This window comes from Lissotriton vulgaris, chromosome 7 (genome assembly GCF_964263255.1).
Source record: "Lissotriton vulgaris chromosome 7, aLisVul1.2, whole genome shotgun sequence".
In the NCBI taxonomy this organism is placed as follows: Eukaryota; Metazoa; Chordata; class Amphibia; order Caudata; family Salamandridae; genus Lissotriton; species Lissotriton vulgaris.
The window spans coordinates 1,776,364,809-1,776,436,897 of record NC_141695.1 but is presented as its reverse complement, the minus strand read 5'-3'; the positions used below and the strand labels follow the sequence as shown (position 1 = coordinate 1,776,436,897).

Here is a 72,089-nt window from a genome sequence, read left to right as displayed (position 1 = left end):
CAAGGTTGATTTAATTAATCCACAATGACTTCAACGTTTAGCAGACAAGGAACCTCTCTCACGGCTACCCTCAGCACAATCACACACCATGAGGCATATAGATGATGTCCCAAAATAGTAATCGTCAAAACCTTGAGGTGGATGTGTCAGCAGGCACATGTGCCAATGGTGCACCCCATGACATATGTGCACATGAGAGGATCAGTATGCGCAACGGGCCTGTAAACAAACTGTCATCTATTTATGAATTACACATACATCCTGACAGTCACAACATGGAGGCAATACACAGGATCAAGACAATACCACCATGGTGATGTGTAGGCTGTCAAGTATAGCAATTTAATTTGGGGTGATGCTGGTCAATTGTCCGTGGCTACACATGACAAACTTGAATTTCTGAAGTAGCACAAATCACACATAACTAAATAGAAACTCTGCAAACTCTGCAACCACAGCAAGTACAAATACCAATGGATATATCTCTCCATTCTATGTTTCAGGTGATCAAGGATATGCACTCTCGCTAACCCTGGGCGAAGCACTACGCTAGCTCGCATAGTTTGCGCTACTTTGCACTACGCGAATTGCTCATAGCACAGTGCAAACACATGTAGTGTAGTGTAGTGTAGTGCAGCAGTCATTTTTTGCTTGCTCGCGGTCCTCAACAGCAAGTTGGCGAACATGACGACCGAGCAAAATGACATCCCAGTGAGACTTTTTCTTCATTCACGAATAGCAACATCAAGTTGCCGATCGCGAGTGTGGAAAATAAACCTCCTGGCGAGATTCTCAACGCGGGGAGGTCAGGTTTCTCATTGCGAGTGGTCTTGTATGCTTGCGACCGCTCGCGATAAGAAACTACCAGTCCGTGTTGAGAAAGCTGCCGCTCGAGTAGAAATCTACTTGAGCAGCAGAAAACGACCGCTTGCACTGTGCAAGATGCGGTTTCCACTGATTGCACTGTGCGGACAAGCATCTGGCACTATGCAATCAGTACGAACAGCATTTTGCAGAGTGCACTACGCAGGCGTGCTTAAGTCAAGGTTCTGGTGACTCGACATCTCAGGCAGAAGACTGCTGTACAGCCCAGAACTAGTGTGCAAGATAATCCTTGCATGTTGCGTCTTGCTCAACATATGTGTCTACACAAATGCGCCATGGCTTGAAGTGCCGGATGAACCGTACAATCATGAGGATGACCAAGAAGACGAGACAGATGCTGCACACACCACAGTTTCTGCTGCAGGATCAGCACGTAGAGAATGAATTATAATTAATTTCTTCACATAAGCACGTCAAAATATGACATCCCTTATTTCCTTTTCATTTGAAAATGCACATAAGCATAGTTTGTGCAATAAAATATAACTACACCAAAACCTTGTGTGCCTGTTTATTCTCTGCATAAGTTCATATATCTGACAAGCAATGTTCCCTCTAATTTTTTCCTCTGTGTGCAGCAGTGTACGGTCTCTGTGCGCTGCAGCCAAGGCTACGTTTGCCAAGAACCAGACTGCACGTGTGGGTGCAGCAACAAATATCCGTGCAAAAATCACTCCAAACATTTGCTTAAAAAGTGAAAAGACAGTGCATTTGCACACATACAGCGCCACATGATGGGCCTTATTTATATAGCGCTTGTTACCCCTGATGGGATGTTAAAGCACTTTTTTGACGAGTAGCACTCAACTCCGGAACCCATAAAGGATTAGTGGTGAATCAGTATAGTGGAATATGAAAGTAATTTGAGTGGTGAATGATGGAGTTGGCCTTAAAAATTTCACGGTCTTAGATAGGAAACTTGTGTAGTTGGTTCCTTGACCATCAGTTTATCCTTGAAAAGGGAATGTGGCACAGAAATTCAGGTCAGAATGTTCCTTTGCGAGTGACGTCACGGCTGATTTGCAAATTGTTCTTTACACGCACAGATGAGCTAAACAGCCTTGCAAAGAAAAGCTAATTGGTATAAAGTGTTGATTTATGTGTTACATCTCTCACTCTGCTTTTCTCAGCCAATCTCCATAAATATGAAAAAGAGGACAACTCACTCCAATATGTGAAACATACAGGAATGGCCAAGGAAGGGCCAGGCCAGCCAGTCACTCACTGGGCGCCACTAGATTTCAGTTCACGAGAGAAGTAGCCTGAAGACATTGAGTCAAGATGTTCAGAGCCGTTTTACCTTTCTACCAGCAACTTCCATACCACCCTCTACCAGCAAGACGAAATCTTCATTCATGATCCGATCAGACAACTCTGATCATCTAGAGCAGTTTACATTCAGGATCGAAGAAGCCACTGAATCTATGCAAACCACACCCTTGCCAAAGAACAATGGCTGTCGTGGAATGTTTTAACACATTTATCAGACTCCATTACTCTCCACTCACTGGCTTGTGAAAATCATGGATTGCTCAGTACCCACCTAATCATAGGTTTTAGGAACCACCGAGTGGCTGTGAGTTTGTAGCTCTGGAATAGGCTTGTCGTTATGGATTCCTTGATGCAGGGTTCAGGCACGTCCCATCCACAGGAGTGGGAGGTGTCATTCGTTCAGGGATATAACACATCAGAATGCTGTCAAAAGTATGGTGAAGGCAGAGATAAGGCAATGTTAGTTTGATGTCTAGTTTTAGGTACGCATATCAAATATGTCAAACTCGTTTAGGTAGGAGCAATCGTAGCACGAGGTAAGGCACCATGGGCCCGATGTAGGTAAATCCCATTTACCGATTTTGAAATACCGAATCCTACCGATTCGGTATTTCAAAATCGGTAAATGGTATGTAGGTCCCAACATCTGGATTCGTTACCGAATCCTTAACAATTCTTTAAATACCGAATCGGTAATGCCCATTCATTCCTATGGGCTTTAAAGCCCATGGGAATGATTAAGCATTACCGATTCGGTATTTGCCGAATCGGTAATTAAAGAATTCACAAGGGTGCAGGGGGTGTCACTTTGACACCCTCTGGCACCCCCAAAACAGGCACAGGTGCCATGTGGCAGGCATACCTGCCCTAAGGGCAGGTCTGCCTGTCACATGACATAGGTGTGCATGCACACATGTGCATGCACACCGGAATCGGTATTTTACCATGGATTTGTATTCCATGGTAAAATACCGATTCTGTAAGCCATGTGCAGAAGGTACATTGCCTACCTACATTGCATTTTCGGTAATTTTACCGAATCGGTAAATATTACCGAATCGGTAATTATTTTACCGATTCGGTACATATTACCGATTCGGTAAATTTACCGATTCGGTAATGATACCGATTCGGTAAAATTACCGAAAATGTGCCCCTACATCTCAATAGCCCTTTACCGATCGGAAACGGCCGAAAATCGGTATTTTCGGCCGATTCCGATCGGTAAAGGGCTACCTACATCTGGCCCTAGGTCCCTTGAAAATACTAGATCTGAAAACGGTTATCTCGCCTCCTTTCATCTTGATGGCGGCCCTCAGTGGTGTCAAATCACAAGAAGAGACCTCAAAACGATATTTCATCTCATCGTAGATGTCAGCACTAGATGGTGTTAAATTAGGCCAGAAAACAGCTCCTTCATCTCCACATTAGATTTATATATCAAGTGGCGCCAAATTACAGGCAAGGGCATGAAAATGTCTATCTCATCTCATCATAGCTTAAAATGTCAGCAGTAACTGGTGTCGGATTACAGATTGTAACACATCAGCAGTTCACTAATATTAATCCCACATACACAGTTACGCACGAAAATACTAGTTACTGCTTTGATTTACTTGTAACAAAGGGGCATATTACCAACGATTAGCGATATTTATCGCTAACTAGGCTTAGCAACGATTTTTTTATCGCTAAGCATCGCCGGAAATTATCACTGAGATAACGTGCTATTAGCTAAGTTTGTCTCCAAAGCGATAATTTTTCCTGCGATATCATGAATATCGCTGAGAATACCGTGATATTCACGCTTTAGCGAATAAATGCTCTTAGCCATGTTATCCACCTCCCATTGGATAACATGGCTAAGAAAGGGTCTGGGCAGGTGTTAGTTTTTGGCGATATTCGCGCTTAGCGCGAATATTGCCATCGCTAAGCCTGCCTTGCTAATAGGCGTTAGTGACATTAGCGATTGCTTTCAGTCGCTAACGGTTTGGGAACGCCCATTTTGCATGTCATTAGCGATAATTATCATTAACATGCAAAGCGGGCCCCAAACTGCTCGCTATCGCCTCAAAGCTGTCGCTAACATCAGTTAGCGACAGCTTGCTAATTGGGCGATAGTATTATTGCCGCTTAGCGGCCGAAAACGGCCGCTTAAGCGCCGAAAATAGCCTATCGCCAGCATTGATAATATGCCCCAAAGTGCCACTCGTTTGGCAGTAGAATGCACACTGAAACCCTCAAAATACCACACATAAGTAGTGTCACTCATGGTCCTTGAAATGTCACTCAAACGTGCACTGAAATTATCCATATGTTACACATAGCAATCTGGAACCTTTCCAGCTATTTATTTTAAAATTTTATAGAGCATGAACCAGACCTGTGAGGGTATCAGAGCGCTTTACAAGATTGAAGGGTGGTATACAAAAGATTTAGGAGGGGAGGGTAACAGTGGGGTAAAAATAGGTAGATACAATATACAAGGAAAACAAGCAGTACAAAGTCCCAGATACCTTTGGGATAAAAACGACAGGTAGATACATTACCTGGTCATTTAGTTACCACTTCAAATCATACTTCAAACTGTGCCGGTTAGTTGTGAGTGATACATCATTAACCAATAAAGGGAATATTTCTAACACCGGACCCAAAATGAGATCCAATAGACATAACAAAAGGCAACACTAAAGTATATATCAGTTAGTTATGAGTTTTGATCCTTTTTTGAGCATTAGAGCTGGTCCTATTTTGGCAATTGTAGGAGAGTAGGGTCTGCAATCCTATGATCACCCGGATTTTTTTGCTTTTGTTTCACTGGTTTACGACTTTCTCTGGCTGTGGGCCTGCTAATCAGACCCACAGCCTAGCTGTTCTCTCACTAAATTACAACGTGTACCTTAGGTGCATTTACCAATTGGTACTGGGCCACCTTATCAGACCCTGTAACTCAGGGCATAGGTGTACCCAGGGCCTACCAGGGGCTGAAGCATGTATTATGCCACCCCTGGATGGCCATCTAAATCTGACACAACTGGCTGCACGACAGCTGGGGCAAGGTGCTGTAATCACCCTTTTGCTTTAGATATAGTATACCTATATCTAACCCTAAAAATGGACACACAGATTCCTATCAGTCACTCCTATGGCAGGCCTTGACAATCCTGAAGGCAGAGTGCTTGGAATCGTGTGAGATGGTGCTCTGGCATGAGCTGAGCCCGTTTGCAGCTTGCGGAACCAAGTCCTAATAGCTGTTCCATGATAACGCATACCATATACTCTTAAGTGCATTATAATCCTCGCGGTTAAATGCTATCTCTGGTATTGCTTTATCAAAACATGTCGAGTAAGGTGTCATACGAATTGGAATACTAACCCCTTGCCAATTCTGGTGACTGGGTTAGCATTCCACCCTTCTAGAGGGGCACGACATGTATGTAACTGTGAACCCCGGTTAAAGTTAACTCAAGCCTCAGCTCCACAAAATGGATGCTGCCACCACAGACACGAGTCTGACCTCCTGCTGCTGGGAGTCCTTCCAGCGAAGAGAGCTTGGACAAAGGGTTTCCTGTCAGGGGCGGTGCTAGCACCATCCCAGACAGGGTTTTGTGTATCCTGGGTAGGCAGGGCTTTACAGGAAGGTGACTGCAAGTGGCACACTACGCATCTGCCGGCTAGAACCAGTTCCAGGGGCACACCAGCCCCTGGCCTGGGGAAAGTCCGGCATGGGAGAGGGGTGTAACCACCCCCCTTCCTGGTCCCACCCCTAGGGCAGGACCTAGTCGCGTACCCACCCCTTTCTTTAGGATAAAGGCAGGAGCGGGGACCCTTCCAAATTAGATCATCTTTGATTCAAGAAACTACTTTCTACGAAAGGAACTCTCGACTCTTCTCAAGATTTCTCCCTTGTGGCTAAGGAGTAGTCACCCTGCATCCGCAGGCACCATCTAAGAACTCTGCGGTTTGCTGCACGTCCTTCCTCAGGAATACGACTGACCAGCTCGACGAGACCCGGCTTCCCTGGCACCTCTGACCTCTACCTACCTCTACAGCTAAGCTGAGAACCATAGGTGCGACGAGACCTCGAGGGACCGACCATCATCAGAACTGCACGACTTCTATCCAGCACAACCGCCGAGGGATCCTCTGGTGAGTGCTTTGGGGTCCGAGAAGCCCCGACCCTGAGCAGCTCCAGCACCGAAGTCCAGCCCCCCAGCATCTCCACGATCTGCGTGGGGCCCTTCTGCTTTTTGGCTGCTCACCGCGTTGTCTGGCTACTAGCCCATTGGCTTGTGGCCTTCCCGACGACGATCAACGACGACAACACTGCTGGTCTGGTTGCTCCAGACTGGCCCTTGCTCCCTTCCAAAAGAGGAGCACCCTGGACCCTCCTGGTCCACTCCAGACGCCATTTTAGGTCCACCGCGTGGGCTTGAATTTGCCAAGACTTGTTGCCCCAATCCTTGGTCCAGCGACGTCGACAGCATCAACCATCGTGGGACAGCTCGCACCTCCATCCTGGTCGCCGACAACGCCTCCTGGTCCGTGAGACTGCAGAGCCCAGCGTCGCCCACTCACCTGGTCGAGGTGACTTCGCCCGGTGACATCCTGGTGCCCACACAATCACTGGCTAGTGATTAAGAACTTGGTCCCCTCTGCTTTCAGGTGTCATCCATCTTCGATCCAGGTTCGGATCACTCGAACAATCTTCACTGGTCGCCTGCCAGCAACTTCTTTCTTCAGGCTCCTGGTTCGTTAACGAGGATTCCTGACATCTTTTCAGACCTATGCAGCCGCAGCCCCTGGGCTAGGTAACTTCGGCATTTCGGTGCCACAGCATAGCCTCACTATCCAAGGGTCCAGATCCACTTTCGTTTTCGATCTACCTAGTCGGGTTCGCCCGAGAACACTAACTTTGCTTTTACTAGCCTCCATAGACTTTGTCCCATATCCCGCGTGAGAGTGCACACTCTGCACCCGAGTCCCCTAGGCCTCCTACTAGTAATCTGAAGGTTCAGTAACGTAGTCCTAGCGATTCCAAAGCCTATTAGTACAGTACTTACCTGCTAGTAATTTTGCATTCCACTTTCATAGTATATGGTTTTTCGTGCCCCTCGGGCATTTGTGTAAATTGTGCAACTTGAAGTATTTTCGTAAGAGTTTTGTTTTGTGCTTAGTACCCTGTCCTCATAAAGAGTACAGAGCTGTTGTGATCTAAATAAATACACTGTTTATTTTCATAACACTTGTGTGGTGTCCTTTCACTTGGTGTTCAAGGGGTATATGTGATGGTATAACAGCTGGCTTAACACGCCCTCTAGAGTTTAGCCCGAAGACTGCTCGTATCCATGCTACTAGGCTAGCTGGTCTATAAGGTTGACTTACAACCAATCTCCATAAGGGTTGTTTGGACTGATACAAAGGGCTCACTAGAATAGTGAACATTATATATCAGGCCAACTTCTCACATTGGTGAGCAGCGGTTGGGATTTGAGCTTGCTGTTGTTTTACCACACGTATCCTAAGAATATCTTGTGAAAGATCACATAAGTACTCCAGGTACATATAACTTGGCTTAGAATACTCTGAGTTCTACTGAACCAGCTGTTGTAGCTCCTCAAGGCTTAGCACACCTTGGCTACAACTCTTAGCAAGGGATCAGTAGGCAAACAAATAGTGTAGGTAGGTGCATCACTTACACCACACTAGAAACAGCATGTCAGACAAAGGAGGAAACTCTGGGTATCCCCTTGTGTCAGTGGACCCTCCACAGGTCACTTCCAGATATGCTGCTCTTAGCTTCCAGGAGATGAGACAAGTGTGTACCTCCAGGAAGCTAAAACAGGGTTCTAACCCTACAATCCCATTCCTGATTGGTCTCTTGGAGACTTATGATGCCAGGAGGGCTGGTAACCCAGACCCTTCTAATCCAGATGGGAACATGCCTCCCCTAGAGGGAACCTTAGGTGACCCTGACCTTATCCATCTCTCTGCAGAAGGTGAAGAGGAGGATGAGGATCTAGAGCCATCTGAGGACGAGGCAGACAAAGGTCAAGAAGTAGTTAGCCAGCTAACTCAGGCCAACTTAAGCAGGCATGAGAATGGTACTAGGAGACCCCTGGGGCCCCTCTCAGGCCAGCTTAACATTGGGAATGGACGAGTTAGGTCTCTATCAAGAGGCTCTAACAGATCCATTCGAACCAATGGCTCTCAGGCCTCTTCTCACAGAGGGATGACATCCCCTCAGAGGAGAGTATATGAAGCCAAAGTAAGGGAAGTCAATCTGAGGATTGAAAGGGAAGAACTTGCCCTGGCCAAAGAGAGACTTGCCTTTGCTAGAGAGCAAGAACTGAGTGGGACAAATACCACTGGTGGCAGCATTCCCCCAAGGGAAAACAGGAGTTTAGACACTAGACACCTGAGTAAGATAGTGCCCCCCTTTAAGCAAGGGGATGACATCCACAAATGGATAACTGCTCTGGAGAGGGCTTGCACTGTACAGTGTGTCCCCCAGAGTCAGTGGGCAGCTATCTTGTGGCTCTCCTTTGAAGGAAAAGGTAGAGATAAGCTCCTCACTACTAGAGTTGAGGATGCTAACAATTACCAGGTCCTGAAGAATACACTGATAGATGGGTTTGGCCTAACCACTGAGCAGTACAGGTTGCTGTTCAGGGATACCCAGAAAACTCAGTCTCAGGATTGGTCTGATTTCGTAGATTGTGCCACTAAGGCTTTGGAGGGCTGGTTGCTGGGCAGTAAGGTTACTGATTACACAGGATTGTATAATCTGATCATGAGGGAACAGATTTTAAACAATTGTCAGAACCAGTTGTTGCATCAGCATCTTGTTGACTCAGATCTGACCTCTCCCCAAGAATTGGGAAAGAAGGCAGACAGATGGGTCAGAACAAGAGTTAAGCAGAACCAGGGCCAGAACCAGGGTGGTCAGAAGAAAGCAGACCAGAAGGGTAAAGAAACTAAAGGTGAACAAAATGACCAGAAGTCTTCGACAGGTCCCCAACAATCCAAAGAGGGTGGGGGCCAGGCTTCCCAGAAGAAGAAGACTCAAGAAGGCCAGTCGAAAAGGTGGTGCCAGTACTGTAAAAGTAAAACTCACTGGTTTAGTGAGTGCACCAAGAAAGGAGGGCAGACTCCTGCTACTGCAGCCCCTAAGGCACCTGTGCCCCCTAGTACAGCCAGCAGTAGTAGTACACCTCCCAAGGGTTTAGTTGGGTTAACCTTGGGTTCTGAGGGGTATGACAACTTAGTTGGCACACTCACTCAGGCTGTCCTTGTCTGTACAGGGGATGTGGATACATCCCCTGATGTCAGTCCCAATACTTTGGGCAAATACAGACAGACACCTTTTATCAATGGCAAAATGGCTCAGGCCTATAGGGACACTTGTGCCAGTGTCACAATGGTGACACCTAACTTTGTGGACCCTGGACAGATCATGCCAGGTACAGATTTCCTGGTGACCAATGCAAGCAATGTCACTACCAGTCATAGTATGGCAATTGTTGCTTTCTCCTGGGGAGGGGTAATTGGCCAAAAGAAGGTTGTAGTTAGTTCAGACCTCCCAGTGGATTGTTTGTTGGGCAATGATTTGGAGTCATCACAATGGTCAGAAGTGGAGCATAGGACTCACATGGAGATGTTAGGCTTGCCAGCACATGTGCTTGCTGTGACTAAGTCACAGGCCAGAAGATGCCCCACTGAACATGTGCTGGATCCTGGAACAATGGACCAGCCACCTTCCAAGAAGAAGAGCAGTAGGGTTAAGGCATTGCCTTCCCCCTTGCCCCAGGTTGAGGATCAAGTCTCAGAGGAGGCTGACCTACAGGAATTGAGGGAAACTGAGCCTAAAGAATTTGAACTTGATCAAGTTGAATTTCTGGGCTCAGGGGGACCCTCAAGAGAAGACCTGGGGAAGGAACAATTAGACTGCCCTTCCCTTGAACCCCTCAGACAGCAGGCTGCTGCTGAGGCTGCTGGGAACGCCACAGGTACCCACAAGGTATACTGGGATGATGGACTCCTGTACACTGAGGCAAGAGACCCCAAGCCTGGCATGGCCAGGAGGCTGGTTATCCCCTTGACTCAGAGAGGTTTCCTTCTTACCTTGGCCCATGAGATTCCCTTAGCAGGACACTTAGGCCAGACAAAGACCTGGGACAGACTTGTCTCACACTTTCACTGGCCTCACATGAATGGGGATACCAAGGAGTTTTGTCGCTCCTGTGTCACTTGCCAAGCCAGTGGTAAGTCAGGTGGCACAACAAAGGCCCCCCTTATACCAATGCCTGTGGTGGGGGTGCCCTTTGAAAGAGTGGGGATTGACATTGTTGGTCCAATGGAACCCCAGACAGCATCAGGGCACAAGTTTATACTGGTGGTAGTGGATCATGCCACCAGGTATCCTGAAGCTATTCCACTTAGGACCACTACAGCACCTGTAGTGGCAAGAGCCCTAGTTGGAGTGTTCTCCGAAGTGGGCTTCCCTAAGGAGGTTGTCTCTGACAGAGGTGCAAACTTCATGTCAAGCTACTTAACTGCTATGTGGAAGGAATGTGGTGTCAACTACAAGTTCACTACACCCTATCATCCACAATGCAATGGGCTTGTTGAAAGGTTCAACAGGACCCTAAAAGGGATGATTCATGGACTACCTGAAAAGCTCAGGCGTAGATGGGATGTCCTGATTCCCTGCCTTTTGTTTGCTTACAGAGAGGTCCCACAGAAGGGGGTTGGCTTCAGCCCTTTTGAACTTTTGTATGGGCATCCTGTAAGAGGACCCCTGTGTTTGGTGAAGGAAGGATGGGAGAGACCTCTCAAAAAGCCTGCAACCAACATAGTGGACTATGTACTTGGTCTCCGCTCCAGGATGGCTGAGTATATGGAAAAGGCATCTGAAAACCTTAAGGCCAGCCAAGAACTCCAAAAAGCTTGGCATGACCAAAAGGCTGTCCTGACTGTGTATCAGCCTGGACAGAAGGGGTGGGTGTTGGAGCCAGTGGCCCCAGCAGCACTCAAAGACAAATGGTCTGGGCCCCACACAATCCTTGAGCAAAAGGGAGAGGTCACCTACCTGGTGGACCTTGGAACTCCCAAGAGCCCCCACAGGGTGCTCCATGTAAACAGGCTCAAAGCATATGTCGACAGGAAGGACATGAGCTTGCTCATGGCCATAGATGAGGGACAGGAGGAAGAGAGTGACCCTCTCCCAGACCTGCTCACTCAGAATCCTGATGATGGATCAGTGGATGGTGTTGTCTTTTGTGGCAGCCTCTCTGAACATCAACAGAAGGATTGTAAACAGGTTCTTCAATCCTTCAGGCATATGTTCTCTCTAACACCCAGTCAAACCAATTGGTGTACCCATGAGGTTGACACTGGTGACAGCTTTCCAGTTAAGAGTAAAATCTACAGGCAGCCTGATCATGTTAGAGACTGCATCAAAACAGAAGTGCAGAAAATGTTGGAGTTGGGAGTCATTGAACCCTCAGATAGCCCTTGGGCTAGTCCAGTAGTTCTAGTGCCAAAACCTCACACCCAGGGTGGTAAGAAAGAGATGAGGTTCTGCGTAGACTACAGGGGTCTAAATGCAGTCACTAAGACTGATGCCCACCCAATACAAAGGGCAGATGAACTTATAGATAGATTGGCTTCTGCCAACTACTTAAGTACATTTGACCTGACAGCTGGGTATTGGCAAATCAGGTTAGCTGAGGATGCCAAGCCCAAGACAGCATTTTCTACCCCTGGTGGGCATTATCAATTTGTGGTAATGCCCTTTGGTTTGAAAAATGCACCTGCCACCTTCCAAAGGTTGGTGAATCATGTTCTAACTGGGCTGGATGACTTATGTGCAGCATATCTTGATGATATAGCTGTCTTTAGCCCCACCTGGGAGGATCACCTGGTCCACCTGAGGAAAGTGTTAGAGGCACTGCAAGCAGCAGGTCTCACTATCAAGGCCACCAAGTGCCAGATAGGGCAGACACAGGTTGTATACTTGGGCCACCTTGTAGGTGGAGGCCAAGTTCAGCCACTGGAGAGCAAAATACAGTCAACCAGGGACTGGGCTCCTCCAACCACCCAGACTCAGGTTCGAGCTTTCTTGGGCCTGACTGGTTACTACAGAAAGTTTGTAAGGAATTATGGATCAATTGTGACTCCACTTAATGAACTGACAAGTAAGAAAATGCCAAAAAAGGTTCAGTGGACAGCAGGCTGTCAAAAAGCATTTGATGACCTAAAGCAGGCCATGTGCACAGCACCTATCCTCAAGAGTCCAGACTACTCCAAACCATTCATTGTCCAAACAGATGCTTCTGAGTTGGGTGTGGGAGCTGTTCTATCTCAACTGAATTTTGATGGTCAAGACCAGCCCATTGCTTTTATAAGCAGAAGGCTGACCCCCAGAGAGAAAAATTGGTCAGCTATTGAGAGGGAGGCCTTTGCTGTGGTTTGGGCCCTGAAGAAACTGAGGCCATACTTGTTTGGCACTCATTTCAAGATTCAGACCGACCATAAGCCCCTCTTATGGCTAAATCAGATGAAGGGTGAAAACCCCAAACTGCTTAGGTGGTCCATTTCCCTACAGGGGATGGATTTCACAGTGGAGCTTAGACCTGGCACTGATCATGGCAATGCAGATGGGCTCTCCAGGTATTTCCACTTAGAGCAAGAAGACTCACCTGGTCAAGGTTAGTTTATTGTCCCAAAGTTTGGGGGGGGTCATGTAGGAGAGTAGGGTCTGCAATCCTATGATCACCCGGATTTTTTTGCTTTTGTATTACTGGTTTACGACTTTCTCTGGCTGTGGGCCTGCTAATCAGACCCACAGCCTAGCTGTTCTCTCACCAAATTACAACGTGTACCTTAGGTGCATTTACCAATTGGTACTGGGCCACCTTATCAGACCCTGTAACTCAGGGCATAGGTGTACCCAGGGCCTACCAGGGGCTGAAGCATGTATTATGCCACCCCTGGATGGCCATCTAAATCTGACACAACTGGCTGCACGACAGCTGGGGCAAGGTGGCGTAATCACCCTTTTGCTTTAGATATAGTATACCTATATCTAACCCTAAAAATGGACACACAGATTCCTATCAGTCACTCCTATGGCAGGCCTTGGCAATCCTGAAGGCAGAGTGCTTGGAATCGCGTGAGATGGTGCTCTGGCATGAGCTGAGCCCGTTTGCAGCTTGCGGAACCAAGTCCTAATAGCTGTTCCATGATAACGCATACCATATACTCTTAAGTGCATTATAATCACTCGCGGTTAAATGCTATCTCTGGTATTGCTTTATCAAAACATGTCGAGTAAGGTGTCATACGAATTGGAATACTAACCCCTCGCCAATTCTGGCGACGGGGTTAGCATTCCACCCTTCTAGAGGGGCACGACATGTATGTAACTGTGAACCCCGGTTAAAGTTAACTCAAGCCTCAGCTCCACAAAATGGATGCTGCCACCACAGACACGAGTCTGACCTCCTGCTGCTGGGAGTCCTTTCAGCGACGAGAGCTTGGACAAAGGGTTTCCTGTCAGGGGCAGTGCTAGCACCATCCCAGACAGGGTTTTGTGTATCCTGGGTAGGCAGGGCTTTACAGGAAGGTGACTGCAAGTGGCACCCCGGTGCTCACTACGCATCTGCCGGCTAGAACCAGTTCCAGGGGCACACCAGCCCCTGGCCTGGGGAAAGTCTGGCATGGGAGAGGGGTGTAACCACCCCCTTCCTGGTCCCACCCCTAGGGCAGGACCTAGTCGCGTACCCACCCCTTTCTTTAGGATAAAGGCAGGAGCGGGGACCCTTCCAAATTAGATCATCTTTGATTCAAGAAACTACTTTCTACGAAAGGAACTCTCGACTCTTCTCAAGATTTCTCCCTTGTGGCTAAGGAGTAGTCACCCTGCATCCGCAGGCACCATCTAAGAACTCTGCGGTTTGCTGCACGTCCTTCCTCAGGAATCCGACTGACCAGCTCGACGAGACCCGGCTTCCCTGGCACCTCTGACCTCTACCTACCTCTACAGCTAAGCTGAGAACCATAGGTGCGGCGAGACCTCGAGGGACCGGCCATCATCAGAACTGCACGACTTCTATCCAGCACGACCGCCGAGGGATCCTCTGGTGAGTGCTTTGGGGTCCGAGAAGCCCCGACCCTGAGCAGCTCCAGCACCGAAGTCCAGCCCCCCAGCATCTCCACGATCTGCGTGGGGCCCTTCTGCTTTTTGGCTGCTCACCGTGTTGTCTGGCTACTAGCCCGTTGGCTTGTGGCCTTCCCGACGACGATCAACGACGACAACACTGCTGGTCTGGTTGCTCCAGACTGGCCCTTGCTCCCTTCCAAAAGAGGAGCACCCCGGAGCCTCCTGGTCCACTCCAGACGCCATTTTAGGTCCACCGCGTGGGCTTGAATTTGCCAAGACTTGTTGCCCCAATCCTGGGTCCAGCGACGTCGACAGCATCAACCATCGTGGGACAGCTAGCACCTCCATCCTGGTCGCCGACAACGCCTCCTGGTCCGTGAGACTGCAGAGCCCTGCGTCGCCCACTCACCTGGTCGAGGTGACTTCGCCCGGTGCCATCCTGGTGCCCACACAATCACTGGCTAGTGATTAAGAACTTGGTCCCCTCTGCTTTCAGGTGTCATCCATCTTCGATCCAGGCTTGGATCACTCAAACAATCTTCACTGGTCGCCTGCCAGCAACTTCTTTCTTCAGGCTCCTGGTTTGTCAACGAGGATTCCCGACGTCTTTTCAGACCTATGCAGCTGCAGCCCCTGGGCTAGGTAACTTCGGCATTTCGGTGCCCCAGCATAGCCTCACTATCCAAGGGTCCAGATCCACTTTTGTTTTCGATCTACCTAGTCGGGTTCGCCTGAGAACACTAACTTTGCTTTTACTAGCCTCCATAGACTTTGTCCCGCATCCCGCGTGAGAGTGCACACTCTGCACCCGAGTCCCCTAGGCCTCCTACTAGCAATCTGAAGGTTCAGTAACGTAGTCCTAGCGATTCCAAAGCCTATTAGTACAGTACTTACCTGCTAGTAATTTCGCATTCCACTTTCAAAGTATATGGTTTTTCGTGCCCCTCGGGCATTTGTGTAAATTGTGCAACTTAAAGTATTTTCGTAAGAGTTTTGTTGTGTGCTTAGTACCCTGTCCTCATAAAGAGTACAGGGCTGTTGTGATCTAAATAAATACACTGTTTATTTTCATAACACTTGTGTGGTGTCCTTTCACTTGGTGTTCAAGGGGTATATGTGATGGTATAACAGCTGGCTTAACACGCCCTCTAGAGTTTAGCCCGAAGACTGCTCGTATCCATGCTACTAGGATAGCTGGTCTATAAGGTTGACTTACAACCAATCACCATAAGGGTTGTTTGGACTGATACAAAGTGCTCACTAGAATAGTGAACATTATATATCAGGCCAACTTCTCACAGCAATAGTGGTCCCATTTTGAGGTGGCATTTTCCTCAGGATACGTTTTTACATCTGAGCAAACATTTGGGGCCAGATGTAGGTGGCCCAATACCGGTCGGTAAAGGCCGAAATTACCGAATTTCGGCCGTTACAGACCAGTGTTGGGCATTTGGGATGTATGTGGCCTAAATTGCAAATTCAGTAATTTACCGATTCGGTATTTTAAGGAATCAGTAAATTACCGATTCCTTAAAATACTGAATCGGTAAATTACCGAATTTGCAATGTAGGGAGCACTCAACTGAGTGCTTTTCCCCATTTTAGGATTCGTTATTTAACACCAACTATAAGTTGGTGGTAAATAAGGAATACCTTTGAAAATGCAAATCAGTGCAGCATGTATGTGTGCCACATCTGCACACAAGCACGATTCAGGGGTGCAACGGTGTGTCAAAGTGACACCCTGGCACCCTTGAATGCAGAAAAAGATTCGAATATTTCAAAATTAATATTTACCGTAACCCGATGCAAGAGGATGTTCTGCATTTTAAATGCTCTACAGGAACAGAATTAGGATACGCCTGAAAGGCCGGGGCCCTGGGCAGAGCCCACTGTGGCCACGCCTTCAAACGCCTCTGAAGGCCACAAGCACGAGGTGCGTTCAGGCGTTTCTGAAAGCACATGTCTGCTTGTAGACTTGCTGCATTTCTTTTTCTTTTGTTAATAGAGCGGGTAGATTGTGGGCCCCTTCGTGAACGTATTCCTGTTCCTTTCACACAGGCGCTGCGATTAACATGATTACTTCCAAAAAGGCACACAATCTGCCTGGCAGCCGCACCCTTTTAACAAAAGAAAGGCATCAGGAACCACTTAGGACAAACTTCGGGTGGTCTCTGCCGCCACCAACTACAGTAGGAAATGACCGGTTTTCGCGCCGCATGCATTTAAAAAGGGTCAACACGAACGGTCCTCAGCTGCAAGTGCGCGCTTCAAGTATTACTCTGCGCGCTCACAGAGACATCGGTGCGCGGCCGCGCAGGCGCGCACGTTAGGGGAAACAGTGCTGACAAGTGAAAGTTAAACATTGTGCGGTTTGTAATGGTGAATTGTAAGTTTTAGGGTGGGTATGTGTTTTGGGGTTTAAAACGAGTTATAGGGTGGGTTTTGGGGTAAAGTATGCATTTTAGGGTGTGTTTTGGGGTCAAATATATATTTTAGGGTGTGTTTTGGGGTCAAGTTTTCATAACGGCTATGGAAAATAATCGCTAAATACATGTAAGAACACAGAATATTACTGCTATTTTCTATTGTTTTTATTTTTAAACGTCTTTTTATTGAAAAGGCAAGATAGTAACATTCCACTTGTGTGACATATGTCATTTGCATTTACAACAATTATTAGCATGACTTAAAGACATTCTTGAAGAGTTTTAAACAGTTCTTAAATAGCAGTGTCACAATTCTCGAGGGCAACAGAATAGGTTCCACCCTTTAGAACAATGCGTAAGCTTGTGCATCATTCGCCTCCAACAAAAAATTCAAATAAATTAATAAACAGTCATTTTGTATCAGTTGAGTTTACAAAAGCATATTTTCACATTTTGTAACTAACCTACCATAACAAAACTGCCCGTCCCTCCCTCTTCGCACATGCCGGCCAACTCTTCCTATTAGAGCTTTAGTCACTGTTCATATCGTGATCCTGCGTGGGTATTTCCTCCGCAGGTAATACTGTTTGCACTTCACACCTCACTATGACGAGAAATACTACTGTTGCTGACTTGTGCAGACATCTACTCTGGACTGGAGCTCTGCTAGGTACACTTACGGTCCCTCAATAAGACAATTTGTCGATCGTGGCAAAATCCTCCAACATTACATTCCAAGCAATAGATATCAGTGTTTTTCGCAAACCCTTTCTTTGTCCTTGTGTTTGACTCCAGGGTACAGGGACGTCCTTGTGTCTGACACCAGGGTACAGGTACGTCCTTGTGTGTGACTCCAGGGTACGTCCTTGTGTCTGGCTCCAGGGTATGGGTACGTTTTTGTGTCTGGCTCCAAGATGCGGGTACGTCCTTGTGTTTCACTCTAGGGTACAGGTATGTCCTTGTATCTGACTCCAGGGTACAGGTACGTCCTTGTGTCTGACTCCAGGGTACAGGTACGTCCTTGTGTCTGACTCCAGGGAACGGGTTCGTCCTTGTGTCTGACTCCAGGGTATGGGTACGTCCTTGTGTCTGACTCCAGGGTATGGGTACGTCTTTGTGTCTGGCTCCAGGGTACGGGTACGTCCTTGTGTTTCACTCCAGGGTACGGGTACGTCCTTGTGTTAAACTCCAGGGTACGGGTATGTCCTTGTGTCTGCTTCCAGGGTACGGGTACGTCTTTGTGTCTGACTCCAAGGTACGGGTACGTCCTGTGTCTGACTCCAAGGTACGGGTACGTCCTGTGTCCGACTCCAGGGTACGGGTACGTCCTTGTGTTTCACTCCAGGGTACGGGTATGTCTTTGTGTTTCACTCCAGGGTACGGGAATGTCCTTGTGTTTCACTCCAGGGTACGGGTACAACCTTGTGTCTGATTCCAGGGTACGGGTACGTCTTTGTGTCTGACTCCAAGGTACGGGTACGTCCTGTGTCTGACTTCAAGGTACGGGTACGTCCTGTGTCCGACTCCAGGGTACGGTATGTCCTTGTGTTTCAATCCAGGGTACGGGTACGTCCTTGTTTGTGACTCCAAGGTACGGGTGTGGCCCGTGTCCGACTCCAAGGTACGGGTATGTTCTGTGTCCGACTCCAGGGTGCGGGTATGTCCTTTTGTCTGACTCCAGGGTACGGGTGCATCCTTGTGTCTGACTCCAGGGTATGGGTAGGTCTTTGTGTCTGGCTCCAAGGTATGGGTACGTCCTTGTGTCGGACTCCAGGGGTACGGGTGCGTCCTTGTGTCTGACTCCAGGGTACGGGTGCGTCCTTGTGTCTGACTCCAGGGTATGGATACATCCTTGTGTCTGACTCCAGGGTATGGGGGCGTCCTTGTGTCTGACTCCAGGGTATGGGTATGTCCTTGTGTCTGACTCCAGGGTACGGGGGCGTCCTTGTGTCTGACTCTAGGGTATGGGTACGTCTTTGTGTCTGGCTCCAGGGTACGGGTACGTCCTTGTGTTTCACTCCAGGGTACAGGTACGTCCTAGTGTCTGACTCCAGGTTATGGGTACGTCTTTGTGCCTAGCTCCAGGGTACGGGTACGTCCTTGTGTTTCACTCCAGGGTACAGGGGCGTCCTTGTGTCTGACTCCAGGGTATGGGTACGTCTTTGTGTCTGGCTCCAGGGTACGGGTACGTCCTTGTGTTTCACTCCAGGGTACAGGTACGTCCTTGTGTCTGACTCCAGGGTATGGGTACGTCTTTGTGTCTGGCTCCCGGGTACGGGTACGTCCTTGTGTTTCACTCCAGGCTACGGGTACATCCTTGTGTCTCACTCCAGGGTACAGGTACGTCCTTGTTTTTCACTCCAGGGTACGGGTACGTCCTTGTGTTTCACTCCAGGGTACGGGTACATCCTTGTGTCTGATTCCAGGGTACGGGTACGTCTTTGTGTCTGACTCCAAGGTACGGGTACGTCCTGTGTCTGACTCCAAGGTACGGGTACGTCCTGTGTCCGACTCCAGGGTACGGGTACGTCCTTGTGTTTCACTCCAGGGTACGGGTATGTCTTTGTGTTTCACTCCAGGGTACGGGAATGTCCTTGTGTTTCACTCCAGGGTACGGGTACAACCTTGTGTCTGATTCCAGGGTACGGGTACGTCTTTGTGTCTGACTCCAAGGTACGGGTACGTCCTGTGTCTGACTTCAAGGTACGGGTACGTCCTGTGTCCGACTCCAGGGTACGGTATGTCCTTGTGTTTCAATCCAGGGTACGGGTACGTCCTTGTTTGTGACTCCAAGGTACGGGTGTGGCCCGTGTCCGACTCCAAGGTACGGGTATGTTCTGTGTCCGACTCCAGGGTGCGGGTATGTCCTTTTGTCTGACTCCAGGGTACGGGTGCATCCTTGTGTCTGACTCCAGGGTATGGGTAGGTCTTTGTGTCTGGCTCCAAGGTATGGGTACGTCCTTGTGTCGGACTCCAGGGGTACGGGTGCGTCCTTGTGTCTGACTCCAGGGTACGGGTGCGTCCTTGTGTCTGACTCCAGGGTATGGATACGTCCTTGTGTCTGACTCCAGGGTATGGGGGCGTCCTTGTGTCTGACTCCAGGGTATGGGTATGTCCTTGTGTCTGACTCCAGGGTACGGGGCGTCCTTGTGTCTGACTCTAGGGTATGGGTACGTCTTTGTGTCTGGCTCCAGGGTACGGGTACGTCCTTGTGTTTCACTCCAGGGTACAGGTACGTCCTAGTGTCTGACTCCAGGTTATGGGTACGTCTTTGTGCCTAGCTCCAGGGTACGGGTACGTCCTTGTGTTTCACTCCAGGGTACAGGGGCGTCCTTGTGTCTGACTCCAGGGTATGGGTACGTCTTTGTGTCTGGCTCCAGGGTACGGGTACGTCCTTGTGTTTCACTCCAGGGTACAGGTACGTCCTTGTGTCTGACTCCAGGGTATGGGTACGTCTTTGTGTCTGGCTCCCGGGTACGGGTACGTCCTTGTGTTTCACTCCAGGCTACGGGTACGTCCTTGTGTCTCACTCCAGGGTACAGGTACGTCCTTGTTTTTCACTCCAGGGTACGGGTACGTCCTTGTGTTTCACTCCAGGGTACGGGTACATCCTTGTGTCTGATTCCAGGGTACGGGTACGTCTTTGTGTCTGACTCCAAGGTACGGGTACGTCCTGTGTCTGACTCCAAGGTACGGGTACGTCCTGTGTCCGACTCCAAGGTACGGGTACGTTCTGTGTCCGACTCCAGGGTGCGGGTATGTCTTTTTGTCTGACTCCAGAGTACGGGTGCGTCCTTTTGTCTGACTCCAGGGTATGGGTAGGTCTTTGTGTCTGGCTCCAGGGTATGGGCACGTCGTCCTTGTGTCTGACTCCAGGGGTACGGGTGCGTCCTTGTGTCTGACTCCAGGGTACCGGTGCGTCCTTGTGTCTGACTCCAGGGTATGGATACGTCCTTGTGTCTGACTCCAGGGTATGGGTATGTCCTTGTGTCTGACTCCAGGGTACGGGGGCGTCCTTGTGTCTGACTCTAGGGTATGGGTACGTCTTTGTGTCTGGCTCCAGGGTATGGGGACGTCCTTGTGTTTCACTCCAGGGTACAGGTACGTCCTTGTGTCTGACTCCAGGGTATGGGTACGTCTTTGTGTCTGGCTCCAGGGTACGGGTAAGTCCTTGTGTTTCACTCCAGGGTACGGGTACGTCCTTGTGTTTCACTCCAGGGTACGGGTACGTCCTTGTGTTTCACTCCAGGCTACGGGTACGTCCTTGTGTCTGACTCCAGGGTACGGGTACGTCCTTGTTTTTTACTCCAGGGTATGGGTACGTCTTTGTGGCTGGCTCCAGGGTACGGGTAAGTCCTTGTGTTTCACTCCAGGGTACGGGGGCGTCCTTGTGTCTGACTCTAGGGTATGGGTACGTCTTTGTGTCTGGCTCCAGGGTACGGGTACGTCCTTGTGTTTCACTCCAGGGTACAGGTACGTCCTAGTGTCTGACTCCAAGGTATGGGTACGTCTTTGTGTCTAGCTCCAGGGTACGGGTACGTCCTTGTGTTTCACTCCAGGGTACAGGGGCGTCCTTGTGTCTGACTCCAGGGTATGGGTACGTCTTTGTGTCTGGCTCCAGGGTACGGGTACGCCCTTGTGTTTCACTCCAGGGTACAGGTACGTCCTTGTGTCTGACTCCAGGGTATGGGTACGTCTTTGTGTCTGGCTCCCGGGTACGGGTACGTCCTTGTGTTTCACTCCAGGCTACGGGTACGTCCTTGTGTCTGACTCCAGGGTACAGGTACGTCCTTGTTTTTCACTCCAGGGTACGGGTACGTCCTTGTGTTTCACTCCAGGGTACGGGTACGTCCTTGTGTCTGATTCCAGGGTACGGGTACGTCTTTGTGTCTGACTCCAAGGTACGGGTACGTCCTGTGTCTGACTCCAAGGTACGGGTACGTCCTGTGTCCGACTCCAAGGTACGGGTACGTTCTGTGTCCGACTCCAGGGTGCGGGTATGTCCTTGTGTCTGACTCCAGAGTACGGGTGCGTCCTTGTGTCTGACTCCAGGGTATGGGTAGGTCTTTGTGTCTGGCTCCAGGGTATGGGCACGTCCTTGTGTCTGACTCCAGGGGTACGGGTGCATCCTTGTGTCTGACTCCAGGGTACCGGTGCGTCCTTGTGTCTGACTCCAGGGTATGGATACGTCCTTGTGTCTGACTCCAGGGTATGGGTATGTCCTTGTGTCTGACTCCAGGGTACGGGGCGTCCTTGTGTCTGACTCTAGGGTATGGGTACGTCTTTGTGTCTGGCTCCAGGGTATGGGGACGTCCTTGTGTTTCACTCCAGGGTACAGGTACGTCCTTGTGTCTGACTCCAGGGTATGGGTACGTCTTTGTGTCTGGCTCCAGGGTACGGGTAAGTCCTTGTGTTTCACTCCAGGCTACGGGTACGTCCTTGTGTCTGACTCCAGGGTACGGGTACGTCCTTGTGTTTCACTCCAGGCTACGGGTACGTCCTTGTGTCTGACTCCAGGGTACGGGTACGTCCTTGTGATTCACTCCAGGCTACGGGTACGTCCTTGTGTCTGACTCCAGGGTATGGGTATGTCTTTGTGTCTGGCTCCAGGATGCGAGTAGGGATGTAACTCTTGTCCTCTGTTCCTTCAGACAGGTGTGCCTAGGGAGCCTGAGAAACGCAGAGGTAGACGTAGGTCTTGTCAGAAAAGGGTCCCTTCGGGAGGCACAGCATGACCTAAGATGGCCGCCTGCAGCCATTGGTTGAGGGCATTGACCATCAATGGCCAGCTTGCTAGAGGCGGGCAGGCAGCAAGACTGTGTTGTGGTGCCAGGTATTTCAAGAGCTTGACAGTGCAGGAGCCGCACTAGTGAGTAGTGCAGAGGTGCTCCACAGAAATGACTTCTTGGGAGTGAGGGCTTGTCTCAAAAGTACCCAGCCCACTGTCGAAAGGCCAAGGGTGGAGGGACTCGAACGTACGTGATCTCCCTCACAGTGTGTCTGAATTAAAACACCAGACCTCACAGAACTCTGCTTTCTTCCTCAGTTTCTCCCACCTCAGCTCTGTGCTCATTGTATTTCACCAGATGTGGTCTGTCTGGTTCCCCTTGCTGAAGTCCAGGCTTACACGTCAAGATATCTCTAGGGAGGTAAAAACCAGCATTGAATCTAGAGATCTTGGTTGACAAGAGAGAGAGGGATCCTTTCAGAGCAACACTTTGATCACTGAGGAGAGACAGGATCCAATGGGAGCAACACTCTATCCACAGCAGATATGTGTCAATCCAGAGAGGACAGGTGTCAATCCACAGAGGACCGGTGTCAATCCACAGAGGACAGGGGTCAATCCACAGAGGAGGGGAGTCAATCCACAGAGGACGGGAGTCAATCCACAGAGGACCGGAGTCAATCCACGGAGGACGGGAGTCAATCCACAGAGGACGGGAGTCAATCCACAGAGGACTGGTGTCAATCCACAGAGGACGGGAGTCAATCCACAGAGGACGGGAGTCAATCCACAGAGGACCAGTGTCAATCCACAGAGGACCGGTGTCAATCCACAGAGGACGGGAGTCAATCCACAGAGGACCGGTGTCAATTCACAGAGGACGGGAGTCAATCCACAGAGGACCGGTGTCAATCCACAGAGGACAGGTGTCAATCCACAGAGGACGGGAGTCAATCCACAGAGGACCGATGTCAATCCACAGAGGACTGGTGTCAATCCACAGAGGACAGGGATCAATCCACAGAGGACGGGAGTCAATCCACAGAGGACGGGAGTCAATCCACAGAGGACTGGTGTCAATCCACAGAGGACGGGAGTCAATCCACAGAGGACCGGTGTCAATCCACAGAGGACGGGAGTCAATCCACAGAGGACCAGTGTCAATCCACAGAGGATGGGAGTCAATCCACAGAGGACAGGAGTCAATCCACAGAGGACGGGAGTCAATCCACAGAGGACAGGTGTCAATCCACAGAGGACAGGAGTCAATCCACAGAGGACCAGTGTCAATCCACAAAGGACGGGAGTCAATCCACAGAGGACCGGTGTCAATCCACAGAGGACAGGGATCAATCCACAGAGGACGGGAGTCAATCCACAGAGGACGGGAGTCAATCCACAGAGGACGGGAGTCAATCCACAGAGGACTGGTGTCAATCCACAGAGGACGGGAGTCAATCCACAGAGGACCAGTGTCAATCCACAGAGGATGGTAGTCAATCCACAGAGGACGGGAGTCAATCCACAGAGGACGGGAGTCAATCCACAGAGGACAGGTGTCAATCCACAGAGGACAGGAGTCAATCCACAGAGGACAGGAGTCAATCCACAGAGGACGGGAGTCAATCCACAGAGGACGGGAGTCAATCCACAGAGGACTGGTGTCAATCCACAGAGGACGAGAGTCAATCCACAGAGGACCAGTATCAATCCACAGAGGACGGGAGTCAATCCACAGAGGACGGGAGTCAATCCACAGAGGACGGGAGTCAATCCACAGAGGACAGGAGTCAATCCACAGAGGACCGGTGTCAATCCACAGAGGACGGGAGTCAATCCACAGAGGACCAGTGTAAATCGACAGAGGACGGGAGTCAATCCACAGAGGACAGGTGTCAATCCACAGAGGATGGGAGTCAATCCACAGAGGACAGGTGTCAATCCACAGAGGACAGGTGTCAATCCACAGAGGACAGGTGTCAATCCACAGAGGGCATGTGTCAATCCACAGTGGACGGGAGTCAATCCACAGAGGACCAGTGTAAATCGACAGAGGACAGGGGTCAATCCACAGAGGACAGGGGTCAATCCACAGAGGATGGGTGTCTATCCACAGTGGACGGGAGTCAATCCACAGAGGACAGGTGTCAATCCACAGAGGACGGGAGTCAATCCACAGAGGACAGGTGTCAATCCACAGAGGACAGGTGTCAATCCACAGAGGGCATGTGTCAATCCACAGTGGACAGGAGTCAATCCACAGAGGACCAGTGTAAATCGACTGAGGACAGGGGTCAATCCACAGTGGACGGGAGTCAATCCACAGAGGACCGGTGTCAATCCACAGAGGACCGGTGTCAATCCACAGAGGACCGGTGTCAATCCACAGAGGACAGGTGTCAATCTACAGAGAGCATGTGTCAATCCACAGAGGACGGGAGTCAATCCACAGAGGACGGGTGTCAATCCACAGAGGACGGGTGTCAATCCACAGAGGACAGGTGTCAATCCACAGAGGACAGGTGTCAATCCACAGAGGACGGAGTCAATCCACAGAGGACAGGGGTCAATCCACAGAGGACCGGTGTCAATCCACAGAGGACCGGTGTCAATCCACAGAGGACCGGTGGCAATCCACAGAGGACCGGTGTCAATCCACAGAGGACGGGTGTCAATCCACAGAGGACAGGTGTCAATCAACAGAGGGCAGGTGTCAATCAACAGAGGACAGGTGTCAATCCACAGAGGACGGGTGTCAATCCACAGAGGACAGGTGTCAATCCACAGAGGGCATGTGTCAATCCACAGAGTGCAGGTGTCAATCCACAGAGGACAGGGGTCAATCCACAGCAGACATCTGTCAATCCACAGAGGACCGGTGTCAATCCACAGCAGACATGTGTCAATCCACAGAGGACTGGTGTCAATCCACAGAGGACCGGTGTCAATCCACAGAGGACCGGTGGCAATCCACAGAGTACCGGTGTCAATCCACAGAGGACGGGTGTCAATCCACAGAGGACAGGTGTTAATCCACAGAGGGCAGGTGTCAATCAACAGAGGACAGGTGTCAATCCACAGAGGACGGGTGTCAATATACAGAGGACAGGTGTCAATCCACAGAGGGCATGTGTCAATCCACAGAGTGCAGGTGTCAATCCACAGAGGACAGGGGTCAATCCACAGCAGACATGTGTCAATCCACAGAGGACAGGTGTCAATCCACAGAGGGCATGTGTCAATCCACAGAGTGCAGGTGTCAATCAACAGAGGACCGGTGTCAATCCACAGAGGGCAGGAGTCACTCCACAGAGAACCGGTGTCAATCCACAGCAGACATGTGTCAATCCAGAGAGGACAGGTGTCAATCCACAGAGGACGGAGTCAATCCACAGAGAACAGGTGTCAATCCACAGAGGACAGGAGTCACTCCACAGAGGACGGGGGTCAATCCACAGAGGACAGGTGTCAATCCACGGAGGACGGGAGTCAATCCACAGAGGATCGGTGTCAATCCACAGAGGACAGACTGTCACAGGCACCAAGTCAGAGACAGCAGGCACAACATCCAGATACAGAAGAGAGGCATTAATCCACAGGCAGCAGCCATCAGTCCTCAGACTGCAGACATCAACATGGACAGTACCGATATCAAGGTGCAAGGGCAGCCATCTAGCTCAGTGGACAGACATCAATATGCAGAGGACAGACATCAATGTGGAGAGGACAGACATCAGTGCGCAGAGGACAGACATCAATGCACAGAGGACAGACAATCAATGTGCAGAGGACAGACATCAATGTGCAGAGGACAGACATCAATGTGCAGAGGACAGACATCAATTTGCAGAGGATAGACAGCAATGCGCAGAGGACAGATATCAATGTGCAGAGGACAGACATCAATGCGCAGAGGACAGACATAAGTGCACAGAGGACAGACATCAATGTGCAGAGGACAGACATCAATGTGCAGAGGACAGACATCAGTGCGCAGAGGACAGACATCAATGCACAGAGGACAGACATCAATTTGCAGAGGATAGACAGCAATGCGCAGAGAACAGACATAAGTGCACAGAGGACAGACATCAATGCGCAGAGGACAGACATAAGTCCACAGAGGACAGACATCAATGTGCAGAGGACAGACATCAATGTGCAGAGGACAGACATCAATGTGCAGAGGACAGACATCAGTGCGCAGAGGACAGACATCAATGCACAGAGGACAGACAATCAATGTGCAGAGGACAGACATCAATGTGCAGAGGACAGACATCAATTTGCAGAGGATAGACAGCAATGCGCAGAGGACAGACATCAATGTGCAGAGGACAGACATAGAATAGAATAGAATAGAAGGTGATTTATAGAGCGCATGGCTGCCCGGGAGCGTCCCAGCGCTAACTGAAATCCAGAGGGAGGGTCAGGCGGGGTTATGAAGAGATCAGGGGAACAGCCATGTCTTCAAGGATTTACGAAAGGACATGAGATTAGGTTGGGCCCGGAGGTCCGGTGGGAGAGTATTCCACATCTTAGACGCCTGATATGAGAACTGCCGACCTCCAGAGCGGGTTCTCTTGATCCTGGGAATTTGGGTCAGATGGGTGTTGGTTGAGCGAAGAGTTCTGTTAGTCGTGTAGGGAATCACGAGATCTTTAAGGACAGGGGGGGCTTTTCCGTGCAGGATTTTATGGGTAAGGCACATGGCTTTGAATTGGACCCTTTGCTCCACCGGGAGCCATTGGAGTTCTTTGAGTGCAGGTTTAGCAGAGCAGCGTTTCTTTGTGCCTGTGAGGATCCTGGCAGCCGCATTTTGCACCACCTGGAGCCTAGATATTACTTTTTTAGGAGAGCCGAGGTATAAGGCGTTGCCATAATCGAGTCTTGACAGTATAAGACCCTGTATGAGTAGTTTCCTTGACTGGAATGGGAGCAATGGGAGGATCTTACGGATGGACCGTAGTAGGCCAAAGCATGTGCCTGCGGTTTTCCTGGCCTGCGTGTTGAGGGTGAGCTTGTCGTCCAGCCAAATCCCCAGGCTCTTAATATCAGTTTTGGGGACTGGTGGTGGGCCCATGCTGGGAGGCCATAGGGACTCAGGGCGGAAGTGGGACTGGTTGCCCAACACCATTAGCTCGGTTTTGTCCCCGTTGAGCTTTAAATGGGAGTCGCTCATCCAACTGACTATATCCCTCAGGCAGGAGTACAGATCGACGGAGGGGAGTTCTGACTGGCTGAGGGAGACGACCAGCTAAGTGTCGTCCGCGTAGGTCAAGAGTTTAATGCCATAGGGGATGACAATTTGTTCAAGAGGTGCCATGTATACGTTGAAGAGTGTAGGGCTCAATGAAGAGCCCTGAGGCACTCCGCAACGTATCGGGGTTTCCCTGGAGATGCAATCTCCCTCCGCCACCTGAAAGGAGCGGTTGTGGAGGAAGGATTTTAGCCAGTCGAGGGCCATCCCAGTGATGCCGAGGTTTTCCAGGCGTTGGGCTAGGATGCTATGGTTGACGGTGTCGAATGCTGCACTGAGATCCAGGAGGATCACTGCCACTGATCCTCCTGCATCGATGATCTTCCTGGCTTCTTCGACTACCGCCACCATCGCTGTTTCTGTCCCCTGGCCCGGGCGAAAACCGGTTTGGGAGGTTTTTAGCAGCTTGTTGGACTCCAGATAGTGAGAGAGCTGGGAGTTAATGTATTTTTCCGCCAGTTTGCCAATGCCGGGGAGGAGTGATGTCGGCCTGAAGTTAGCCAGGTTATCCGGGTCGAGGTTAGGTTTTTTTATAAGTGCCTTCACCACCGCTTTTTTCCAGCTAGTGGGGACAGTTCCGGATTCGAATGAGGTGTTTAGTAGGTTGGTCATAGGTGGTAGGACGCTCATGGCGACCTACTTCAGATGTCTCACAGGGGCTGGGTCGTGGGGCGATCCGCTTTTGAGGGCTTCGAGTAAAGAGCCAAGGGTTTCCACGGTAATGGGGTGGAACTTGCTTAGCTCAGTATCTCGATTCTGGCACTTAGAGGGGGGAAGGGGGGAGGAATCCACAGGGGGAGGGGGCGGAAGAAGTTTGAGTATTTTTTGTATTTTTGAGTCAAAAAAGTTGGCTAGCACATTACAGTGTTCGTTGGTAGGGTTACGTGTGGCAGGGGGTATGGGGGGTTTTAAAAGCTTTTTCGTGATGAGAAACGTCTCTCTCGACGAGTTTGCTGCCTTGCTAATTTTATCATTGAAAAAGGCAATTTGCGAATTCTTAAGGGCCTTTTTGTAATTAAGAATCGTCAATCTGTAATTATTTTTACTGATGGGGTCAAAGTCCTTCCTCCAAACTCTTTCTGCTCTTTTGCATATTTTCTTTAGGAGGCGTATCTCCTGGGTGAACCAAGGTGAGGTAGCTTTTGTCCTTGGTTTTCGATAAGGCTTTTTGGGGAGAACTATATCTAGAGAATTGGTAACCCAAGATGAGAATTCAATGTCAGCAAGGTCGGGGGTAGCGCTAAGGGTTGGGATGGTATCCTTGAGGGCTTGGTTCCATTTGTCGTAGTCTAGTTTTGCCCAGGGACGCGATGGTCTGCCTGGTGCTTGGATTTGCGGCGGTTTAGGCTGGATGCGCCAGCTAAAGGGAATGAGTAGGTGGTCAGACCATGGTACAGGGATAGGAGGGCTGGTCACAAGGTCAGGGAAATTGCAAAAAATGGGGTCAAGCAGGTGCCCCCGGTTGTGGGTGGGGAGGGAGTTCAATAGGTGCAGTTGGTGGCCTGCCAGGTCTTGGATCAGTTCTGTGGCAGTATTGTCATTGCTATCTTCTATATGGACATTGAGGTCCCCTAGGATAAGGAAGTTAGGCCGAGCGCTAGACGTGGCCAAAGAACATTCTAGGAGGGAGTCACGGAATTGTCCCATGGTGCCAGGAGGGCGATAGATAAGGAGTCCGGAAAGAGAAATACAGGGGGAGATTTGCAAAGTAAAAAGGACGTTTTCACAGTCCAGCAAAGGGCTATCAAGGAATCGACATGGTATTGATTCCTTGAAGATGACGGCAATGCCTCCTCCTCTGCCCTTGGGACGGTTGAGGTGTTGGATACCGAATCCCGGGGGGAGGGCTTGGACAATGTCGGCGTCTGAGTCAGGTGTAAGCCACGTTTCCGTGAGGAACAGGATTTCTAAGTTAAGATCCTCGATAAGCATGTTTATTTCAAGGGCATGTTTGGGCAGCGATCTGCAGTTGATTAGTGCCATATTTATAGTCATCTGGCTGGGGACGTTATTGATAGAGGGTGTATACTTGAAGGAGCAGTGCGGACATTGGGTGAGACAGCTGTCTCCTCTCAGCACTTGGGAGCATGACGATGGGACAGGCCTGTTGAGATGGCGTAGGGCATCCCCTGAGTAGGTTGACCTTACCTCAGTCCTCTTGCCTGGCTCCTGGCGTGTACTGGCGCAGACGGGCGCAGACGGGCTTGCCTTAGGCGCGCCTTTGGCGCGCCATCGTCGCGCCCGCTGCTCTCGTCCGCTGCGCGTCCTGGGAATGCACATGACAAATAGGTGAACTGTTGGCGGGGGGCGTGGCCTGACTGCAGTGGGCGTGTCCCTGGGAGATCGGTAATGGCGGCAAGGATTCACGGTGCCCTGTAACAGCGCTTAAATCCGCTGTTATGGGTTTCAGGTGAGACTCAATTGCAGTCTGTGCACGGGGAATAACGTGTCAGTTTTAAAACACACAAGAGAAACAATTTTAAAAAGGAGTGACAGAGGTCTCCCGGCTTCCGCCTCAGGAGTGGTTGGGATTGTCAGTTCGCGCTAGTGTTCAGCGCGTTTCTGTATTTATATTGTTGGCGGGGGGCGTGGCCTCACGGCAGTGGGCGTGTCCCTGGGAGATCGGTAATGGCGGCAAGGATTCACGGTGCCCTGTAACAGCGCTTAAATCCGCTGTTATGGGTTTCAGGTGAGACTCAATTGCAGTCTGTGCACGGGGAATAACGTGTCAGTTTTAAAACACACAAGAGAAACAATTTTAAAAAGGAGTGACAGAGGTCTCCCGGCTTCCGCCTCAGGAGTGGTTGGGATTGTCAGTTCGCATCACATCACATCAATGCGCAGAGGACAGACATAAGTGCACAGAGGACAGACATCAATGTGCAGAGGACAGACATCAATGTGCAGAGGAAAGACATCAATGTGCAGAGGACAGACATCAATGTGCAGAGGACAGACATCAATTTGCAGAGGATAGACAGCAATGCGCAGAGAACAGACATCAATCCGCAGAGGACCGACATCAATGCCCAGAGGACAGACATCAATGCGCAGAGGACAGACATCAGTGCACAGACGACAGACATCAATGCACAGAGGACAGGCATCAATGCGCAGAGGACAGACATCAGTGCACAGAGGACAGACATCAATGTGCCAAGGACAGACATCAATGCGCAGAGGACATACATCGGTGCACAGAGGACAGACATCATTGTGCAGAGGACAGACATCAATGTGCAGAGGACAGACATCAATGTGTAGAGGACAGACATCAATGCGCAAGAGGACAGACATCAGTGCACAGAGGACAGACATCAATGCGCAGAGGACAGACATCAATGCGCAGAGGACAGACATCAGTGCACGGAGGACAGACATCAATGTGCAGAGGACAGACATCAATGTGTAGAGGACAGACATCAATGTGCAGAGGACAGACATCAATGTGTAGAGGACAGACATCAATGCGCAGAGGACATACATCAATGCGCAGAGAACAGACATCAATTCACAGAGGACAGACATCAGTGCACGGAGGACAGACATCAATGTGCAGAGGACAGACATCAATGTGTAGAGGACAGACATCAATGTTCAGAGGACAGACATCAATGTGTAGAGGACAGACATCAATGTGCAGAGGACAGACATCAATGTTTAGAGGACAGACATCAATGCGCAGAGGACAGACATCAATGTGCAGAGGACAGACATCTATGTGCAGAGGACAGACATCAATATGCAGAGGACACATATCAATATGCAGAGGACAAGCACTGGTCTACAGACATCAGCTCCATGCCACAGAGGACAGAAATCAATGTGCAGAGGACAGAGAGGGGCGTAGCTTCAGTTGGGCTGTTATTTGTGTTACACCCCCCTAATAAGTATATTTTGTGATGAGCAGGTGGGTACAAGTGGTTACATTTGGAGGTGGCGAGGTGTGTGTCCTGCAGATCTCACCAGGGAGTGTCTCCACACACAGACCGAAGCACGTGCTCTCTTCCTCTCTCTGTTCAGAAATGCTGGTTACTTTTACAAAATCTTGGGGCATATTTACTAAGCAGTGATGGAGCGCTGCATTAGCCTCCTTGGCTTGTCTCTGTGCTCCTCCACTTCTGAAATGCAGGGATGCACCATGTTTACAACAATACTAGTGCAGCCCTGCGTTTGCCCCTGCGCTGCACCTTATTTACAGCGATACTGGTGCAGCCCTGCGTTTCCCCATGAGCTGCACCTTATTTACAACGATAATGGTGCAGCCCTGCGTTTCCCCCTGCGCTGCACCATATTTACAACGATACTGGTGCAGCCCTGCGTTTCCCCATGCGCTGCACCCTATTTACAACGATACTGGTGCAGCCCTGCGTTTCCCCCTGCGCTGCACCATATTTACAACGATACTGGTGCAGCCCTGCGTTTCCCCATGTGCTGGGGCTTTCCTGCACATAAACAATCAATGGCCTTTTGCTGTTTCTTTGGAGCAAATTTACAAGCCCCTGTAGCCACCATGTGATGGTGATGTGGCCTCGCCTTATTTACAAGTCAGAGTTAAGCCACTTAACGCTGCCTTGTACATAAGGTCCCCTTTCACGCTATGCTTAGCGTGAAAGGGGCGGGCAGCGGGTGTTGCTGTGGGTGTTCCGCCGCAACTCCCATTGATTTTGACGCTGCCCCTATTTACAAGGTGGCGTATATAGGAGGCAGCGCCAGAATGAAGACCAGGTGAAACGAGGAAAAGTGCTTTCTTTCTCCTCGTTTTTGCAGTTTCCACGTGTGATCCTTGTGCAGCAAACACAGGATCAGAAACACGCAATGATTATTTATGTGCAGGAAGGAGTGGTTATTGGGAAATCTGAAGCTTCCCCTTCTCCCCACCGACCAATGTCATTGACACAGCTACGCCCCTGAGCGAACAGACATCAACGAGCAGACGACAAGCACTGAACCAGGACAGACACCAGGGCACGGAGGACGAGCACGGATCAACAGGCGCTGCTCCAGACCATAGAGGACAGACATCAGTGCATGGAGGACAGACATCAGTGCATGCAGGACAGACATAAGTGCAGGCAGGACAGACATCAGTGCACGGAGGACAGACATCAGTGCATGCAGGACAGACATCAGTGCATGCAGGACAGACATCAGTGCACGGAGAACAGACACCAGTTCACAGAGGACACGCACTGATACAGGACAGACATCAATGAGCAGACGACAAGCACTGACCCAGGACAGACACCAGGGCACAAAGGACAAGCACTGATCCACAGACGGAGCTCCAGGTCAGAGAGGACAGGCACCCTTCCTCTCCAAAGCTTCTTGCTGATGGATGCAACGAGCAGCAGTTACCCGGATGGCTACGAGTACGAGTCTGAGGTAAGTTTTCATTCCAGTAAGTCTGTGTGTCCGGGTTGGTGATTGAGTGTGATCTCTTCTACTGTGATCCCTTTGAGTGTGATCTCTTCTACTGTGATCCCTTTGAGTGTGATCCCTTTGAGTGTGATCCCTTTGAGTGTGATCCCTTTGAGAGTGATCCCTTTGATTGTGATCTCTTATACTGTGATCCCTTTGAGTGTGATCCCTTTGAGTGTGATATCTTCTACTGTGATCCCTTTGAGTGTGATCCCTTTGAGTGTGATCTCTTCTACTGTGACCCCCTTGAATGTGATCCTAGATTGCAATGGAAGCCAGTGCAGGCTTTTTAGACCTGGTTTGCGTAGTTGTTGTCTTTGAGATCAGGCACCAAACTCTGCCTCAACCTGAGTTGTGTTCTCTACAGAGGGTGACCTCTTTGACCACTCAAACAGATGTTAGTGCCCAGAAACTCCTCAAGTAGCTACTCACTCTTTAAGCCCTGCAAGTCATTCATTCATTCATTCATTCATTCATTCATTCATTCATTCATTCATTCATTCATTCATTCATTCATTCATTCATCTATTCATTCAGTCACTCACTCATTCATTCACTCACTCATTAATTTATTCATTGATCCCTTCATTCATGCATGTATTAATTAATTCATTAATTCATTCACTCCCTCACCCATTCATTCATTAATTCATCCATCCACTCATTCACTCACTCGTTTATTTATTCACTCACTCACCCATTAATACATTCATTCATTCACTCACTCATTCAGTCACTCATTCAGTCATTCACTCATTCCTTCATGCATTAATGCATTCATTCATGCTTCATTAATTAATTCATTGTTTCCTTCACTCCGTCGCCCATTCATTCATCCATCCATCCATTCACTCACTCATGCATGCATGCACTCACTCATTCATTCATTCATTCACTCATTCATTCATTCACTCACCCATTAATCAATAAAGGCATTCATTCATTCAGTGACTCACTCATTCATTCATTCAAACAGAAGCCTGTAGTGGCCGGGTGATCCTGTTTGCCAGCACTGAGGCTGAAGCGTTTCTCTTCCGTCCAATGATGTGTGTGCTCTGAGGGGTCGGAGGTGCGAGCCTGAGCTTGGACGCTGGGGTCCAGTCAGGGGTGAATGTAGGGAGTGGACCCCATGCTGCTGTGGACGCTGCAGTGAAAGGAGGGAATTGTTGACCAGTAGAGGTTGAAAGGAGTACCCCTGTGGGACACCCCATATCACCCTAAGTCCCGAGGAGTCCAAGATTCAGTGGCTCTCGGCTCCTTTGAGGGGCGGTGGAATGACCCCGAGGGCCTTATCAGGGATCTTGTGCCCGTCCTATAAGGGATCTCACGCCCGTCCTATCAGGGATCTCGCTCCCGTCCTATCAGGGATCTCATGCCCTATCCTATCAGGGATCTCACGCCCCATCCTATCAGGGATCTCACGCCCGTCCTATCAGGGACCTCACACCCAGTCCTATCAGAGATCTCACGCCCCCTCCTATCAGGGATCTCACGCCCGTCCTATCTGGGATCTCACGCCCCGTCCTATCAGAGAACTCACGCCCCCTCCTATCAGGGATCTCATGCATGTCCTATAAGGGATCTCATGCCCTGTCCTATCAGGGATCTCACGCCCCATCCTATCAGGGATCTCACGCCCGTCCTATCAGGGATCTCACGCCTCTTCCTATCACAGATCTCACGCTCCCTCCTATCAGGGATCTCATGCCCCATCCTATCAGGGACCTCACACCCAGTCCTATCAGAGATCTCACGCCCCCTCCTATCAGGGATCTCACGCCCGTCCTATCTGGGATCTCACGCCCCGTCCTATCAGAGATCTCACGCCCCCTCCTATCAGGGATCTCACGCCCCATCCTATCAGGGGTCTCACGCCCATCCTATCAGTGATATCACGCCCGTCCTATCAGGGATCTCACACCCAGTCCTATCGGGGATCTCATGCCCCGTCCTATCAGGGATCACACATCCAGTCCATTCAGGGATCTCACGCCCCCTCCTATCAGGGATCTCATGCCAGTCCTATCAGGGATCTTACGCCCCGTCCTATCAGGGATCTCACGCCCCGTCCTATCAGGGATCTCACACCCAGTCCTATCAGGGATCTCATGCCAGTCCTATCAGGGATCTCATGCCAGTCCTATCAGGGATCTCACGCCCCGTCCTATCAGGGATCTCACACCCCATCCTATCAGGGATCTCATGCCAGTCCTATCAGGGATCTCATGCCCCCTCCTATCAGGGATCTCACGCCCCGTCCTATCAGGGATCTCACACCCAGTCCTATCAGGGATCTCATACCCATCCTATCAGGGATCTCACGCCCATCCTATCAGGGATCCCACGCCCCATCCTATAAGGGATCTCACGCCCGTCCTAACAGGGATCTCACGCCTCGTCCTATCAGGGATCTCAGGCCCCATCTTATAAGGGATCTCACGCCCGTCCTATCAGGGATCTCACACCCCATCCTATCGGGGATCTCACGCCCCATCCTAAAAGGGATCTCACACCCCCTCCTATCAGTGATCTCACGCCCATCCTATCAGGGATCTTACGCCCCCTCCTATCAGTGATCTCACGCCCCATCCTATCTGGGATCTTACGCCCCCTCCTATCAGAGATCTCACGCCCGTATTATCAAGGATCTCACGCCCCGTCCTATCAGGGATCTCATGCCCCGTCCTATCAGAGATCTCACGCCCGTCCTATCAGGGATCTCGCTCCCATCCTATCGGAAATCTCACACCCCCTCCTATCAGGGAGCTCACACCCAGTCCTATCAGGGATCTCACACCCGTCCTGTTAGGGATCTCATGCCCCATCCTATAAAGGATCTCATGCCCCGTCCTATCAGGGATCTCACGCCCGTCCTATCAGGGATCTCACGCTCCCTCCTATCAGGGATCTCATGCCCTGTCCTATCAGGGATCTCACGCCCTATCCTATCAGGGATCTCACGCCCAGTCCAATCAGGGATCTCACGCCCGTCCCATCAGGGATCTCACGTCTGTCCTATCAGGGATCTCACATCCGTCCTATCAGGGAGCTCACGCCCTGTCCTATCAGGGCTCTCACGCCCGTCCTATCAGGGATCTCATACCCGTCCTATCAGGGAGCTCACACCCAGTCCTATCAGGGATCTCACACCCGTCCTGTTAGGGATCTCATGCCCCATCCTATAAAGGATCTCATGCCCCGTCCTATCAGGGATCTCACGCCCGTCCTATCAGGGATCTCACGCTCCCTCCTATCAGGGATCTCATGCCCTGTCCTATCAGGGATCTCACGCCCTATCCTATCAGGGATCTCACGCCCAGTCCAATCAGGGATCTCACGCCCGTCCCATCAGGGATCTCACGTCTGTCCTATCAGGGATCTCACATCCGTCCTATCAGGGAGCTCACGCCCTGTCCTATCAGGGCTCTCACGCCCGTCCTATCAGGGATCTCATACCCGTCCTATTAGGGATCTCACACCCAGTCCTATCAGGGATCTCACGCCCCCTCCTATCAGGGATCTCAAGCCCCGTCCTATCAGGGATCTCATGCCCCGTCCTATCAGGGATCTCACGCCCGTCCTATCAGGGATCTCACGCTCCCTCCTATCAGGGATCTCATGCCCTGTCCTATCAGGGATCTCACGCCCTATCCTATCAGGGATCTCACGCCCAGTCCAATCAGGGATCTCACGCCCGTCCCATCAGGGATCTCACGTCTGTCCTATCAGGGATCTCACATCCGTCCTATCAGGGAGCTCACGCCCTGTCCTATCAGGGCTCTCACGCCCGTCCTATCAGGGATCTCATACCCGTCCTATTAGGGATCTCACACCCAGTCCTATCAGGGATCTCACGCCCCCTCCTATCAGGGATCTCAAGCCCCGTCCTATCAGGGATCTCATGCCCCGTCCTATCAGGGATCTCACGCCCGTCCTATCAGGGATCTCACGCTCCCTCCTATCAGGGATCTCATGCCCTGTCCTATCAGGGATCTCACGCCCTATCCTATCAGGGATCTCACGCCCAGTCCAATCAGGGATCTCACGCCCGTCCCATCAGGGATCTCACGTCTGTCCTATCAGGGATCTCACATCCGTCCTATCAGGGAGCTCACGCCCTGTCCTATCAGGGCTCTCACGCCCGTCCTATCAGGGATCTCATACCCGTCCTATTAGGGATCTCACACCCAGTCCTATCAGGGATCTCACGCCCCCTCCTATCAGGGATCTCAAGCCCCGTCCTATCAGGGATCTCACGCCCCCTCCTATCAGGGATCTCATGCCCCATCCTATCAGGGATCCCACGCCCCGTCCTATCAGAGATCTCACGCCCGTCCTATCAGGGATCTCGCTCCTGTCCTATCAGAGATCTCACGCCCCCTATTATCAGGGATCTCACGCCCCATCCTATCAGGGATCTCATGCCCGTCCTATCAGGGATCTCACGCCCCATCCTATAAATGATCTCATGCCTGTCCTATCAGGGAGCTCACGCCCTGTCCTATAAGGGCTCTCACGCCCGTCCTATCAGGGATCTCATACCCGTCCTATTAGGGATCTCACACCCAGTCCTATCAGGGATCTCACGCCCCCTCCTATCAGGGATCTCAAGCCCCATCCTATCAGGGATCTCATGCCCCCTCCTATCAGGGATCTCATGCCCCAGCCTATCAGGGATCCCACGCCCCGTCCTATCAGAGATCTCACGCCCGTCCTATCAGGGATCTCGCTCCTGTCCTATCAGAGATCTCACGTCCCCTATTATCAGGGATCTCACGCCCCATCCTATCAGGGATCTCATACCCGTCCTATCAGGGATCTCACGCCCCATCCTATAAAGGATCTCATGCCTGTCCTATCAGGGATCTCACGCCCATCCTATCAGGGATCGCACGCCCCGTCCTATCAGGGATCGCACGCCCCGTCCTATCAGAGATCGCACGCCCCGTCCTATCAGGGATCGCACGCCCCGTCCTATCAGGGATCTCACGCCCCGTCCTATCAGGGATCTCACGCCCCGTCCTATCAGGGATCTCACGCCCTGTCCTATCTTAAGCTGCTTTACGATCCTTGAGGCTTTCTTCGAAATGTGCAATGTGAGTTCCTTAATGAATATAGTTGGAATTGATGAATTAATGATGCTACGCTTGAAAGTAGTTTGTCTAGCTGTTTAGAAGCGTGTTTATTAATGGAGTTCAGTTATTCCTCATTTTTCCGGAGACATATTTTCATTAAAATGGATGCCTGTTCATTCTGCTCCGGCTCTTCACCCCTCCCTCTGTGAGTCTTCACCCCCCACTGTTTTCGCAGGACAGTGACGACATTAGTTATTTTCCATAGTGATCACGTACAGTGAATGAAGCTTTCCCTTCATGTTCCCATGCACCTTTCGAAGTGACTTCCACCGGAAATCCCGACGCAGGCTCGCCGGCACGCTGGTGTCTGAGTCTCTGGGGCATATTTACAAACTGGCGGAGAGCGTGTCGTTAGCGTCCTTGGCTTAACTCCGCACTCTGCCACTTCAGAAATGCAGGGCAGCACCGTATTTACAAGAATATGGCCCAGCCTGAGCTTCCCTCTGCGCTGGCCCTAACTTAGCAGCCTAGCGCCGGAGCAGGCACCCTTGTGCCATTGTGCAATGGTGTCTGCGTGCATCTGAAGATTGTTTATGTGCCGTATGGTCCCCGTTCCTGCACATAAACAATTGTTAAATGCCGTTTTGTAATTTCTATGTGTGCTGCTTAATTCAGCACACAGAACAGTTGTACAGGAGTGCCTTCCTGTACATAAACAATTGTTGGCCTTTTGCTGTTTCCATGTGTGCTGCACAACGCAGCACACATGAAAACAGCAAAAAACACGAGGAGAAGTTGCGCCGGGTAAGACCAGGTTTTCCTTCGTCTTAATTCTGGAGCTGCCTCCTATTTACGCCTCTCTTGTAAATAGGGGGCAGCGTCAGAATCAATGGCTGTTGCTATGGAACGCCCACTGCAACAGCCGCTGCTTAGTGTAGCGTGAAAAGGAGCCTTATTTACAAGGTGGCGTTGGGCCACGTTGAGCCTTTCCCTCATAGGACGCCTTCCGTATCCCTTATGGTTTGTTGCTTAATTTACTTAGAATAATATTGATTTCTAAGTATATATTCAGTCTCCAAATCTTTATGGATTGTATTCTACACATTTTTGTAATGCCTGTTTTGCTTTTTTTAAAAATAAAACGAAACTCTCATTGATCTGGCGCTCAGTTATCGAGTGGTCCCAGTCGCGATTTCCATTTACTCTACTAATCTGCTGGGCCCGATATAAAAAAGGGGGTAGTTCTTATCATTAGATCAAGGGTTCAGGAGACTAGCTGCCAGAGGTTCAGTAAAATATTGGGGTTTGGCTCCCACAGGGAAGTGGCGCTTGCAGAGTGTGTGAGAACAAAAGGCTTTTGATTTAGTCTGAAACAAGGCTTGCCATCATGTTGGACAATGATAGCATGTTTGGGGGCAGGATTGAAGATCTAAGCCCAGCTCAAGGATTGCTCCAAAGAAGGGGGCTGTGGAATGATATATCGTGACTATGATGAAGGACAGGAGCGTTATATTGTGCCGCACACTTCCTGGAATTCAAATAAAACTTCTGATCTGTTGGGTGCTTCCATCCAGGTGAGCTCTGTGGGATAGATCAGCTCTTCTCCCTGTCTGGTGTTCCTGTTTTTGATGCAGGTGTTTAACCCCTGTAGGGATCAGGCCATCCATGATTGTGGGCGGGTTGTCCTTGAAGCAGTTCTCGGTGCGATCGGACATGTGGAATCCCTTTTTAGGGCTCGCCTGCTGTGCGCATGCGCATAGCTGGCGAAGCTTTATAGGGCCTTAAACAGAGTTTAACTACTGGCGATTACACTGGCGATTCCTTGCAGTGCATGTGCTTTATAACTCATTGCGCAAGCGCAATGAGTTAAAATGCGCTTGCACAGCATCAAATCGTCAGCTTGGTGCCGCCAGCAGCTCTTCCCGCTCCGCCCCCTGCTGCATCAAAGGCTTTTTCACGGCCGGCTGGCCGTGACTCTCGTTTCTGCCGTGCTTGGGCATTTTGTGATCCCACAGCCTTTAAACCTCGCACAACTCTGTTTCACAGTTATCTGTTACCTGTGTGGGCAACACACCTATTGCAATAATTGTAGCTGCAGTGTGAGGCGCTACATCACAACCCGCTGCTGTGTATGAGCTTCATCATCTCTTGCCGCACCCTGCTCTTCTCCTTGCCAATCGCCGTATGGGGGTTTGTTCAGATTCCTTTAAGAAACAAACACAATTTGAGCTTGTGGTCTCGGCTCTGGAGTTCCTCTATTAGCTGCTTTGTCTTTTAAATGATGTACACATCAAACAGAGACATCTATCGGTGGTGTAACAGACTGAGCTGAAGGTGCCTTTGGTGATGAACAGGAGGAAAGGGACAAGTGGCTTCAATAGTGTGGCACCAACAACAGCACCAGGACGTTACTTGTAAACAAAAGAGTCTAATTCAAACACGGAGGAAAAGAGTAGCCGGAAAGTAAAGGTTAAGTTGGAGTCAGTGTTGGGTCTGTGTGTTTCGAGTTGATAAAATAGCTGGGCCGGAACTGATAGTTTGCTATCAAAGTCTGTTTCTCTGCAATGCAGTTATATCAGACATCAACTATGCAAGCACTCTGACCTAAAGTTTCAACTATGTACATGCTTCTCTGCATGCCTTATTCCTCACTGTACGCACACATGCACCTCCAGAGAATTCTGTGATTTGTGTTTTTTAGGGCAAAGAACTTTCGGTATTCTGCAGGGGAGAACGAGGTTCAGGTAAAATTTTAATCTTCCACCAACTTATCTTACTTCAGAGGTAGGACATTCAAGCAATATTCCTATGGGTTCTACTGAGGCAGATCAGAAGAGAACGAGCAACTAAGGCTCCTCCGTTGAAAATGTGTCTTGGTGGAAGCACATGGTCAAATGCAGAATTTTTCTTGTAGAATGTTACTATTGTTCTTGTGGTGTGCAAAATGAATATGCAGTCAGTTAATGCTTAATTTCGGTGTTTGGTGCCCACTGCAGCAGAACAGATGTTAGTTTCCTAAAGCATGGGGCGTGATCATGCAGGTATTACGATGGAGAGGCAAAGTCTTCCATTTTAACACACTGTAAATTACAGCAAATCATTGTCAGCTGTAGGTAAATGTTGTATGAAAGAGATTGCAATTTCTCACCCCTCTAAGAAGTGGCGGGGATGCCTTCTACTCCATACCAAAGGTTTCCCTTTCAGACGTTCTACTTGCAGCTGTCATTTCAAGGCATTTGGGGAGCGTAGCTCAGGTTTTATCAGTATGTACTTATCCCCTTAATGTTCTCTCTGAACGAGCAAGATTAACATCATTTGAGGCCAGCATTGCAACCGACCTGTTATTATCCTTCCTTGGAAGAGACTGTAGCGCTGTTCTTTAGGATGTTGACACTCTTTTCCACACCCTCCCCCAGGCGTCACCGTTAAATTAAAGTTGTGTGGTAGTCAGCTGTTGCATTTTGTGAACCCGCTTGCGCCCCCGTGGACAAATACACTTTTGATGTGAAAATCTGCACTTTTATAAATGCCATCCTGCGGGCCGGCTTCGGCCTGGGGAAGGTGCCCGGCTTTGGGGCGGGGGGGGGAGGGGGGGCTTTGAAGGTGTCTAGTACTTGGGTTAATGAACACATTAAATGCTCCTAACAGGAAGGGGGCTCTGATATCACCCCTCCGACGGGCCCACCTGCCCGGGCGGCTATTGTCCCCTTCAGTCGAGCACCATTTGCACAATAAAGAGGGGGCTGTTTGATCAACAAGCTTCCCCTCCGTCCCTGGCGCCAGGGAGTCACACACCTACGGGCTCATCCACAGACCCCTGGTGATACCTTCTAAATACCCCTTCACACCTGCGTCTCCTACAGGAGTCGCAGTAACACAGAGGGATAGCGACTGCCCCATAACCATGCTTTTTGGCAGGGTAACGCTGCACATGGTATGTTGCCTGTGAATTAAATCAAGCCTACAGGAGTAGTTTATATTGGTCGTATGCGGTTTAGTCAGGTTCACAGCCTCCCGTGTTTCAGCAGATTAGGTGATTTAGGCGGAAGGTGAAAGCGATTTTCCCAGGATCATACACTTTCCCCAAGTGAGAAGCCAGAATTAAATTCTTGTCTCTCCGTGGTTTTAGACAGCTTAATCACTTTACCTAATGCCGTCCAGCAGGTTTGACCTACTGACATTTAATGGCTAGCAGGGTTGCAAACTTTACTGCGCCTGGTAATTACCCAATGCGATAATCATCCTTCCTATTCTAATTACAACCCCTGAGGCTTGCCTAGTGTTCACAATTTAACGGGCACTTATAACCAGACCGGTAGCGCCTTGTTAGTACAGATGTAGCATTACTTGCTGGTTGAAAACACTATCCCTTGTACAGCTGTTACAACAAGATGGCACACATTCCACATAATATGCGCAGCCTGACGCAGCACATCATGTCGAGGTACATATACTTTATCAACACAGTTTGTGGCTGTGAACTTTATGGTAAATGTGTCTCTTTGAAATCTGAATGGAGATGTCAGCCATGTTAGTGGATATATTTTATGCTACACATTCTCATACATCAAAACTGCTTAGTAGCACCTTATGTTGATGACGTGGACTGTTACAGAGCGCTGCTTAGACTTGGTGAGCAGATGTTAGCGCAACCTTCCTTTTTGGCAAAAAAAGTACAACAAACCCTTAATTTAGCAATTGATTCAATCAGCTGGTTTACGTATCACAGATAAAAACCCCATTAAACAATGATCCCCAGTAAAAATACCATTGTCACTAACATGCAGAAACCATTAACCGCGTCACATGAAACACATTAATGGCCCGATTCATAAAGACTTCTGTACAAATGTATGACCTGAAGTGCGTATACAAGTTAAAAAAAAAAAATATGGTTTTAGTTTTCAGCGCAACAGCTTCCAATTCATAACATATACATTTACTATATGGAACTACTACACTGCCATGGACACCTGACACTACCATCAAAACATAGTTGAGATGACCCATCCAAGGTAGCCAATTATTTCTCACGCCTGGGGATCAACCAATTCATTAAAAAAAGGTTTTTTCAAGGGCCCCAACCCAGTTGAAATTGAAGGGGTTAACTTGTTGAAATGGCATCCACCAGGAATAGAAAGAACTAAAGCAGGTGTGTGCCACTACTGTGGACGCGTTGATGAGCAGTTGCACGCCTGAGCCCTCCACACACAGGCCCACATGCACGCTCTCTCGCACTCACACACACACACGCATACTCACACATGCAGGCTCTGCTCCCTCTCAAGCACATGCACACTCTCTCTCTCACACACAGGCATGCACACATGCACATTCTCTCTCTCACACACACACGCACAAACACACGCACTCTCTTTCTTTCACACACACCCACGCACGGACACATGCGCGCTCTCGCTCTCTCACATGCATGCACGCACACATGCACGCTCTCTCTCCCTCTCTATACACACACCCACCCACACCGCCAGGCCTCCAGAACTGGTGGCGTGGTGGGGGTAGTGCGTGGTGTGCAGTGCCGAAGCACCATTGACTCCTGCTGTTTACAGTAAGACCTTCACTGGTTCTTTTAGCTTGACTGTGGTATGATACAAGGACACCTTTTCTCCCTTTCAGGCCTCCAGCACTGGTGGTGTGGTGGTGTGGTGGTGGCAGTGTGCAATGCCAAAGCACTTTTGACTTCTGCTATGCATGGTAAGGCATTCGCGAGCGTGGCAGTGCCTAATCTGAACACCTTCACTGCTCTCTCTTGGAGCACCGAAAAACTGCTGTGAATAGTCAAAATATGTTCGTGAGTACAACCACACACACAACCAAACACACAACAACACACACATAACCACACACACAACCACACACACACAACCACACACAGACCACACACACAGAAAACCTCACACACACAAAACCACACACACACAACCACACACCCAACAACACATCCACACACACACACCCACAACTGCACCCACACACAACTACAACCACACACACACACACACAACCACACACAGAACCACACACACAACCACAACCACAACCAAACACACCACCACACAACCATACCCAACCACACATCCACACACACAACCACACCCGAACCCGCAACTGCACCCACAACCACACATACAACCACACACACACACACAACCACACACACACAACGACACACACACAACCACAACCACACACACAACCACAACTCCACACACAACCACACACATGCAACCACAACCACACACATGCAACCACAACCACACACACACACACAAAACCACACACACAACCACACAGTCGTCAGTGCACGCTTTCACCGGGCACAAACACCAACAGCCATCAGTGCACTCTTTCACCGGGCACAAAAAACAACAGCTGTCAATGCATGCTTCCACCAGGCACACACCACCAGACGTTAGTGCACGCTTTCACCAGCCACACACACCACCAGCAGTCAGTGCACACACCCTGTCACCCTCACACCCTCACCCTCACACCCCCTCACCCTCACCACCCTCACACCCCTCACTCACCCTCACTCCCCCTCACTCACCCTCACACCCCTCACCCACCTTCACACCCCCTCACACACCCACTCACCCTCACACACCCTTACCCTCACCCCCTCACCCTCACACACCCTGTCACCCTCAAACTTCCTCACCATCACACACCCTCACATCCTCCCACCCTCACAAACCCTCACCCTCACACCCTCACTCATCCTCACCCCGTCATCCTCACACACCCTCACTCACACTCACACCCTCACCCCCCCTCACAACCCTCTCACCCTCACTCAACCTCACACCCTCACCCTCACACCCCCCACCCTCACACATCCTCCTCCTCACTCACCCTCACACACTCACACACCCACTCACCCTCACACCCCCTCACCCTCACACCCCTCACCCTCACACCACTCAGTGCTACAACACATATTGTGTTACAATAGGTGTCACATTTGCGAAAGATAAAACTATTGGCATTGTAAATAACAAAGCTATTAATTTCGCTATTTTCAAAACAGGCACATAAATAAAAAAAGTGTCCTTTACAATACCAATAGCTCAAACTTTCCTAATGCGAGACCTATTGCATTGCTGCGCTTCTCTCCCCTGCTGCACTCTCCTGCTCTCTAGAGATGTGGCCTAACGACCAGAGCTGCCATCTAAGTCACATAAATACAAAACATGTTGCATTCCAAATGCTATAGGTGTCACATTCGCAAAAGTTATAACTATTGGCATTGTAAATGACAAAGCTATCAATTTAGCAATTTTAAAAACCAAACATTAAATAAAATATTTGTCATTTACAAGACCAATAGCTCCAACTTTTCTAATGCGAGACCTATTGCATTTTCAATGCTTGTTAGCTATGCGATCATGAGTTTCAAAGATGTGCTTTTGGGCTACATGCATATTAATGAGTCAGTCATATCAGTAAGCCAAAACAACCAGCCCTTGGAGCCACTCTGGTAGTCCTGGGTTCAAGAAATGGAACAGAGCTCAAGCAGCAGGGCAGGCCTCTGAGGGTTCAAAGCGGGCTTCAGGCACCTGAGTAGTCCGTCCAGGAAGAGCAAAGCAGTTCTCTGAGTACACAGCAGACCTCAGCAGAAGTCAGTCCTCTGAGATTCATTCTGCAGGTCGTAAAAATGAACTGAAGAGTGGGGCCGAGGGACCTGGTGTCTTCTTTAAGTAGGAGAAGTTTCTGGCAAATTCTCTGTGAAGAACTTGTAGTTCCCTACCTCCTCGCCCTCGCTCCAGCCTGGCTGCATAGCCAATGAAGTGGGGAGAAGGCCTTTGTGTGAAAGAAGGGCACAACCTTATGATTTTTAATGGTGTCTGTGCCAAGCTCCACCCCTCCATCCTGTCAGTTATAGCCCATCCAGGCGTACTCAGTCCGTCTATTATGTGGTTCTCTGGGAGGAATAAACAAAGTCCAACTGCCAACTACAGCCAGTCATGTGACCCATGAACAGGCTACGGGCACCAAATAGGGCCGGAAAATGCCAACTCTCTAAAAGTGCCATTGTCAAACCAGAACTTAAAATCCATCTTTAAAGAGGATTTTAAATGACAATTTCTCAGATCAAATATGAAATCCTTACCTGCTCCCAATCAAACTTAGCACTTATTAAATGGAATAAAGAAACCCAATATTATCTAATGGGAGAGGTGGGCCTCACAGTGGTGAAATGCGAATTTGTGCGTTTTCACTACCAGCACATGAACAACTCGGACTTACCATTGGGTGAAAGTGGTGATTGAAAAATGTCCAGGTTGGAGGCGTGGCTTGCTTGCAGCTAAGATGGCCACATAAAGCGGAGCTCTATAGTCAACCTACTCAACAGCTGCAATCCTTGCTGTCAACCTCCCATTTTAGACGCGGCAATGATGGGACTGTCCATACACCAAGGGGCCTTTTGCAGCAGTCTGGGTGGTGTGCTCCTCACCTGTTGGCCAGGACCATGCACAGGTTGGTCCTTCTGTGCAATAGGACGAGCCCTGGAGGCCCAGCAGCGACAGGGGAGGCTGGAAAGCCTTGGGCCACCAATGTTTCGCCTCTGCCATGACCGAGGAACCACTAGCGTGTTCTGGCTCCTGCAGAGAAATTGTGTCCTTGGAGCTGGCCACTAGTGCCACTACATCATGGGTGGCCTACATTGAAAGGAGGGCTCATGCCTTTCTGTAGACGGCACCATTGTGAGTGGCCTGCGCTGGATTGAGAGCCAGGTGGTGGCACCGGTAAACCTCCTTTGAGGCCGCTGTGGACCGTATGAGCTGGAGCTGTCAAGGACACCTCACACAGGAGTTGAGACCGGGCATGTCAATACCTGGGGGTTGCGTGATTTTGCCACTCAGTGCAGGGGCGGCTATGGGTGAACTAACAACCACTGCTTCGCCTCCCCAGCTTATCTGCAATGCCATATACCCACATACCTCCATGGAAACCATGGAGACGAATGACCCTAAACAGAGTAAGATTGCCTTTGATAGGCAACAGGCTTCTGAAAGGAAGCAGACTTTAGCCAAGACGGAGACTGGAAACGGCATTAACACAGAACAGGGGGTAGCCTCCGCCACAAACAATATCAGACAGACTTCAGCAAGGTCTGGTGTCCATTAACTGTAAAATTGACTCAGTTTCTTCTAGGTTGGACAGAATATCAGAACGTCTTGACCGTCAGAATGAGAGAATAGATGGAGCTTAAAGACGCATCTGTGACTTTGCAAATGACAACCAATTAATCATTTCTAAGGCACGGTACTATCACCCCTAGGGGTATTTGGGTGCTGACACAGATGCCACAAGTGCAAAAGTATTGTAAATGGAGAAGACATTGCCACTGATCGCCACCAAAGATGAAGACCTAGAGACGCGCTCCAGGTGGAACAATATCCCCCTCAAGGGATTTGCAGAATCCACTGGGGCGACCTGATACATTTGTGAAAACCTTTCTTTCTAAAGTCTTTTTCTGAACTGTTCATGGTGGAACGTGCATCGTTCTTTGGGTCCCGGACCACCTCTGGGACACCATCATGCCAGCTGGTTAGATGATTGCTAAACTTCCATGAAAGAACTATTGAGCTGCGTCTGGCAAGAGAGCACAGGATTCACTGTATCCATCTACCCTGACTTTACAGTGTTGGCACTGTAATATCTGACACACTGAAGTCTGTCCTGAGATCCAAGGGTCTCAGGTACGCCATGCTCTACTCAGCACTCCTGGAGGTGGACGTGGACAGCTCGACACACATGTTCTCAACAGTGGAGGCTGCATCAAAAGCATACAGCAAGCTCCTCAAGACCCATTTGCCCAAGGGACAGAACTTGGAAATACACCCGGGCAGTGACTGCTGCATCTCACCCACGATGGAGGACATGAAATGAAAGTTACTGGGAGGAAAACCAAATTGTCCTACGTCACTCCTCTTCAACAATGTGGGTAGATTCTTACTGACGGGTCTGTACAGCCTGTTTGGCTTGGACATAGAATCACATGCGTTGGAGTTCTGCCCCTCGCCATTTTATACACGTAAGATAAGTATTTGTAAAGCAAACGTTCACCTGTAGGCATCTTGGCACTGAATAACAGGTGTTTATTGTTACCCAATTCAATGGTACTCATTTTATCGGCATCAGAAGGATGAAGGGCTGAGTGGACCCACCAAGATGTGAACCTCTGACCATGAGGTCAAACACAGGCCCTTATAGTCCACTAAGCCACCACACCTAACAATTTGTTCTGGTGGCTTTATGCTAAATACTTAACAACTGTTATCTCATGCTTATGGTGGGGGGCACTCAGGGCCTGCACCAGGCTCACTCTGAGGCTGTGCTGTGCTGCACAGTGTGCAGACCATGGTATGTCTAATTCGGTTTGTTTTGGATCTCGTGGGTTGTCTTGATCAAATGTTGAGGAAACCGGTGCAGGGGGAAGGGACTTGAGGCTACATGAGCAACTATTCTGTTGGAGCAGGGGTTGCCACTGCTCACTCATACACAACTCATGCACCGACATACACGACTGGTTACCAAGACACAACACAAAATCATGACATTGTCCAACAAGAGGAAGTTGAAGCACCTGCCCTGGAATGTCCGGGGATGTACCTGGTCCACCCAGGACATGTGGAGCCTTGGCACAACTTGACAGGTACGCAATAGACATTGCAATGTTGCAAGAAACACATATCTCACTGGCACAACCCACCACGCTTACTCGTCACTGGTGCACAGATAGGTATTTCGCCACCTAACTCCTACTCACGAGGGGAGGGCTATGTATTCTAAGATTCCAACACGTTGACTTGTGATTGCCAAAATAACATATAGATCGAGAAGACACTACATCGTTCTCGAGGGGTGCTATATAATCAGAAGGTCTGTTGTTGAACATACACACCCCAGTACTGACTCCTCAGTCTTTTTTTAAAGTGCTCTCAACACGCCGCGATTTAGGCCCTGGAAAGGTCCTTTGAAGAGGCGACTTCCACCTTGCCTTCGATCCAATCGTAGATCATGGTCGACCTCCTGGAGATCTAGCTGATCACTCTCTTTTGCTTCTCAAACTTGCTGTCCTGGGGACTTCATCGTCTGGAGATTTCCCAGCGAGACGCTGCATGATCAGGTCTTTCACAATGAAATACGCTCTGCGATTGTTGACTACTTTGGGCTAAATAAGGGTAGAGCGCAGGGCCATGCCACTCGATGGACCTGCACAGGGGGGCTTTGCACCACACAGGTAACCCACCCTGACTTTATGCACTGTGGGGCATATTTGAAAGGAAATGGCGCAGCGCCGTGCTGCATCACTTTCAAAATGCTGGGATGCGCTGTATTTACAAGAATATGGAACACTCTTGTGTTGTCCATTGTGTTAGCACTAAAAATAGCCGCTTAGCGCCAACACAGACACCCTTGTGGCATAGCACAAGGGTGCTTGCGATGCAGGAATGAATGTTTATATGCAGGAAGGTGTTCCTTCCTGCAAATATACAATTAATAATGGTGATGCTTGAAGCAGGCGTAAGGATTGACGCAACATGTTAGGCATGGGGCAACCGAGTCTTGCTGGAGCTACGCCGCACTTGCGACGCAACTCCAGCAATGCGTCACGTTTACAGGTTCCGATGCGTCATGTGTCTGTCTATTCTTGCGCCATGGTGCGCCGCATTGTAAATGCGACGCATCCATGGTGGCGTTAGAGGTTTCTGCTGTGACACACAACAACTGGCGGATCCTTGCTGATATGCAGGGATACGCCAGTTATTGTAAATCTGCCCCTAGCTTCTTATATTCACCGACCTTACAGACAATCACGAACCCAGCATTCCCACTGATGAGGGAAAGGGGTTATGGACTACTTCAAGAGAGTGCATTTACCAGAAAAGGGGTGTCTCTTTCTTGAAAGGCGCTTTCTAGAATACCTGAGAACCTGTTATACAGTGGAAGTACTGTTTGTACCTCTGTGTATTGTAAGATCTGAAGAGACGCGGGATCAATCTTTCTCGTGGTGTTTACGACAAAAGGCAGCAAACAACTGATGTGTAGCTAGTGCACAAAAAGATGAATAGGTGTAGCAGAGATGTTCGTAATTGTGACAATGTCTATTATAGATACAGAGTGACAGTAATATAAACTAATACAGATAAGTTTTGATAAAAAAGTGTACAAATATATTGTTATTTCATACAGTCTAAATCATTTGAAGATATTAAAACAATGGTAAAAACAAACATAAAGGTAATCATTCAACATATTGTTGTACAGTTCATCCCAATTAAAACAAAATACATTAAAACAAGAATCACAGGTTTAGTCGACGCGGCGTTTCAGTTTTTCTTTATATGACACCTTCTTCAGGACCGATTCTACATTTTTTTTAATTAAAACACAAGATTACCCACTGCTATCTGTTTGTACACAAATCACATTTTACAAATTAGTCTATCTTAGTTTACACATCACTCTGTATTAACACATCACTCCGCATTTACATATCTTATGTCTTTGCCCTACCACATTCCATGTTGTCCTTCTTAAATGAGTCTCTCTCGCAGGGCAGGGTCCCTAACGCTTTCAAGAATGCGATAGTGGTCCCTCTCCTTAACAAATCAAGGGCCGATCCCCTGAATCCATCAAACTATCGCCCCATCTCTCCCTTCCCCTTCCTGGCTAAAATCTCAGAGGCTCATGCCACTAGGAGTTTATCCAACACTCTGAACTCCTAGATTCTCATCAAGCAGGCTTCCGGCCCGCTCACTCGACTGAGACTGTAATTCTTACGGTTTTGGACGCCTTACGAGCAAATACGGAGAAGGGCATCCCTCAGGCCCTGGTGCTTCTGGATCTGTCAGCCGCGTTCAACACAAAATCCTTTTGGACCGTGCCAGACAGGCCGGCATACAGGGCTCAGCCTTCAACTGGATCCAGTCCTTTCTCGAAGGCCTCACCCAAGCAGTACGCCTTGCCCCCTTCACTGACCCCACGATCGCTACTACATGAGAGGTCCCACAAGGATCGTCGCTGTCTCCCCTCCTGTTCAATCTTTATCTCTTGCCCTTGATTCAGCCTCTGAGAAATAGGAAGGTCACAACATGCAATTACGCTGATGATCTTCAGCTTGTTTTTACTATTGATAACTCCCCTGACTCAATCCATGCTCCTTAGCCAGCGCTGGATGGACCTCAACCATCTTAAACTTAATCCGGGCAAGACTGAACTTGTCCTGCCCGGGAAATGCCAGATTTTTTGGGCCCACACTATGGGCCGACGGAACTGGTACCCTCCCCATCCCGTCCCCCTCAGTAAAAAGCCCAGGGGTCACCATAAATGCTGACCTCTCACTCAGAAGCCACGTAGGGGCAGTGGTCTCAACCTGCTTCTTCCAGCTGCGCAAAATTAGGAAGATTAGCCACCTACTCACTCACACCGCGCTCATGCAGGTAGTGATTGCCCTGGTCCTCTCTCATCTTGACTTCTCCAATTCAATCTACCTCGGCCTGCCACTGTTTTTGCTTAAACGTCTCCAGCTGGTACAGAACCAAGCTACGAGACGAATCCACAAACAACCTAGATGGCAATCGGCTACACCTCTGTTATCAAAACTTCATTGGCTCCCTATTGCCCAACGTGCAGCCTTTGAGACAGGGTACCTAACCTTTAAGGCCCTGCATTGTCGGACCCCTAAATTCATCAGCTGTATGATATCGAGGCATGTCCCCCCCCCCGCAATCTGTGGTCATCCCACCTCCAGCTGCTGTCTACCCCGACCTTCAAGCTCAAACGCCAGGGAGGGTGTATGTTCTCCAATCTGGCCCCTAAATTATGGAACTCCCTACCACTAGCAATCCGGTCCTGCACCAACCTCCTGGGGTTCAGGAAAATGCTTTAGACAGGGCAGTTTGAGCAGGCTCACGCGTAACTCCGTATCTACCTCTACACTACCCAAAGCAAGCGCCATGAAGCCTCTCAGTGTACGTGCTTTACAGAAATTCTTGTTAACATAACATAACATTACTCTGCACCCGAGAGGCGTTTCCATGGGTGTCGCGTGTGTGTTCCCATGTCCTCAGATTCACAGACCTGTCAGCAGAAAGGGCAGGATATGTGCACCAAACTCACAGACCTGTCCGTGCAATGGTCTCGTTTTTCCCTCCAGGACATTGTCAACTCTATGTAATGGTTCTGCTGTGCACCTTGGGTTCTTAGAAGTATCTGCATGAAGTCCTGCTGTGCCCCACCAGATGCCGAAGAGTAGTTCTTCGCCTCACATCCTCACAACTCGTAGTATAAAGGTCTGGCTGCTTCTCATTCCCAGACCTCTGGTGTAAATCTGTGGATTCCCAGAGTCTGAGAGTCCTGAATTCAAGCTCCACTCGGGCTCTCCCGGTGCTTGAAAGCTGCGATAAAGTAGGGGTGGGCATAATGTCTGTCATTTGCAGTCTCATCTTTATGCGAAATGACAGCAAATTTACCTGAGTTCATGGGGATTTACGTGAGGAGCAAAACCCAGCATTTAGCGCTATTTTCTTAACGGACCCACCATTAAAATGGACCAAAGAATGCATTTTGCACCAAGAAAACAGCGCTAAATGCAACAAAAGAGGATCAGCCGCAGACAGCTGCCGCGCATGTCCTGCTCCTGGGCTCTTGGGTAGGCCTTCAACCCCATGACGTGAGTGTCGCAATCATGTTATTTTCAGTAATTTCATTTCTTGAGAGTAACACGATATTACAAAACTATGATTACTCTGTCGTAATCAATGTTCCTCCCAGTCCTGATGCAGAGGGTACCTTGTGCACTTGGAGGTGAACTGAACTCTGGCATAAAGATCCTCTTCTGAAATCAATCCATCACTCAGGGGTTTGTTGAGCGCAACTGCTCACCCTTAAGGGTCTCAAGGAGCTGCGGGGGAGGGGTGGTGCAGGTTCCAAACCATCAAGGAGGGGGTCTGTCGAAGAGCCAGGTCTTGAGGTCTCTCGTGAAGATGGGCAGCAATGTTATCTGTCTGAGGTGGAGCGGGAGGGCGTTCCCTGCACTGGCAGGAGAGAGAGCGGCTTCCTGATCTGGTCTTTCTGGTGCGGGGAACCACGGCGTAGGAGAGCTGGGCAGATCGTAGAGTCCTCTTGGGTGCGTGGAATTGGATTCAGCTGTTGAGGTATACTGTTTCAGAGTTGTGGAGGGCTTTGTATGCGTAGGTGAGCATCTTGAAGAGTATTCTTGTCTAGAGGGGGAGCCTGTGGAGAGTTCACAGGTCTTGGGGGATGTGGCAGTGACGTGGTAAGTTGAGGACCAGTCTTGCGGCGGTGTTCTGGATTTCTGTAGCTTGCAGGTGAGGTTTTTGTGTATGCTGGCGCAGAGTGCGTTGCCGTAGTCGAGCCTGATGGTGACCAGGGCGTGAGTGACGGTCTTTCTGTGCTCGAGGGGGATCCATTTGAAGGTCTTGCATAGGAGGCAGAGGGTGTGGAAGCAGGAGGATGAGACGGAGTTCATCTGGCGGTCCATTTTGAGCTCGGAGTCTAGGATGTTGCGTGCATGGTGGTGGGGCGGATAGGCTTCCGAGGGCGATGGACTACCAGGTGTCGTTCCAGGCGTTGGGGTGTGGGCCCATGATGAGTATTTCAGTTTTGTCAGTGTTGAGTTGTAAGTAGTTGTTTTTCACCCATTTGTCGACAGCTTTCATGCCTTCTTGGAAGTTGTGTTTGGCTGTATTGGCTTCGTATGACAGGGAGAGGATGAGTTGGGTGTTGTCTGCGTATGAAACAATGTTGACTCCATAGGTTCTGACGATGGGGGCGAGGGGAGAAATGTAGACTTCGAAGAGCGTTTTGCTGAGTGAGGATCCCTGGGGGACTCCGCAGGTGATTGGTGTGGGGTCTGAGAGAAAAGGGGGCGTCTGACCCATTGCGTTCTGCCGGAGAGGAAGAAGTAGAGCCATCTACCTTTACCCTGCCGAAAGCAAGCGCCATGAAACCTCTCAGTGTAGGTGCTTTATAGAAATTCCTGTTAACTTAACATAACATTACTCTGCACCCAAGAGGCGTTTCCATGGGTGTCGCGTGGGTGTTCCCATGTCCTCCAGATTCACAGACCAGTCAGCAGATGGGGCAGGATATGTGCACCAAACTCACAGACCTGTCAGTGCAATGGTCTAGTTTTGCCCTCCAGGACATTGTCGCGGATACCTGCGTCGTGGAGTCTGCGTATTAAGGTGCGGTGGGATACCGTGTCAAAGGCCGCTGAGAGGTCAAGGAGGATGATGGCTACTGTTTCTTGTTTGTCCAGTAGGAAGAGGATGTCGTCTGTTGCGGCGAGGATGGCAATTTTTGTGCTGTGGGTTTTTCTGAAGCCGGATTGTGATGGGCTGAGGATGTTGTGTTCTTGATGAAGGTGGCGAGTTGGCTGTTGATGTCTTTCTCAGTTAATTTCACTGGGAACAGGAGCAGGGCGATGGGTCTGTAGTTTTTGAGATCGGTAGGGTCTGCCGAGGGCTTCATCAGGAGGAAGTTGATGTCGTCGTGTTTCCAGTCATCGGGGAAGGAGGCGTTCGCCAGGGAGTGGTTGATGGTGTATCAAAGCATGGGTACGATGGTGTTGGCGTCTCTGTGGAAGATGTGGTGGGGGCAGGGGTCCGTGGGGGCCCCGGAGTGGATTGACTTCATCGTCTTCAATGTGTCCTCGATGGTGAGGGTAGTCCAGTTGTTGGTCGTTGGCTTCAAGGCATCGTGGGTGGTTGCTGGGTGTTCCGTGTTTTGGTTGTCTTCGTCGAACTTGTCCTTGATTTCGCTGTGGAAGAAGGCTCTGAGTTTGTTGCAGAGGTCATGTGAGGGGGGACAGTCAGTCGACTCACTGGTGGGTTGGGCGAACTCCTTGATGATGTTGAAGAGTTCTTTGATGTTTTGTACATGTGTGGAGATCCTGTCTTCAATTGCAGTTTTCTTAGTGTTTCTGATGAGCTGGTGGTGGGCAGTGGTGGCGGCTTTGAAGTTGTTGTGGGCTTCTGTGGATTTGGAGTTCCTCCAGGTCTTCTCGAGGTGGCGGCAGGTGCGCCTGGACTCTCAGAGTTTGGGGGTAAACCATCTGGCCTACTTGGTGTGTGCGTTGTTGTTCTTCTTGAGGGGGGCTATGGTGTTGACACTGTCGGTTATCCATCTGTGTAGAGGTCGAGCAGCGGTGTTGGGGGCGTCGTCTTCCGTGGTGGACGGGGTGGAGATGGTGAGTAAGGAGATGAGCTGGTCGTCAGTGATTTTGGTCCAGTTTCTTCGTGGGAGCAGGTGCTGGTGTCTGTGGATGGTGGGTGTTTTTAAGGTGAAGTGGATCTTTCGATGGTCAGCCCATGGGAGTTCAATGGTGTGGCTGAAAGTGATGGAGTTTCCTGTTGTGAAGAGGGGGTCGGGTTTGTCCTGCTGAGTGCGTGGGTTCGGTCATGATCTGGTGGAGTCCAATGTTGTGAAGGTTGCCTAGGAGGGATGCGGTTTTGGGGTCTAGTTGGTTGTCAAGGTGGATGTTGAGGTCTACCAGCAGGTTGTAGTTGGTGGATGCGATGCCATGCAGGGAGATGATGTCCGTGATGGAGTCTGCAAAAGGACAGTGGGGTCCAGGGGGTCGGTAGATAAGGGTTCCTCGGAGGGTGGTGGTAGGGCTGGCCAGTATCTTGAAGTTCAGGTGTTCCAGCAGGTCTGTGGACCGGTCAGGGAGTATGCTCAGGCGGAGGGTGGAGGGTGGCTTCTGCACCGCCAGATGCTCAATTCTCAGATACAAAGGTCAGCTTGGGCGCCCACAGATGTCGAGAACTTTTATGTAAAACTCTGCTTGTGCACACCCCGATCTCTGATATAAGGGTCTGCTTGTGCACCCCAGATACTCAGATCGCTGCAATACCAAAGTGCCCCTCGGGGACACTTTGGTATTGCAGACGGAGCTGTAGACTGTTGTGCTGCCCTTTCTGTGATACAGACGGCGGTGGCGCACATATAGTGCCAGAACTATCACCAGACGGTGTTCCATCATTTGCCTCTGCAACACGGCAATATTATAGACGAGGACGTAGAGGCAAATAAGCTGTTAGGAGGCGCACTGAGAGTGCACCACCTAAAAGGTGACACAGTGTTAGTGCTCCTGTGATGGCAGCCCTTTGGAGTGGGGTGGGGGTGGTCCTATGGACCCCTCCAGACATCCCTTTGCAGACAGGGGCAGCCACTCACTGCACACTACTGCAAGGGGCTGTGTCTCCTCTCTTAAATCTGCAGCAGGTTGCCACCTGCAGATTGAAACACGGAGCGCGGCTTCAAAGCTGCTCCGCATTTCACCGGAATGCTCTGCCCCCAGTGTAGCCCTATTTAGCAGCTGCCCAGGGGGCAGCTCATTCAATATGAAAGGGTATACTTTCCAGGTTTGAGCCCAGAGCACCTGTGTTAAGGTGCGTTGTGACGCAGGCAGGGAACGTGCTCCCTAGCCATAATATGGCCTAAATGCTCAGAACTCTGATATAAAGTCAGGTGGTCCACCCCCAGAACCTCTGACCTCTGATATAAAGGTCTCCTTGTTCACCCAGATGCTTAGAACTCTGATATAAAGTCAGGTGGTCCAGCCCCAGAATCTCTGACCTCTGATATAAAGGTCTGCTTGTTCACCCAGATGCTTAGAACTCTGATATTAATGTCTGTTAGTTCACCAACGGAATCTCAGGAATGTGAAATACAGTTTTGGTTGTGCACCCTCTTACCTGGAGAATTATCCCTAAAAAGGTCTAGTTATGTACCCCAGATGCTCAGAACTGTGATATAAAGACTCTCTTCTGCACCCCTGGAGTTACAGACTGATATGTAGGTCTGGTTGAGCACCCTCTAGTTCTGACAGCTGGAGGTGCCCTTCAGATGGTCAGACCTCATATATCAGGGTCAGGCTGCTAGGAAGAAGCTTGCGCTATGAGATGTGGACTAACTTACTCTTCTGTTTTTCAGTATTACTCCTTTCCCACGGACCTCCCAGACCTATCCGATGACACCGCGCCCTGCACGACAGAGTCCATCAGCCGCTTCAACACACTCTTCATTCCTGTTGGCTTCTCGCTCATCTTCGTGCTTGGTCTGGTGGGGAACGGCTTGGTCTTGCTGGTCCTTGGCTTACAGAAGCGCCCCTGGCACCTGGCTGACCACTACCTGCTGCAGCTGGCCCTGGCCGACCTGCTCCTCTGCCTCACCTTGCCCTTCTGGGTCACCCAGTTTGCTCATGGGTGGGTTTTCGGCCGTGTCACCTGCAAGCTGCTGGGGGCTCTCTTCACTCTCAATATGTACAGCACTGTCTTCTTCTTGGCCTGCATCAGCATGGACCGGTTCTTGGCGATTGTCCATGCCGTGGACCTGTACCGGAAGCAGCGGCCCATCCATACGCGCCTGCTCTGCCTCTTCGTGTGGTGCGTCTGCCTGGGCTTCGCCGGAGTGGAGATCTTCTTCAGGGAGGTGGAGTTTTCTGTGCAGGGAAAGGTCTTCTTCTGCCACAATGCCTTCCCAGCCAGTGACGCCCACAAATGGAGGATTGCTCTGCGTCTGACCAACATGACCATGGGCTTCCTGGTCCCGCTGCTGGTCATGATCTTCTGCTATTCTCAGATCTTCCGCTCCTTGCGCCGCTCCAACCTGTTTGCAAAGCACAGGTCTCTGAAGGTGGTGGTGGCCCTGCTGCTGGTCTTCGTCCTCTGCTGGGCTCCGTACAACACCTTTCTTCTGGTGGACAGTGTCCAGCGACTGGGCTACATCAGTCGCAACTGCTACTTGGAGCAGGTGCTGGACTTTGGGGTGACCATCACGGAATGCCTGGGACTCGCCCACTGCTGCTTGAACCCCTTCATTTATGCATTTATAGGTGTTAAATTTAGGCATGAACTTGTCAAGTTTTTCAAGAAGAGCAGGTGCCAAAGCCAAAGTCCAAATCTGACTCCTTCCACGGGCCCTCAAAGCAGCAGGGAGCAGACAGTCACCTCATCTGTGGAGCAGGACACAAGCACCATCCACCTAATCCTAATGTGAAGACGCCCAACAGTGACCCCGGGTAACATGTTTGCACCCTCAGTAACTCAGCTACACACAGGGCCTGCTGCACCGCCGAAAGCAATCCTCGTAAACTGCAGGCACAAGATAGGACCCTCAGTGACCTAAAAACGCACATGGCCAGTCCCATCACTGAAAGAGAACCTGGTAACCTCAGGCACATGCTCGGACCCTCAGTGACTTAAGTAGTACAATTAGACTTTAGATCTAAGTTTACCTCTGTGAATCAGGCCTGTTGTGTGTCCACCTTGCGTTTTGGCTCATTCCTTGTCGCAGGCGTTCGGCCTACCCACACAAGTGAGTTGCCATTTTTATCAGGGGACTTTGGGAAATTCGGGGTGGGTGGAAGTTTGTGGATCCACACAGATTCCAGAACTTTTCACCACAGAAATGTGAGGAAAATGTGTTTTCCCCCCACAAAGTTTGAGGTTTGCAAAGGATTCGGGGTAAAAGAACTTAGTGAGAGACACACGACACGCCCTCCTGGATTCCTCTGGGAGTCTAGTTTTCAAGATATTATAGGTTTGCTAGGTTTCCCAGGTGCCGGCTGAGCTAGGGTTCATAATCCACAGCTAGGCACTTTGAAAAACAAGCATTTACAATGTGAGAGGTCTCACAATTGCGAGATTTTGAGCTTTTGGCATTGTAAATGGCAATGCCATTTATAATATCAATGTGAATCTGGCGCCACTCTCACCAATAAATACATTTTTTTTTAAAAGAGAGCACGGTGTGGCTGAAGCGGGTGCCACATCCCACATTATAGTAATGAATTTTTTTTAACTAAGCGCGTTGTAGGGGGAAGCCCCTTTTAAAGTAAGAGCCGCATAGCGCTCTATACGAAAGCAGCCTCCATTGTCAAGTGTTGGCGCGCTGCAGATATAAAAAAAAGCAGCCACTACTGTTCCCATGAGTAAATAAGCAAAATAGCGCTCACCCACTTAGAATGCAGACTGTGTAACAGGCCAAGTAAAAGGACCAGTCAGAGGTAACTAATCCAGACAAGGCGGTACCAAGGAGGGACTAACGAGCCTTCTTACAAATCAGAAGCCAGCATTTACGAAGGGCAATGACACAAGTCAATGGAAAATATGGGCAGAGAGTGAGGGGGGCTTCCAGTGCATACCCTACTACGCATGCCTCGCAGAGCGAGCAGCGCATGCACGCTGCTTTTAGGCTCGACCTAAAAATGCCCTTCTTGAGTCAATGAGTGGGGTAAGGGCAGTTCAGGTCAACTGCTGGTTTACTTTGATCACAGCACAAGTAGAAGACAGTTTCCTTTGTTAGAGTTAGGCACACAAAGTTTGAGGAAGTGTCAGTCGGCTGAAAAACTAGAAGAAAGTAACAAAGAAAAGGAGGGGAAAGATAGAATAAGGAAGGTACAAAGAACCAAGAAAAGTGTCAAACTAAAATATTTGGACAGCAAGGGCTACAATACCCATCATGAAGTATGCCCTCTTGACCACAGATAGAGCTGACCGCTGCCTTCTGATATTGCTGGACCTCTCTGCTTCCTTCCTCACAGTCATCCATCTCACGCTCACTCGCACCTGGGAGTCTTGCATGGGATCCACTGACAATGTCCTTTACTGGTTCTCCTGCTGTCTTTTCAACCAATATCAGTTTGTTCACATGAGCACGTCCAGGTCAGAGAGAGCTCCCAGTATCCGTCAAGCCCCCCAGGTCGCCATACTTTCTCTTGTTAACTTCAACCTAGACATGGAGCTGCTCGGTGTTCAACTCACTGGTAACAGAAATCAAGATCCCCGATATACTGATGATGCACAGCTCTCCGTGAACGTCCCCTCTGCTAAGACATCCAACACCTCAGACAGTGTCTGCAAACCATCCCGCTCTGGGTGTCCCGTGCCGGCACACCATCCCGCTGTGGGTGTCCGGTGCCGGTGCACCATCCCGCTCTGGGTGTCCGGTGCACCATCTCGCTCTAGGTGTCCGGTGCTGGCACACCATCCAGCTCTGGGTGTCCGGTACCAGTGCACCATCCAGCTCTGGGTGTCCAGTGCCGGCGCACCATTCCGCTCTGGGTGTCCGGTGCCGGCCAGAAGATCAACCCAATCAAGAGAAAATTCCTGTTATTGAAAGTGAAACCATTTTTTCCAGAAAGTGCCTTCAGAATTGCTGTTCAAGTCCTCAAACCTCTGCATGTGGATAAAGGGCATGTCCAGCTCCATGGCCTCCCAGTCACCATGCTGGCGCCCTGAACAGGTGTTCATCACGCTGCAGCAGGTCTCATCCAGGGCCTGAAGAAGTATGATCCCACCACCCCAGTCCTGATGGAACTCCATTGGCTCCCCTTGCTGGCCGGCAGAACCTTCAAATCCAGCTGCATCATCCACAAAGCTGTCACCACCAGCACCTGCACTTATCTTAGCCCACTACCTCTGGTGCAAGACTTCTGGAGGACAACATATATAAGAGAGATCAGAGATGAAAAATAGATGTCCATGAATTAGATGATATTCAAGAAGATTAAAAAGACGGCAGGTGCCTTGAGAGTAGAGGTATGTTTTGTGACAATAAGCGATGAGGTGAGTTCTGCATGTGCGTGGAGACTGTTGTCCTTAATGTTCATGGCACCAGCCTCAGCCTCCTCCCACGCAGGTTATGACTTCACAGAATATAATACACTGATGTGTAGGTGTTGAGGGTGGGGTTTGGGCACCATGGACGATGCTCAATGATCCTGTTGTACAGTTCCAGAAGTTGCGCCCTATATACTGGCAACAGGAGATAGGCTCACAGCGGTCACAGCTTGCTCTACGGTTCTCGCGAGGCTCGGTCATAAGTGAATGACTGGAGCAGAATCAGGGCGGAAACCAATCAAGGATTTTCACGCACAAATCAATAGGGTCAACGCAACCTATTCTTCCTGAGTAAAGTTGTCAGTTCATTGCTGAAGGGAAGGGTAGGCTTTGTTGTATCATGGGTACAAAGACCTCACATCAGTGGTTCTTAAACTGTGGTCCCGGGACCCCTAGGGCTCTGTGATGCCTAGGCTTAGAAAATTAAATAATATTACCAGATTAATAAAGTGTATATAAGCAAACAAACTAAGGGGCAGATTTATGAAGGGCTTGCGCCACGTTTACGCCGCCATTGCGTGACGCAACGGCACGGAAACGTGGCGCATCCCTGCGCCCTATTTACAACGTGACGCATCTAGGAGATGCGTCACGTTGTACAGCACTGCGCCATGAGGAGGCGTTCCTGCGCAGGGGGGGCATTCCTGCGCAGGAACACCTCCTGAAAGTGGCTGAGTGAAATCTATGAGATTTCACTCAGTCACTTTCAGGGCAATGCTGCGTCAAAACCCTGCGCCTGCTTGAAGCAGGCGTAAGGCTTGAGGCAGCATTGAAAGAATAGGCCCCCCCAGAGCATTGCTGGAGCTGCGTCGCGCTTGCGACGCAACTCTAGCAATGCACCACATTTCCGGCACAGATGCGTCACGCATCTGTGCCGTTTTTGCCCCATGGTGCGCCGCATCATAAATGCGGCGCACCATGGGTGGCGTAGCTGTGGCGCACTGTGGCGCATGTTAACTGGCGCATCCCTCGGGATGCGCCAGTTAACATAAATCTGCCCCCTCATGTATAATTGAAAATCTTACAATGTGCTGTAAGTTTGAAGGAACTTGAAATTGGAGGCTTATAATTATGTTGGCATCCTCAAATTGATCTTTGAGAGTAGAGCAAGAACATCAAACAGACAAGCCTGGACGATGGGGGGGCCTCAACTGAATTTACAAAAGCATCAATGTTCCCTTTAAATACATTTAGACATGTTCATATTTGTTTATGATTCAAATAAAATATTTTTGGGTTTGTATTTGTTTGAGGAATGCTTGTTTCTGAATTAATTTGTGTGTATTGTTTTGTGGCTCAAATCATTGAAATTGCTTAGGTCAGGTTCCCCGGCTTCCAGTAATGACTCAGTGGGAGTCCCCCAATTGCAATAATGATTCAGTGGGGTACTACTGATCCAATAATGATTTAGTGGGGTCACAGAAGTAAAAACGTTAAGAACCACTGCCTTACATCATTCATGAAAGGGCAGCAGTGTGGTAACCCTTAATCTGATGTGCTATGTTGGACAAGAAGGACCAGGTCCTTTGGGGACCCGAGAGCTGGACAGCAGGCACCAATGCTCGTTGAGATACTAGAATGCAAACACCCTCAAACTCTTGATGTCATGGAGTCTGTTAGATTTGGGGGTCTCTAGTTGGCACAGGTAGGTACTTGTGACAAATAAGGACCCTTGCCTCTAGTCAGGGCAAGGGGGTACACTCCGAAAATAACCCCTGCTCACCCCATTGGTAGCTTGGCACGAGCAGACAGGCTTGTCTCAGAGGCAGTGTGTAAAGCATTTGTGACCACATACAGTAACCAGTGACAACACTACAAATGGACACCACACAAGGTTTATATCAAAAATAAGTATTCTTTATATAGAATTAACGCAAGACCATTAAACAACAGAAATCCACAATACTATACTTAAAAATGGTAGTTTTAGCTTAGTTCAGTTCAGTTCTTAAGATGCAACACTTTGCGTCAATGTACCTTATGATGTGTGGCGCTTCCAAAACAAGTAATGTTGCATCAATGGAAATGCAGCAAAGTTCTGGTGCAAAGAAATAAAGACGTGAAGATCTTCCAGATGTGGCACGCTTCTCTGAGGATGCGAGGAATCTCGGTTCGATGCGTCAGCTGCATCGGCGACACCCTTGTTCAGCGATGCGACTGCAACAGCCTTGGCTGCAGCACTCTTCTCTGACGTTGGGAGAAGCTTCTGCACAATGCGACAACTACAGTGCCGACATTCACGATGCGACGGCAGCAGCTCCGATGGCAGCGAGCTTCTCCGGGAATGCAAGGTGCTTTTCTCGATGCGGTGCAATACGACAGCTACAGCGCGACATCCACGATGCTACGGCAGCAACAGCGATGGTGACACGCTTCTCCTTCTTTGCAAAACTCTTCTCCTGATGCGGTGCAATACGACAGCATTTGTAAAATAACAACCTAGGCAATTAATATCTGCTTGTCTGTACAATGAAAAAAGAGAGAGGTAAACCATTGGCAACTCAAGTTCTACCTTTTACTCACATAATTCAATAAAGAATACATATTACGTTAAAAGATTTGTGTCCAAAAATATTTAGACCAAACCACATCAATAAATATAAAACAATATCACAAAATAATAAAAGAAACATAGCAAGTGGCATAACAATACATTTGACGTGCGTTTCGGCGACCAGCGCCTTCTTCAGGAGTAGCCACGTACTTCTGGATCAGTGGATTCTAATGAGTGAAGATAGCAAGGACACGACGTACATCGATACAGTAATGAAAATATGTCTAAAGTTTAGAACACGATGGCTCCACAGACAATAATGAAGCTTTCAAATGTCCCCCAGTGACCGGAAAACGACACAATAAAAACACGAGGCTAATATATCCGGATGGCTGGTATTGCCTCGAGAATGCAATATGAATATATAAGCACGAAGCTGAGGCGTATCTGTGATTAACTGGGCCTCCTGGTATAAAGATAGTTAAAACGGCACGGCACTAGTATATCAAGCTGATGTGGCTTCGTGAGTTCAATTTAGAGTAATTAAACACGAAGCTGAGGCGTATCTGTGATTAACTGGGCCTCCTGGTATAAAGATAGTTAAAACGGCACGGTACTAGTATATCAAGCTGATGTGGCTTCGTGAGTTCAATTTTGAGTTATTAAACACGAAGCTGAGGCGTGTCCGTGGCTAACTTAGCCTCCTGGCATAAAAATACTGTAAAATGGCATGACACTACAATGGTGTGCGGCCGAGATGGACCAGGGGCAAAAGGCGTCCAGCGTCTTGATAAAAAAATTATAACAATGACGACACACTCCCTTGGAGTTGCGACGGCATCAGCAGCGACCGCGACATGCTTCCTCTTCATTGCGAGATGCTTCTCTCGATGCGGTGCAATACGACAGCTACAGCGCCGACATTCACGATGCGACGGTAGCAGCAACGAGGGCGGCACGCTTCTTCCTCGTTGAGTCGTGCTTCCAGCTCCTTTGCGACATACAGTCCCTCAGAAGGCCAAAAGCAGCAGCAGGCACTTCCAAAGAACTCTGGGGATCTTGGGGTTGAAGTCTGTTGTCTCTGAGACTTCAACAGGAGGCAAGCTCTGTTCCAAGCCCTTGGAGATCCTTCACAAGTTGAAAGTAAAGCACAAAAAGTTCTTTCTCCTCTCTTTGACATTAAGGCACCCACTGCAGGCCAATCCCCCAAGCAGCACTTCAGCTTGGGAATAGTCTCTCCGCAGTTTCTTCAGGTTCCTTTCCTCAACAGAGGTTTCTTCTTGTTTGCCCAAAAGTGTTCTAATTTCTTGGGATCAGGGTCCCAATATTTATACCCCAAAATCTTTTGTCCTCTGAGGGCAGAGGGGCCTTTGCCCAGTCCAAACCAGTTCTGGAGCACTCAGTTGACATGACTCCTTCTTTCCTTTCACAGTGCAGGGCAGAAACATCAGACGCCCCACAGGAGCTGGAGCCAGCATTGTGGAGGGAAACCAGAGCCCTGGAGCACTTTGTTTACATGATTCCTTCTCTTCTTTCACAGTGCAGGGCAGAGACATCAGCCGCTCCCCAGGGGGTGGAGTCAGCATTGTGGAAGGCAGGCACAGTCCTATTTATGTCCCAGGTGCAACTCCTCCCTCCCATCTAGATGCAGATCTCTCTATTCACCACTGGGTGGTTTCATCCTGTCTCCTGGAATCCGCCAGCCTTGTCACTCAAACTCCAGACAAGGAATACACAACCTAGAAGAGGCAGGCTTTGGATAGTTAGACAAGAAAATGCCTACTTTCTAAAAGTGGTATTTTCAAACACAGAATGTTAAAATCAACTTCACTAAAATATGTATTTTATCATTCTGAGTTCAGGCATACTAAACTCGAATTTCAACCATGTTCCCTGAGTCAGTTAGGATTATAAGATGTAATAATCTAATTGCCCCTTCTGGCCTATGAGAACAGGTAGCCTTGCAATAGTGAAAAATGAAAATGGCTGTAATTCACTATTAGGACATGCCACACACACCAGGGCACGTCCTACCTTATACTTACAATGCACCCTGCCCTTGGGCCTACCATAGGGGTGTCTGATATGAAGAAAATGGAAGGTTTAGGGACTGGCAAGTGGGTTCACTTGCCCAGTCAGCATGACAGTACCAGACTGCACACAGGCTCTGCAATTGCAGACCTTAGACACACTTTTACAGGCTGCTTCTGTGGGTGGCACAACCAGTGCTGCAAGCCCACCAGCAGCATTTGGTTTACAAGCCCTGGGCACTCCTGGTGCACTGTACTAGGGTCTGACAGGTAAACCAAACCAGCCAATCATTGAATTACTAATCCATACATCAATTTACAATAGGGAGAGCATATGCACTTTAGCACTGATCAGCAGTGGTAAAGTGCCCAGAGTCATAAAACCAACAAAAACAGGTCAGACAAAATACAGGAGGTAGGCAAAAAGTTTGGAGATGACCCTGCAAAAAGGGCCAAGTCCAACAGAGTCCATCTGCACCAGACGTGAAGTTGTAGGAGACAGAGCAGAATTGGTGGACGTGAAGTCCACAGGTGACCATTAAGTGGAAAAAGCGTAAAAAGTAACTGAGGGCTACCAAACCCAAGGGAGAGTTACAGGGTGTTGTGTGGCGTTTTAAGCTCCGAGTGAATTTTCTCGATTCATGCCCTTATATAGGTACAATTCACATTGTCCCTATATAGGTATAGAAATCAAGCCCTTATTTTGGCATAGCCCATGCTACCCAAATACAGGCATGGCTACTTCCACCCGTACCAAACGTCACAACGACTTCTTGGAAAAACAGCTTAAGCAGTCAGGGACTTCCCCTTGCTTGAATATTGATTTATCCAAGAACTCAGTTACTTTACAAAGAACAACTATTCCCTAGGGGTTCTTTCCTGACGTTCATATGCCCGACTTTGTGTCAAACTATGGCATTCCTAAACACCTTCAAGGTATCAATACTTCCTTTGCCCTGGAGTGTGTTGTTGTGTTTCTTTGTGGTGTCTCCACTTCCAGGAGAAGTGCCACTTTCTCTAGTCTTGTGATGAGTTCCTCTTCCTGTTGGAGCAGCCAATCACTGTCCTCTTGTTTGATTTGGGGTTCATGAATTGGGGTCTTATAGAAGATAACCATGGCCCCTATCTTGAGGGTTCTCCCTCTGCTCCGGCCTCACAGAAAATCAACTCCCTGTCAATCACAGATTCTCAATTATTTCAGTTTAGAAAGTCACCTGATACTTGTTTGTCTGCGTCACCTGTATTTTTATTCTATCGCTGACTCTTTTCCTTCCATTTTCACAAGCACAAAAATCGTCAACAGGACCCAAGAACACCGTTTATTTACACAAACTTACACTAGGTATGAAGATCAGGGACACAACTAACGAGTGAGACTACAGCAAACACTACTGAGAAGCTTCCAGTGACAACATATTTAGATAACACAATATTTACAGACATGCGTTGTTACTCCATCAAACCCCGGTGGACATAGGAAAGTGGCAATCTATAGACAAGTCTGTTCATTTGTAATGTACATTAGAAGTGTTTGTGTGATATTTTTCTAACTCCTGGTTCAAGAAAAAACTCAACAAAACAAGTAGCGGCTTCTCTGATCCCGTTGGTAATTCCTCATTCTTAGCCCTCTAAACATTGCTGCTGGTTTCTTCTCTGTCTCATTGGTAATTCCCCATTCTTAGTCATATAGACAGTGATGCATATGCTTTTCTGGTAACCGGTGCAGTTTAGGACGGCGCAGCCTCTCTTTTCCGGGTCCACGGTGCACCAGGGCATCCGGGTCAGTTTACGACGGCGCAGCCTCTCTTTGCCGGGTCCATTATGCACCAGGTGCAGCCGGGTCAGTTTACGACGGCGCAGCCTCTCTTTGCCGGGTCCATGGTGCACCAGGGCATCCGGGTCAGTTTACAACGGCGCAGCCTCTCTTTGCCGGGTCCATGGTGCACCAGGTGCAGCCGGGTCAGTTTACGACGGCGCAGTCTCTCTTTGCCGGGTCCACGGTGCACCAGGGCAGCCGGGTCAGTTTACCACAGCCCAGCCTCTCTTTGCCGGGTCCACGGTGCACCAGGGCAGCCGGTGCAGTTTACGACGGCGCAGCCTCTCTTTGCCGGGTCCATGGTGCAACCAGGTGCAGCCGGGTCAGTTTACGACGGCGCAGCCTCTCTTTGCCAGGTCCATGGTGCACCAGGGCAGCCGGGTCAGATTACGATGGCGCAGCCTCTCTTAGCCGAGTCCATGGTGCACCAGGTGCAGCCGGGTCAGTTTACGACGGCGCAGCCTCTCTTTGCCGGGTCCATGGTGCACCAGGGCAGCCGGGTCAGTTTACGATGGCGCAGCCTCTCTTTGCCGGGTCCATGGTGCACCAGGTGCAGCCGGGTCAGTTTACGATGGCGCAGCCTCTCTTTGCCGGGTCCATGGTGCAGCCGGGTCATTTTACGACGGCGCAGCCTCTCTTTGCCGGGTCCATGGTGCACCAGGGCAGCCGGTCAGTTTACGACGGCGCAGCCTCTCTTTGCCGGGTCCGCGGTGCACCAGGTGCAGCCGGGTCAATTTACGACGGCGCAGCCTCTCTTTGCTGGGTCCATGGTGCACCAGGTGCAGCCGGGTCAGTTTACGACGGCGCAGCCTCTCTTTGCCGGGTCCATGGTGCACCAGGGCAGCCGGTGCAGTTTACGACGGCGCAGCCTCTCTTTGCCGGGTCCATGGTGCACCAGGTGCAGTTGGGTCAGTTTACGACGGCGCAGCCTCTCTTTGCCGGGTCCATGGTGCAACCAGGGCAGCCGGGTCAGTTTACGACGGCGCAGCCTCTCTTTGCCGGGTCCACGGTGCACCAGGGCAGCCGGTGTAGTTTACGACAGCCCAGCCTCTCTTTGCCGGGTCCATGGTGCTCCAGGGCAGCCGGGTCAGTTTACGACGGCGCAGCCTCTCTTTGCCGGGTCCATGGTGCACCAGGTGCAGTTGGGTCAGTTTACGACGGCGCAGCCTCTCTTTGCTGTGTCCATGGTGCACCAGGGCAGCCGGTGCAGTTTAAAACGGCACAGCCTCTCTTTGCCGGGTCCATGGTGCTCCAGGGCAGCTCTTCCTTGGTAGTTCTTCCAGCCCAGTCGAGATCTGATGTTTTGGGTGCCAGGGGAGCCCTACTTATGCTCAGAAGTTGACTTAAGGGCAGGATGCGGTTGGTAGCCAATGAGCTACCAGATTCCGTCCCACCTGATGACTACTTCCTGGTAATTGTGACATCAGAGCTTCCCAGCATGCACCATTCTGCCCACTACCAATATGGCAAGACCCCCCTCCCGGCGTGTGGAGCTCCCTCACCCAACCACGAGTTGTGGCTAACAAGGGGGTGACTCAGCCCTGGAAACGTGTTTGGAGACTGGTTTTCCCGCTGCTATCCCTAGTGCCAGCCTGTGGCTTAAACAGCGGAGCAGCCGTCGCCCAGGTGCTTCCCCTTTGAAGCTTGCCTTTGGAGCCAACACCGGTGTGACTTCCTTCAGGAAGGAGGTAACATCTCCTTACAGAGCAGCCCCAATGACATCCTTTCCAAGGAGTCCTAAGCACATCTCCGCAGGAGAGCAGGAAGCGGTCTTCGCGTCTGGGCCCAGTGTGCAGCTGGTGCGCACAGGAAACTTAAGGCAACAAGGTAGCATTTGTGTTAAAGTTGCACACTCGAGAATTGAGTCAGTCTTAATGTAACAAGTTGTTTTATACCTCGGATGGCCTACATTGGTGGCGCCGTTCCAGAGTTGGCACCGCTGAGGGGTCCTCGTGTAACTCTCAAATTGCCAATGAGGCAACTCAACTTTTCTATTGTAAAAATGTCAGTCTTACGTTTTTACAATCTGAGGTAATAGAAATTTTCAGGTAGCTAATGTGTCCCCCACTCGCACCCTATCCATGCACCCATGTTCCTTGTATGTCGTGTAACTTCCGTTCTGTACATGCTAGAAAGACGCAAATACATGTGCGTCCATCCTTAACATGTTAGCTATCCAGCCATGCCAAGAAATCCTGTTGATTAAGCTTCTATGCCTATGGTGCCAACGTCTTTACGTGGTACACTTTTGATTTTCGCACACGTCTTCTCCATGTTTCCTGGCCCAGTCGAACTAGGCCCTTAACGAGGCCTCTTTGTCTCATCTCTCCTGTCTCCGAAAGCTGTACGCATCCCTGACCTCTGCCTTACTTCCTGCCAGCGCAGCGGTGCCCGGCTCGGCCTGGACTGCCTGCCAAATTCATGTTTTGCCTACAGTTATCTGCTCAGCCTCCTCGAAAACACATTCCAGTATAGAGAAATAGGTAAACATATTCCTGGCTGCAGAGCAAAGGGCCCAGCCTTCCTGTCCTCCTTGCAAGTGATTTACTGAACCCGTTACCATGGTAGGCCCATGGCTCCGCGCATTGCGCCAAGACACGTAAGCATGCACTAGCATTCAGTATTGAACGGCCCCTGCCCGAGAGACCTTTTACTTCAGACACTACATCCTCCAAACATGAGATACCAGATATGCTATAGGTACAGGTTGCCCTGACATCCCAGACACCAGTCTCCTCCACTAGTGCTAAAGTCAAAGCCCCCAGTTACGCGTCATGCTAGTTGCGCGCGCATACAGGTTAAGGGTTTCTGCTGATTCTGCAAACTTTCTCTATGCATCCACCCACATGTGACGTATCTTGTGACGTTTCTCTGACATGTACAGTACACGCCCATGTGTCCGCCTTTTTACACGCCTCCCATTACGCACATATGTTCTTATCTCTCTCTTTTCACCTGTTACGCCTACTGTATTGGTTTCAACTGTATCAATTCACTATATATAATGTGTAATGTTAATAAAACGTTGAATGTCCCTTCCTGAACCTTAGAGGTGATGGAACATGATGCTCCATCCTTAAGGATCCTTGTCCATTAAAGCCCGTATGAACAACAACAACAACAACAACTCAGATGCCACGGACTCTGCCTCTCATTTGAATGAGCTGACTTGTATTGATAATTATATGGAAAAATGCATCAGTAAAATTTATTTACCACATAATTTGGCGCCCGAACAGGGACCCCCCCTTCCCCACTCGCCGGTGAAGTCACGCGACCTTTGACCCCTTCTACAGCCCCGACGGAAACCGTGCACGTTTGCGGGTTTTCCTGCTATCTTCCCTCGGGCCCACGAGGGAGACGGAGACTGCGGTCCGGCGTTCAGACGAGGCGGTGAGGAATGCGGAGGATCCCGACCAGAGCCCTAGTCGAGAGAGCAAGGTCCGAGGTGTCCGGAGGCCCACCTGTTCCGAAGCGCATGCGTAGGAGAATCCGTAGCCTGACGCAGTCCGGTCCAGTCCAGTCCAGTTTCCGAGGCCTTCAGTTTCTTGCTTCCCGGTGAGTACCGTTGTTGGGAACGCATCTAGACGGGTTCATTAATTTGTGCCCGGTAAAGACAGGTCTGGGTACACAGATCTGGTCCTGACGTGTTCACTTAGGTGAATACGGTCCGACGTGTCTCTTTATGGGACCGGTATTGTCTGTACTGTTTTAGCAGTGCATCTAGTTATTCAGTATTATCTCGAGATTTCTCAGAATATGTGTTTTCTATGTTCCAGGTAATTTCAGTTCGACATGTTTTAATGTGTTTTAACGTTGTGGTATGAATGGTTGTTTACTGTTTATTACTGTGTTTATTGTGTTCACGTCCGAATCACTCCAATCATGCCGTTATTCTCAAAATTACGTCAGATAGGTACTAGGAAAGGGATACTCGAAGAAGCAGTTCCCGTCCCACCTAGGGACACTCCAGGATATTTTATGTACCACAAACACGGCTTAGATGCTGTGCTGTATTTAGACTTATGGGTGGATTACACCAAGAATCTGGAAGAGAAGTTTAGATGGCCTGTCTCAGGGACATGGGATGCAGATTGCATCATGAGAGTAGAAGAAGCGTTGCGGAAAAAGAAAGCCAGACAATCCCAGAAAGATGCCATAGAATTGTGGCGTAAAGAATCGCATAGAAGAACAGAAAAAGCAATCAGAAAAACAGAGAAAAGTAGAGAAGAATCCGAAAAAGCCAGAGAAAAAGAGTTACTAGAAGAAGGAGAACAGGTCAGAATAGAACAATTAGACCGCCAAAGAAATGCACTCATTACAGGCATGTATCCAGATCTTGCCGAGGGCCTGCCCAAGGCGACCCCGGAAGTACCCCGTAACTCGCCACCACCATTGGTTCCGACTAAACTTCGTCACAAACAGACCGCAGCAGACATTTTCCTTTCTTCCTATTTAGATGATGTAGCTCCAGCATATACCAATGTACCCGTACCACCCGTTAATAATGTACAGCAGCCTGTTCCGGCTGTTCAAGCCACGACCCCTCCACGCCAAGATTCGCTTCCCGCGCCTGTTGTCACTTCCCCTACTGCTGCTGCTACTGGTCCCCCTACTATTGGTCCTCACAATCCGTTTTCGACAGATACAACCCAGAGTCCACCCCCATCACATGTACCTTTACTACCCGCCATGACGTCAGGTCATGCCCTCGCTTCTGCTTCAGGAGGTGCCATAGGAGGCCACCTTCGCACCCCGCCACCAGTACACCGAATGACAGTCAGGGAATTAGCAACACAGCGTACTCCGAAAGCAATGACACATGAGA

General features: G+C 49.8%; 1 protein-coding gene across 1 annotated transcript; it reads left to right on the top strand.

The window, feature by feature from the left end:
- The first annotated feature begins 32,938 nt into the window (after window positions 1-32,938).
- Window positions 32,939-59,024, top strand: LOC147706658 (C-X-C chemokine receptor type 2-like). Its single transcript, XM_086933163.1, has 2 exons — window positions 32,939-33,125; window positions 57,233-59,024. The coding sequence occupies exons 1-2, from the start codon at window positions 33,075-33,077 to the stop codon at window positions 58,295-58,297; spliced, it is 1,116 nt and encodes a 371-aa protein (XP_086789289.1). The 5' UTR covers window positions 32,939-33,074; the 3' UTR covers window positions 58,298-59,024.
- Window positions 59,025-72,089: the final 13,065 nt, after the last annotated feature.

Bases quoted from the DNA above. Each gene is read 5' to 3' on its own strand.
- LOC147706658 (XM_086933163.1), top strand. From the start codon at position 33,075: ATGGATGCAACGAGCAGCAGTTACCCGGATGGCTACGAGTACGAGTCT. The intron at 33,126-57,232 runs GTAAGTTTTCAT...TCTGTTTTTCAG, and splicing joins GCTACGAGTACGAGTCTGAG to TATTACTCCTTTCCCACGGA.